Source organism: Panicum virgatum, chromosome 8N (assembly GCF_016808335.1).
Source record: "Panicum virgatum strain AP13 chromosome 8N, P.virgatum_v5, whole genome shotgun sequence".
NCBI classification, from domain to species: domain Eukaryota; kingdom Viridiplantae; phylum Streptophyta; class Magnoliopsida; order Poales; family Poaceae; genus Panicum; species Panicum virgatum.
Window position 1 is genome coordinate 17,214,009 of NC_053152.1, and position 72,089 is coordinate 17,286,097.

The following is a 72,089-nucleotide window of genomic DNA, read 5'->3' on the forward strand; positions in this document are numbered from 1 at the left end:
CATGACACAAGCAACCCACCATATGTAACACTAGGTGATGCAATGCAAACAACCTAGCAAGGGCAATGGAGCTACATGATGCTTGAATTGAAATCTAGCTACCATTATCTTATGGGGGACTTGGGCAACAAATGTCCAAGATGCGAGCTTGGCTTCTTTAGCTTGAATCCTTCATCTTGTAGTTAGCCAAGCCTCCAAATCCCCCGTAGTCATTCTTGGGCTTCAAGTCTCCTTTGTAACCCACACCATTTGAGGCCCTTTCATATTGGTGATGACATCCTTGGGCACCCAAATGGAGTGATTCCAACTCTTTTCCTTCTTCCCAACCTTGTGAGCAACCACCTTGCCATTGGTCTTCTTCTTGATCACATAGGAGGTGCTATTGCTTTTGTTCCTCCGGTTGGGCTTTGGTGTAGATGAGTGAACTCTTGATTCTGAGCTTTTTCTTGTTCTTCTCATCCGAAAGCTTCTTCTTTGGTTGAGGGCACTTGTTGGACTTGTGGCCTTTTTGATGGCACTTAGAGCAAGTTATGGTGGACCCCTTCTCAAACTTCTTCACCATGTCTTCACGGTTATCTTGAGAAGGTTGGACATTGCTCTCTATGTTCTTGCCCTTTAATCTAGCCAAGTCCTTCATGAGCCTTTCTACTTTTTGCTTGAGCTCATCATTTTCCTTGGCAATGAGGTCATCACATGGTTCTACAATAACATCCTCAAAGCATTTCTCATTGCAAGGGTTAGATTCATCAATTAAATCTAAGCAAGAAGTTGAAGCATCTACTTTAGAAATTGAGCTTGTACTAGGAGTAGATTGCTTCATTTCCAAAAAGTCATTAGTATCATTAATGCTCTCAATTTTCAACTTGAGCTCTTCATGCTTCTCACTAAGCAATTTGAATTTGCATAACAAATTTTTATAATTTGTAGCAAAGATAGCATTAAGATCATTAAGAGCATTAAGGTTTTCAATTTCATTTGATTCCTTCTTAATAACTTTTTGGTGTTCATGAAATAATTCAAGAAATTCTTCTTATGAAGGAGCGTCGGATTCGTCATCACTTACATCGCTTTCCATACCTTTGGCCATAAGGCAAATGTTGGATGATGAACCCATGTTGATGTGGGTGGTAAATCTCTTGATTGACTCATCGCTTGAGCTTGTGCTTGATTCTTCACCACTGCTTATCCATTCACCAAAAATGGCGAAGGAGTCATGTTTAGGCTTTTTCTCCTTCTTTTCTTTCTTCTTCTTGAAACTCTTGAGGAAGACCATATACCCTATTGAGTTGATTTCCTTCAAGTATTTGTTCATCTTCTTGACTTGCTTGTAGAGGTTGGGGTTCATTGGCTCTTTTTCATCATTTGAGGAGCTTTGGCATGCCTCCTCTTCTTCCTCTTTACTTGAGCTACCTTTGATGGCCATCTTCTTCAACTTCTTGACTTGCTTGCATGCAAGTGCGCTATGTGTTGGTGAAGAAGGCGGCGCTTTTGGCTTGATATCATGACGTAGCTCATGGGTGATCACCTTGTTGAGGACTTGATTTAGCGTCAATGTGTTGATTTCTTTCTCATAAAGAATTGTGATCACCAAATCATAGTCCGACCTCCGTAGTGAGTGAAGGATCTTGCGAATGAGCTCCGTAGCATCAATTTTCTTCACACCTAAAGAATTAATCTCATTCACAAGAATATTCAGCTGTGAGTACATAGATTCAGCATTCTCATCATCAAGTTGCTTGAAGCTATTAAGTTTATCAATGAGAACATGATATTTTTTATTTGCAACATCTTTTGTGCCCTCATGGTTCTCACTAATAGTTTTCTATAGATCCTTAGCATTTTCACAAGCAAAAACATGATTGAACACAGTGTCACCAAGAGAGCTCAAAATAGCACATTTTGCAATAGCATCATATTGCCTCTCTTGTTGACTATTGCTCTTCACTACCTCACTAGTTACTCTCCAAACATTTAGGCCCTTTGCTTGGAGATGTGATTGCATTAAAATCTTCCATCATTGGAAGCCCGTGCCATCGAAACGTGGAGGAGGTCCTAATGAATCCATCCCTTCCCCAAAGAGCTAACTCATTAGGCGGTGAAGCCTAACCGATCAAGTGAGCCGGTAAACACAAATTGCCAATGTAACTGGCTTTCTTTGTGAGAGAAGTGAGTCCTGGCTCTGATACCAATTGAAAGCTCGGATCACGTGCTCTAGCCTAAGAGGGGGAGGGGGTGAATTAGGCAACTTAAAACTTTAACCTATGGCTCCAACTTAATTGCACAACATTAAACTAAAACATGCTATCTATATGTGCAACTATGTTTATTCTAGTGTGAAACTCCTATCCCAAAAGAGTTTAGCAGCCTATAGCGTTTCCTATCAAGATACTACAAGGAAGTTAGTATAAAATGCGAAAACGTAAAGAGTGGGATATGAGGAAGCAAACTTTTGACGCGGGTGTTTATCTCATGGTTCGGTTAGCCACAAAGGCACACCTACATCTACGTTGTCGAAACACTCATAAAGAGTATCACTTCTCGGCAATCAAGTCTCTCCCGGGGACACCGAGTCACCACAGTCACCTTGATCCCGATTTCCACTAAGGAGCTCCTCAATAAAGGATGGGAGTCTCCACGTCCCCCGCACAAGGTTGTCCACGTCGCTCCACACCAAGTCGGAGGGTCGTTGACATTGCCGGCGAGCTTCAAAGCTCCAAGGGGCCGACACACAAAGATATCTAGTTGGTTCACTAAAGAACCACAGCATAAAGGCACAAAGCCTTGCTCTCTCACTCTCTAAAGAGGTAACCTAGCACTAACACTCTCAAAAGTGTGCTGAGGGCTAAAGATATGATCACTAAGCTCTTGGATGGTTTGGAGATGTTCTTGGGTGTGGGTGTGATGTTCCTGAACTCCAACAATCTTGAAATGCCCGGGAGATGGCATATATATAGCCCACCAAGTCCATAAAGCTGTTTGTAGCCGTTGGGGCTTTTCTGCGCAGGGCACCGGTTAGACCGGTGGTAGGGCACTGGTGTAACCGGTCACACACGGCTTGCAACTAGCCGTTGGCCTTCTGACAGCTGACGTGGCTGTCACCGGTTAGACCGGTCCATTGCACCGGTGGTTCACCGGTTCAACCGGTACTGAAGGATTCTGCCCTGATTCTTCTGCAGCACTGACATCATTACACCGGTGACTTGCTCCGGTGCACTGTCGGTTCAACCGGTGCTAAAGACTTGCTTCCTGGCCACTTGACATGCTCTCTGGTCAATAGCATGGTGCTTGCACCGATGCCTCAACTTGGCACCACCGGTTCAACCGGTGCTACTTGGACTTCTTCACGCGACTGGGCATTGCATGGCCCATTGCACCGGTGATCTTTTACCGGTTTATCCGAAGCCCACCGGTTAGACCGGTGCATGGTCACCGATTCAACCGGTGCCAATAAATTCTGTAGAACTCATCCAATTCGACAATTCTTTGAGTTCTTTCTTCTTATTTTGCTTAGCTTGGCCTTTTTACTTAATCCCTGGGATCTATAAAAATTCACTTGACAAACTCATTAGTCCCATTGATTTCGTTGTCAATCGATCACCAAAATCACAAAACAATGGCCTAATGGGGCCATATTCCTTACACCAAATATAGGAGATGCCCGGATTTTCGGAGGCCTGCAGAGGATCACCATTAGGATAGTATCTGGCCCTGAGCACCTGGGCACATAAAGATGCAGGGTCCATGAGCAGTCTCTAGCCTTGCCGTGCCAACATAGCTAGATTGAACAGGTGCAAATCCCTGTACCCCAAACCTCTTTTCTCCTTCCTGCTACATAAAAGGTCCCAGTCAAGCCAATGCATTTTGTTTTTCTTATCTTGTAGCAACCAGCAATATCTGCAGATCATGGAGCCAATATCGTCGCACAGTGTTTTCGTGAGATCAAAGCAGGACATTGTGTATGACGGAATTGCTTGTGCAACAGCCTTAATAAGCACATCCTTCCCGGCCCTGGACAACAGCTTCTCCTTCCAACCCTGAGTTTTATTCCACACCCGTTCCTTTAGATAATTAAAGGTCTGAACTTTCGATCTGCCCATGCTGATAGGCCGGCCAAGATACCTATCACTCCTTGCTTCCAAGCAGATTTCAAGGTTAGCAATGAGATTTGATTTTACCTCCTCCCTTGTGTTTCTACTAAACATAATGGACGATTTGTCCTCGTTTATGGTCTGGCCCAAACAATCTTTAGACAGAGATAGCACGTTTTGCGAATGTTCTGCACTTCCATCATCAATTTTGAAGAGTAGCAGGGAATCATCTACAAACAACAAGTGATTGGTGCTCGGTGCCTCCTGACAAACACGGACAGGCTCCCTATTGACTTGACTTGATCTAGTGAATACGAAGAGAGGTGGGGCCTGCGCCTGGGCCAGGCGACGCGCATCCTCGGTCCTTGTGACCGCGTCACCGCGAGCATGCCTTGCTTGGGTTGGGCAAATATAACCAAGAACTGAACCGAAAAAACCAAAAAAGAATTGAAAGAATCAGAACCGAGAAAATTCGGTTCTGCTTCGGTTCCATGTTCTAAGGAACCAAATTTACTTGGTTATTTCAGTTCTTGGGCTAGGTTAACCCAAGAACTGAGTCCATGTCAAATTTATTCTAGCTGGCTTGACCAAGGCCCAAGCCAGCCCAACTAGAAACCCTAGTCCATACATAACCTCGAGTCCACCCGAGACCCCGACCCCCTAGCGCCCTGGCGGCTGACGCCCGCGCCCTCCACCCCAACGCCTACTACCATCCCAGTCCCTACCGCCCCATTGGCACCTCGACGACGACAAGGTGAGAGACCACGCAGCCCCAACCCTCGCCCTACCGCTAGTCCCCACCACCTCATCTAGTGCCCACCGCCACCTAGCGCCCGCTGTCGCCGGCCCTCGCCTCTACCCGCCGTTGCTCCTAGGCAGCACCCTCCTCCCCTCCCTAGCGTGCGCTGCCGCTCCGTCCTCCACCTCAGTTGTTGCCTGAGGTGTGGGGCAACAGCGCAGCCACCGGGGCGAGCGGAGGATGGGCCGTGGGCGGATGGCGGTGCGGCACGACGGCGGCGGCTACCTCGGTGTCCAGCTCTTGCGCGGGTTGGTGGCGGCGCTTTCCGCCTGGGCAAGAGCAACGGATGAGGCACGAGGAGGCGAACGGCGGCGGTAGGTAGGATAGGATCTAGTTTTTTTAAATTTTGTGAACATTTGTTGTGATAGACTCGGTTAATTCGGTTATAACCGACCAAACTGAAGTAACCGAAACCATTCCTTGGTTCCCACTTTTGAAAAGAACCGATCGGTCCTTATTTTCTAGAAACTGAACTTGTGTAGAAACCGAGAAACCGAATCGATCGGTTGAATTAGAAACGAATGCCTAGGCTGGCTGGTCTCCGCCGTGCGGTCCTTGTAGAAGGAATAGACGCTATTGGGGACGCCATGCGCCCAGGTTCCCAAGTGGCCTGGTTGGCAACCCCAGTGGAAATGAATCATGCACGCGCCAGTGTGGGTCCACGGTGGAAAGCGTTTGTGTTGTTCCTTCTTTCCTTTCATTTCGGTGGGCATTCATGGTGTTAAAATACATACTGCTCGGCTCTGGAAACCGCAGTATTTTCATGGTGTTGTTCGCATCGGAATTCAGAAATGGTACGGTGTTCCAGTTGTTTTTGTGTACGCACAACCAACGAAATGACCACGAAACAAACCCAGTATTTTTAGTTCTTACAGTGGGAACTGAAGTCGGTGCGCATGACAAATTAAATGCAATAATCCGCTATACACCATTTGTAAAGACACTTTGGAAGGGAATAAACGGAGCAAATGCCGAAATAAAAGGCATAAATTGCAATTTGCAAAAAGTAGCACAGCTTACCTGTGCTGAATAGCAGCCACCAGGTAACCATTTTGACCGGATGGTATCTGTTTTTTGTCTTTTTTTTTCCCGCGATTATTGAGTAATTAATACGAGAGTACAAGTCATGCCAGTAATCGTTACCGTACTCAGGCCAGTATAATCATTGGAGACCATGTTGTTGTTTTGATTCGTGATCCTTCTTTGGTATGTGCACGACGTGCCAATATGTGTGCATAAGCATACAATACAATGAAGCACAGAGTTTACCTCTTATTGGGAATAGCTATAGATAACAATGATCGGATGCGCACAAGAATGAAGGGTTCGGTTTGGTATGAGATCATAAACAAGTTTTACACAAGAAAATAAATTCGGCAGTGCACTTCATATGCGATCAGCACATGAGCACACAAATCTTAGCGCACAAATGGACATCACCTTCAGGCCTACTTTGGCAGTGGAGGGAAGCATACCCAGTGCCAGGAACCCTCCATCGGGAAATTTTTTTGATCCTCCATTCCCGCCTGTACCCCGGGGGAGAACCCACGCGTGGGGGTTGTTTCCCGTTGCCGTTTGGCAGTGCTGGCAAGGCGGGAGGGTTCTGCCTGTTGCGTGTCTTGCAAACCACCACCACAACATTTTGAATGCCAACAACAAATCTGATTTTTTTGAACAAATAATACATGGAAAATCCCGACAGATCAATGCCAAATCCTCAAGTCTGTACGTGCATCCTCAAGTTTTGAGGACAAATTTTTTGACATAGTTCAATACATAGAAAATTTAATTCAAATGCCAAATCCAACCTAGCTAATCTATTCGTCACCAAATCACTGATCAAATCCATCCAGATATCCGAGACATATAATAAAAAAACTATGGTTCAACTCCTTTCATAAGCAGTGTTCGAGAGAAAAGGAAAAAAAAAAAGCTTTGCATAAGCTTCTTCTCACATAGGCTCTGCAGCAAGTAAAACAATTTTGTTCTCATATCATGCATTTGCTTCCACACCAAGAACCCTGCAGGTAAACAAGGAAAAACATTAGTAGCTAGAGACATACCTAAAGTGCAGGTTAGTCATCTAAGCTCCACAAGACCAGTCACAAAATGCAGAAACAAATTCAATCAGACCTATATAGAAGGATAGCTAAGATACTTTTCCGTGAAACCAGAGTAAACAAGATGACATTTTTGTACAGGGTAACAACTAAACCTATCAAAATTCAACTACATTTTAAGCTCTACAGCTTGCACATGATCACGTTATCAGCACTCAGCAATCCATTTATAGCATCAGAGACTCACTTTCCATAATCTAAAAATAGCATCTGCATAGCACAACATGAACTGGATGTGCACAGTACCTCCAAAAGCATCCTCATGGATTTCTCATCCACAGTGCCTATCCAAACATGATATAGAAACAAGCAGTAAAGCTTAAACGCCAGGGGTGATCTTTTTCATCCTAGTACTAGAAAATAAAGACTAACAAGCCAATCACTCCTAGTTGTTTATAGGCGTTCTAGAGAGTGCTATTAGCAAATGTAGTATATTTATTAGTTATAAGCATTAAAACTGAACTAAACTGAACTCTAGTGCAGCAAAATACATGTACAGAGTTTACTTAACACTGAAAATTGCCTACAACATTTCATAATACCTTCATATAATGTCAGTTTAAAGTAGACCTGATGTTTCGCGTGGAATAGGAGGGGAAGCGGGCTTCCAGGCCGGGGAGATGGGCTTCCAAAGTACGCCAGTGATTTTTTCGGGGAAGATTGGCCCTTGGAATTTTGGCCCAGGGAAAACTCAGGGATCCCCTTTGGGTTTCCCTGCTGCCAAAGTAGGCCTCAGTGTATTCTTCAACCTCTCATCGCTGTCAAAGCAGGGGCTGTGATTTTCTAGGGGCATCAGAGTTCTCTGTACGGCTTTTCATACTCCTCTGGTGACAGTGTTTCCTTGTTTTGCCCGAGCTCTGAATCAGGAGGGGAAACACCATCTACCACAACAGGAGAACAATTCACAGAATTCTCTCGGGAACGGTTACTGCTGCAACTGGGGAACATTTCACAGGATAGAACGGTAATGTGGCATCCTTCTCTTCTCTTGCAGAAAGGAGAGCGCACTGGTGACACCTTTTGCTCATAATCAACTACCTGCAATCAAGTCATAGTAAGAAACACGACAGTGCAAGCAAGAAAGAAAGCTCGCTTCTGCAAACTTTTTTTTTTGCTTTTGCAAACAGTGCCAAATCATATGTTTTCTTTTGTGTGATACCAGAGTTCTCAGAAGTACTCCCATGAGTCAAGAAGGAACAAGTACCGCAACAAACCTTCTTGTCAGGCACGGCGCTTGAAACCCCTTTGAGGTCGCAGCCGTCGCAGCCGTCGGCAGCCTCGGCAATCTGACATATCAAGGTCCAGCTGCGACGGCTGCTGCTGGCTCTGGCTCCACTGAGGATTCAATGGTGCGCTATCGGCCTCGGGGTAACCCGCGAGTTTGTTGACAGGAGCAGGGGATGATGCCAAGTGAATATCAACAAGGACAGATCGATTTGCAAAAAACAGCCGGTTGAACCTTGCAAACATTTATATTTATGATCTCCTTGCACTTGAAGTCCTCATGATCCTCCATTGACCCTCATGAAAATCCCTATATTATCTGCAGTCTGCTATGCGTCTGGTACTGTCTGTATCATGTTGGCAGTACTATCGATATCTCTGCAACAAATAAATAATAATCATCAATACTTCCGCAAGCACAAAACTAGTTTCCATGAATGAAAAGCGTTTACACATGCGGAACATGTTTTAATTGTTTCATAGAAGATGGTGGAAAAAAATAAAGTCCCCAGGATACTATTCCTTTGCATTTTTGCTGGCAGACAGTCACTACTTTTACACTTGTTGAGCATAATAATTAGTTCAAAAAAAAATCCATTTGTAAACAATCAAAACATTATGGGCCTTGCCTGAGAAGAAGGATCGAGACACCATGATGGGGGCTTGTCGTGCTTTAGAGTTACAACTATGGAGATCTTGGCAAAAAACGGGTGGCAGTTTAGTAATAGGCTTTGCTTTTGAACTGTTCACATCTTTCTTTTTTTTGTTTTCACGCTCTTTTTTAGTAATGGCCAGATATATCACTCAATGTAGAGGCCGGGATGTGAACTATTCTTTTATTTAAAAAAGAGTGAAAAATAGAATAATGGCAACACAGTATATATGGAAAAAAATTAGGCATGCATTCGACAAATCCTGGGAAATACTTCCGCAAGATAATGTTCACATCCCGGCCTTTGAAATAGAACTGGTGGACGGGATGTGAACTATTCCTTTATTTAGAAATAAAGAGTGAAAAATAGTACTGGTAGCGGTTTAGTAATAGCCTTTGCCTTTGAAATGTTCACCTTTGTTTTCACGCCCTTTTTGTTATAATGGCCAGATATATCACACTATGTAGAGGCCGGGATGTGAACTATTCAATTATTTAAAAGTAAGAGTGAAAAAAAGAATAATGGCAAGGCAGTGTATATACAAAAAATTAGGCATGATGCAACAAATCCTATAATGTATATGCAAAACTATATAAATTTTGTACCAAAGAACTCTAACAGAAATGCCAGGTACCTTTATTACTTCGATGTGAGGGAGCAACTTCTTGATCTCCTCAGTTTCACACCATTTTGCTAGTTCATCGCTACCACTAATTATTAGCCTTTTGAGGTTCGTTAGCTGTTGTATGCTCTTTGGTAAAGATGTGATGCCGTGGCATAGACTGAGGGCAAGTTCGTCGAGAGAGGTGAGGTCCCCAATGCTCTCTGGTAAAGATGTGATGCCATTGCAATTGTTGATGATGAGTTTGTTGATAGAGGTGAGGCCTCCGATACTCTTTGGCAAATCATTCAGGCTTCCACTGGAGATGCTCAATACTTGAAGAGACGTGTGGCGCCCGATGGTCTCTGTCAAATCATTCAGGTTCCAACAGTCTAAGATACGCAAATGTTCGAGAGAGACGAGGTCTCCCACCCATTGAGGTAGTGTTGTTATGCTTTCAATAGTCACCAGATCTAGTGACTGTAAACAACTAAGATGCCCCGTGGAACCCTGCAATGCCTGCATCTCGTATCTCCCCATTATTTTCAACTTCTTAAGTGAAGCAATCTGACCCAACCAATTTGGAAGTTCTGTTTCTTGCTGGTCCCCGTTCGTCAGAGTTAGCGTCTGGAGGGAGAAGAGTGCTTGCGTGATCTCTGGTGAGTTGCTCAGATCACTGCATCTGTTGATCTGTAATTCAGTCAGGGCAGGGAGGTGGTGAAGCAGCCTCCACTGATGCATAGGCACCTTGCAGTCAGATACATGTAGACTAGTTACAGGAGGAGAGGAGGGGGCCGAAACAGTGGTCCGTGGATCCAGGATAATTGTTAGGGGAGGCTTTCTTTCACCTTTAGATAACTTCAGCATCTTCTCGTAGTGCATCCATGGTGAAAATTTGTAGGGAGAGTTTAGAGGGGGCTCCATGTATCCACTCTTAGTTTCCTCCCATGAGGATAGTACACCATCACATCTTCCCAATATGTCCCGTCGCTCCTCAGCTCTATGTGGACATGGTTTCAGCCTCAAATTGGGGCAATCATGGATTTGCAATAAACGGAGGTTGGGGAACATAAACTTTGAGAGGCAGTGGAGGTCTGCTCCTTAGTGTGATGAGTGATTGCCAATACGTGGAGTGGACTAATGGCGTTTAGTCGCGACTCTGTGGAGATTGTGCCAGTTCTTGGTCTGTGGTGTGCAGGTACACGGATGGTGCGGTGGCAGCGAGATGGTTTGGACAAGAGCGTGGCGCGTGCCGATGTACCATGCGGCGGCGTTGCGGTGGCGGGAGCTCGACGACCATGCGGAGGCAGGAGACCTTGCGGTGGCGCTGGAGGCCCGACCGGACGACTGTGCGGTGGAGAAGGGCGGCCCAGATGCTTGGGCCACTGCTGGGCCGCGTGGCGATCCACTCCTGGCGCCAAGGCGGGACGGCGTGGAGTTTGTTGGTAGCTCGGGAAAAACCAACGGCTGGGATGCGTCGACGTCGGCCGAGTCGGAGAGAGATGGCGATGGCGTCAGGGATGACGAAGGCGCTAGGGTTCCGGCGGGAGGTCGGACACGTGGTGACATCGGGCTTGGCGGGTGTGCCCGGAAACATCGCGCGGGAAGGTTTTGCGGTTCCTCCAAAACCGCACCCGAACTCGGTTTCGGCAGTTTTCCCAAAACTGCCCCCGGAAGATTCCAAAAGGACGCGTGGCGACATCAGAGGAATTGCGTCAGGTCGAAGCAATCTACTCCAAGTCGTCGCAGCCGTCAGATGGACTTCATTGTATCTTTTCCAGTTTTGCCCCTAAGGGCCTTCTAGTTCAGTCTAGCACTTAGGGGTAGTCTAGTCATTAGAGGATGGCTTGGAGGGAAAGGAAAAGTGGGAGGGCAGCTGGCCTGGCTAGTAAAAAGGGAGGCGCCCCTCCCTGGGCTGCTCTGGCGCTCAGAACAGAGAAGCACAAGTCCCTGGCGCCCTCTCCTTCCTTCTCCATGTTCTTCTCCCTCTCCTTCTCCAAGGTAGAATTAGGGATGGATTCTTGAGTCTTGTAAGGAGATTTTCGTGGGAAAGGAGGCCCATCCCTCCTTGTGCCCTCCGGGGTTTGAAATCAAGGTCAGTTTCTTGTTCTTTTGGAGCTCTGTGTGATGAAGCCTTGATTTCGTGGTGGAGTCTTTGTGTGCCGAGATCGCAGTGGCCTTGAGAGCTTTTTGCCGTGGATTCATGCCCTCTTACCTAGTGCTAATCTCCTAGAGTTCACGAGCTTCTTAGGATCGAATTTCTTGAGCGTTTCTGGTTTTGAGAAAACCCCGTTCTTGCTTGAGTTTTCGTCGATTCCTCTCAAATCATGGAGTGAATCGTCGATTCCTCTTGTGGATACGTTCACAAGGTCTTTGTGTTCGTACCTGCAAATTTTGGTGAGATTTAGACTCATTTTGATCAGGGTATCGTTGAGTCTTGATCAAGCCGCAAGCAAGAATAGAGCTTCTGCGACGTGTTGATCTTGTCTTATCATCGGTTTAACCGACGCCTGTCTAGGTGATCATCGGTTCAACCGGTGAACTGAAGTTCTTGCCCCTAGGGTTTTCTGCTGCTTGCTAGATGCACCGGTGCTTTTGCTCCCATCGACATCAGTTTAACCGGCGTTGCTAATTGGTCTGCAATTTTAGGCGTTCGACCGGCGTATTGATTTCTGTTAACGTCGGATCAACCGGAGTTCATCTGTTTCGAGTTGTGAACCCTCTGGACAACTGCACCGGTGATGGGGATTTAATTTCGTCGGATTAACCGGTGTTCATTGGGTGTTTTGGTGCATTTTGTTGCTCCTCTAGACAACTGCACCGACATCTGCCTGTGATTTTGTCGGATCATCCGACGTCTGATCGTCGGTTAAACCGACGCCATTTGAATTGCGTCGTCGGTTCAACCGGCGTTTGCTTTTGATCGCTGCAGGCTCTGTACACCGGTTAGACCGACACAGTGCCCTTGTGCACGTCGGTTCAACCGGTGTATATACCGTGCTTTACTTCTTACGCTGCTTTGTGTGTTTGCTTCCGTGTTCGATCACGTTTGTTTCTAGGATAGTTTTGTGTTAGTGTAGCTTCCTCGTAGCTGCTCTACACAACGCCTAGAACTCTGGGGTTGGGATGCACTCTTGAATCTAGAGCCAAAGTTTTCATTGCGATAATTTTTCGAAGGCTCCCATTCACCCCCCCTCTGGTCGCATTTCTCGGTCCTACAATTGGTATCAGAGCCGGGACGGTTTCTCTATAGCCTTCTCCGGTTCGAAACCGTTGTGCGACCATGGGTTCACCGGGCAAACCCCCGATCTTCGATGGATCCGATTACGACTATTGGAAGGTGCGCATGCGTGCCTATCTTTTGAGTCTAGGTTCCGAGGTCTGGGAGATTTGCGTGGACCCTGATTATGTGAACTTTGCGGTCCGCACGACCGAGCTTCAGGTTAGGAGACATGAGGTCAATAGCAAGGCGTACAACGCTCTCATAGCCTGTCTCTCTCGTCCTGAGTTCGATCGTGTCAGCGACCTTCTCACAGCCCGGGAGATCTGGACACGGTTGGCCAATTTCCATGAAGGAACCAACCATGTCAAGTCGAGGCTGTATGAGACTCACCGGCGGGAGTACGAGAACTTTTCTCAGTTGCCGGGTGAGAGCATCGACACCATGTTCAGTCGTTTTCAGTCGATTGTGAACAAGGTGCGTGCGAACCAGCCACAGGGCACCCAGGCCTACTCCGATCATGAGAAGGCTATGAAGCTTCTCTATGCTCTTGATCGCAAGGTCTGGGAGGTGAAGGTCCAGACTATCATAGAGTCTGCTAGCTATGAGACCCTCACTGTGGATGAGCTGTTCAGTAAGCTCAAGGCTTCGGAGGTGGAGAAGCTCTCTCGAGCTAAGATGGAAGGCAATCATGCTGATGCCTCCGCCTCCAAGTCTATGGCCCTGGTAGGCAACTCTGGAGCTAACCCTGACTCCTCTCTTGGAGGTTTTTGCTTGTCTTCACTTGTGTCTGTGACAGATAAGCAGTTGGAGGTGCTTGGGAGCGAGGAGCTTGCATTGATCATCCACAAGTTCCAGCGTGCCTTCAACAACAGACAAGCACGAGCGAAGACCTGCTTCAACTGCGGCAAGACCGGCCACTTCGCCGCCGAATGCCCCAGGAAGAAGAGTTCCAGGGATGATGACGGCCGCTCCAGGCACGAGGAGTACCGCGAGCACCGCCACAAGCACAAGAGTGGGCACTCCCACAAGAAGAATGGCGGACGCTCCAAGCGGCACCACGAGCAGAAGAAGAAGAACGTCGGCAAGTACAAGGACAAGCAGGCGTTCGTCGCCCAGAGCGAGGATCACTCCTCCACCAGCCAGAGTTCGACGTCTTCATCCTCATCCAGCTCCAGTGACTCCGACTCACACCACCGCGGCGAGAAGAAGCGGAGCTCCAAGAAGAAGACCACAGAGGGCTTCACTGGCCTTTGCCTCCATGCTGGGAAGGCGGCCGGTCTCTGCACCATGGCCATCGACTCCGACGCCGACGGAACTCCTTCCACTACTGCAGAGCTTGCACCTCAGCTAGAGTCAAGCTCTGAGGTACGTCCTGAGCACCCCACTCCTGAGGAGTTGGAGGATCTTTACACTGCTCTAGATAATCAGGACTTGATCATTAAGGATGCAAAGAGGCAGTTTAGAGCTTTGAGACAGGAGCTGAAGGAAGCTAAGCTAGCTCTAGAAATTGCTCAGTCTGCACCTATTGTGGAGGATTGTGTTGAGGAGGATGAATGCGGTCAGTGCATCGGTTTGATGTCTGACCTGTCCGAGCTCAGGAGCAAGTATGATGAGAACTTGCTCAAGCTCGAGGAGGGCAAGAAGGTCTTGGATGAGCTCAAGTCCCGGCCTACCCTCTTGGGTGCTTGTAAGGAGTGCCCAGCACTTAGAGAAGAGCTTAAGGAGAAGAATGCTGCTTTGAGGAAGTTGGAGAAATCCGCAGTCCCTAGCTCTTGCTCTGCTGATTGTACTGTGTGCCCAAGCCTGATCTCTGAGCTTGAGGAGGCACGGAAGGACAAGACCCGAATGGAGGAGGAGAACTCCCACCTTCGGGAGATTCTCAGTTGGGTGTCCGCCCGCGAGCCTCAGTTGGGCATGATGGTTCAGCAGTTTAAGCGTCCTGATGGTGTTGGGGTTGGTTTTGCTTTTACTCCTGCTGATTTTGTCCAACCCTATGGGAAGATTGGTGAGATGCTTGAGCCAAGTGTGAGTGCACTTTCCTCTTCCACAGCTCCACAAATTCCTAAGCCAGCACCAGTTAAGGGTGGAATCCTCACTGAGCCACCCAAAGCTCCACCTAAGAATCCAGTGTGGGTTCCCAAGCCTAACCATCTCAAGAACCGACTGGATACACTCCCTCCTAATGGTAAGCCAATTCCTAAGCCCAAGGTGAGGACTCAGCCCCCCAGAGTACCTCAGAGAGCTCCAGCACCTACACTACAGCCTACACACAAGAGAGAGCCTTACCAGTGTGAGTGGTGCGAAAGGGAGGGTCACTTGGCAGAGTATTGCTTCCGGAGGTTGAGGTTTGAGCGCAGGCAGCCTGAGAGGTGCGCTCCGGAGGTGTTCCACCAGCATACAGGTGGACACACTCCAGCTCGACGTGGGCAGAGGCGGGATGCCAGGCCATGTCATGTAGGTGGAGGAGGGGGAGGCGGTGGTGGATACCGCGCTCCTGTTGGTGGTTTCGCCGGCCCTGTTCCACACCGTGCTTTCGGTGGTGGTCAGCGTGGCCTAGGCTTTGGTGGCGGAGGCGCACCACATTTTCCTCAGCGTGGTGGTCGCCAGCCACAGTTTTCGTTTGAGGATACTTACCCTGCTTTCGAGCAGATGGCATGACACTGGTTTGCTTCTTTCTGTGCTAACCCCAGTGTCGGGCCATTTGCCCGCTCTTTCTCTTCTTACTGAGCAGGTCACTCGAGGCCTAGAGGACATATGGCTCATGGACTCTGGTTGTTCGCGCCACATGACCGGAAGTCACAGATGGTTCTCCAGCCTCACCCCGATGAAGGACAAGGAGTACATCACATTCGGGGATAACAGCAGAGGAAAGGTACGTGGAGTTGGCGCTATTCGGATTTCTGATGACTTTACCTTGAAAGAGGTTGCTCTTGTCGATAAATTTGGTTTTAATCTGCTTTCTGTTTCGCAACTTCTTGATGATGGGTTTGAGGTGAGTTTCAAGAGAGGTTGCTCGCGTGTTCTTGATTCCAGAGGAGAGTTTGTGTGCGGCATTGTTCCTTTTGGCCGTGTGTTTCGCATTGACTTTTCTGGATCTTCTTCTAGCACCTCTCACTGTTTGGTGACTGGTCAGTCTTCTGAGCTCTGGAAGTGGCATAGGAGGCTTGGTCATTTGAGTTTTGACCTACTAGTTAGGCTCAGCTCACTTGATTTGATCCGAGGATTGCCCAAGCTCAAGTTGGACAAGGACCTTGTTTGTCACCCGTGTCGTCACGGGAAGATGGTTTCTCTTCCACACCCTCCTGTGAATCAGGTGATGACATCGCACCCAGGTGAGCTTCTTCACATGGACACCGTTGGTCCTGCTCGTGTGCGCTCTGTCGGTGGAAAGTGGTACATTCTTGTGATCGTTGACGACTTTTCTCGATACTCTTGGGTTTTCTTCTTGGAGACTAAGGATGAGGCTTTTCAGTACTTTCGAGACCTTGCCTTGAGGTTACAGAACGAGCTTCCACATGCCATGAGGGCTATCCGCAGTGATAATGGGTCTGAATTTAAGAACGCTCGTTTTGATGACTTCTGTCGTGGCTTTGGTCTTGATCACCAGTACTCCTCTCCTTATGTTCCTCCACAGAATGGCGTGGTTGAACGCAAAAATCGGACCCTAGTGGAGATGGCCAGGACGATGCTTGATGAGCATAGGACTCCTAGGCGGTTTTGGGCCGAGGCAATCAACACCGCATGCTATGTTGCCAACCGCATCTTCCTTCGCTCATTCATGAAAAAGACTTCGTATGAGTTGCGGTTTGGTCGACAGCCCAGAGTGTCCCACCTGCGTGCTTTTGGTTGCAGATGCTTTGTTCTGAAGGAGGGAAATCTTGATAAGTTCGAGTCTAGGAGCTCTGATGGCATTTTTCTTGGCTATGCTCTTCAATCCAGAGGCTATCGTGTTCTTATTCTTGAGACTAACCGGATCGTCGAAACTTGTAATGTAACCTTCGACGAGTCCACTCCTTCTTTGTCTGCTTCTTTGGAGTGTGCAGGTGATGATGAGTTTGGCCAGGACATCTTTGAGGATGAGGATGAGCCTGAGGCCTTTGAGGGTGATGGTGGTGTCCCTGCGCCAGCTGCAGGCCCACTCCCTGGAGATTCGAGTTCAGATGACGATGGCGGCCCGCTCCCCATAGCTTCGACTACGGCCGATCCACGTCCAGCTCAAGGTTCTTCCTCCGGGACCCATGTTGAGGGCGGCGGCGAGGCGACTTCGTCAAGAGAAGCACCACGACACATTCAGCGTCGTCACCCACCTCAACAAATGTTAGGTGACCTCAACGAGCGAATCACGAGGTCCAAGGTAACAAGTATCGCTGGTTTTGCTCATTCAGCGTTTGTTGCCTCCTTTGAGCCCAAAGATATTGGACATGCTTTATCTGATTCTAACTGGGTCAATGCCATGCATGAGGAGCTAGAAAACTTTGAGCGAAACCAAGTCTGGGTCCTTGTAGAGCCTCCACCAGATTGCCACCCTATAGGTACCAAATGGGTTTTCAAGAACAAACAGGGTGAGGATGGGTTGGTTGTGAGGAATAAGGCTAGGTTAGTAGCTCAGGGTTACACCCAGCAGGAGGGGATAGATTATGAGGAGACCTTTGCACCTGTAGCTCGTTTAGAGGCCATCAGGATCTTTTTAGCCTTTGCAGCTTCGAAGGGGTTCAAGCTGTATCAGATGGATGTTAAGAGTGCCTTTTTGAACGGGTTTATAGAGGAGGAGGTCTATGTGAAGCAACCTCCTGGCTTTGAGAGTCCCAAGTTTCCAGACCGAGTCTTCAAGCTTCAGAAGGCTTTGTATGGTCTGAAGCAAGCCCCTAGAGCCTGGTATGCGAGATTGAGAGCCTTTTTGCTTAAGCAGGGGTTTGTCATGGGATCGGTAGATAAGACTTTGTTTCTCCTCAGGCGTGGCGCTGATTTTCTGTTGGTTCAGATTTACGTGGATGATATTATCTTTGGTGGCTCCTCTCACTCTCTTGTTTCTAGTTTTTCTGATGACATGAGCAGGGAGTTTGAGATGTCTATGATGGGTGAGCTTCAGTTCTTTCTCGGGTTGCACATCAAGCAAACCCGAGATGGCACCTTCGTCCACCAGGCCAAGTACACCAAGGACATGCTCAAGAAGTTTGACTTCGGGGACCTCAGTCCCATGCCGACACCCATGAGCACTTCTACGGCGCTGGATGAGGACACTGAAGGTGTTGCTGTGGACCAGAAGGAGTACAGGAGCATGATCAGCTCGCTCCTGTACTTGACGGCCACCAGACCCGACGTCCAGTTCGCGGTCTGTCTCTGCGCGAGGTTCCAGGCCTCTCCGCGCACTTCTCACAGGAACGCTGTGAAGAGGATTTTCAGGTACCTTCGATACACTCCTGAGTTTGGCTTATGGTACTCTGCTTCCTCTTCTCTTGCATTGGTTGGCTTTTCTGATGCTGATCATGGTGGGTGTCGGATTGATCGCAAGTCGACTTCAGGCACCTGTCAGTTTCTTGGAACTTCTCTTGTGTCTTGGTCTGCCCGCAAGCAAACTAGTGTAGCTCTTTCCACCACAGAAGCCGAATACATAGCTGCTGCTAGTTGCTGCTCCCAGATCCTTTGGATGAGACACACTCTCAGCGATTTTGGCCTAACCTATGGCAGAGTTCCCATTTTCATTGACAGCACTTCAGCCATAAGCTTAGCCAAGAACCCCGTCCTACACTCTCGCTCCAAGCATATAGACGTGAGGTTCCACTTCCTGAGAGATCACTATGAGAAGGGTGATGTCGAGCTGACCCATGTGTCCACTGAAAATCAAGTAGCCGACATCTTGACCAAGCCCCTAGAACAAGCCACCTATGCTCGCTTGCGGGGAGAGCTTGGCGTGTGCTACCCATTTTGAGTTGAGTAGTTGTTTTTGTAGTTTAGGATTTGTTTTTTCTTCTTTTGTTTTTCTTGCATTTTGTGTACATACCATCTTACATTGCATTTGCTCATATGCATTACACTTGCACTAAGCTTCTCATGTATGATATCTGCATTTGCTTGTGCCTTGTGCTATGCTATGAGTTGTATATATGCTTTGACCATGAGTAGCTAGCTCCTTTGAATATGTTGTATATTGGCTCTGAGCTTACCTATTTTATTCTTTGAAAATCATAAAACATGGTCACCTTTTGGATCTGCTACTAGCATGTGTAGGTTTGTATGCTTGTGCTTTCTTGATCATGCTTAGTGGCTAGGTCCCTTGCTCTCACATGCAACAAGATGCCCTCTTTTCTGTTGGAATAGTTTAATTGGTATCTAATTTCAAAAAGTCCAACAAATTGGTTTATCTTGGGTTGCTTTGAGTGAAAAGATCCAGGTGGGATTGCTTGCACCACTGTTCCTGTATCGAGACTGCTCCTCTGGAGAACTTGGACAAGGCTGTGGATGACTGAGAGTGGTGTCTTAAGCTTCTGATGGTCCTTGACCTAGGCTTGGCACATTCGCTAAGTTAAGCGCTTGCAAGCTTTCAACCCCTGGCACCGAAATTTGAAAGTTTTCAGTTGGTATCAAGGCTGCTTGAGTGGCAGTTGCTGTGATATGGTTTGGGTAGCTCACCTGTATGTTCTTGCTGGCTCTAGCATGCTTGCTTGCCTTCTAGTATGCTAGGTCCTTTATGGTGATGCTTTTCTTTTACAAATGACAAATGCTTGCTCATGATCTGTATAGATATATTCTTATGAGCTTCTTCATGCATTGTCTTTGTATATGCACCCTCATATGCTGTGCTGATTTGACCCTTGCAAATGCTCTTGTTCTGTACCTGGAAGCTTTTAGGCACGCATGCACTTCATGGCATATTTCCAGGGGGAGCATCTAGGCAGGGGGAGTTTCCTTGACGTGTGCCTTGTCAACAAGGGGGAGAGAATGTTGTTTTTTGTCTCACCTTAGGGGTTAGGGTGAAATTTCTTGATCCTTGTCCAAAGGGGGAGAGTTTGTTTGTTTGATCTCAGGGAGAGATTCAGACTTTGAGTGTGCACACATCGGGGGAGAGTTGCATAGTGAGGGGGAGCTGCATTTCAGGGGGAGTTTTTGAGCTTTTTCATGCTCTTTGCTGGTTGCGTTGAGCTTAGCCTCTTTCTGGAGGAACCAGATTTGCACATGCTTGGCTGTGTTGAGCCTTGCCTCTTTCTTGAGGGGTCAAGCATGTTTTGGAGTCAGTGCGTCGAGCCGTTGCCCTTGTCTTAGGGGCTGACTCTTTTGGCTTTGCTATCTTCAAGTGATCTTTTCTTGCTTTCATTGGCTTTTGGTCACTTGAGATAGTTCTCTCTTGTTTTCTATTTCTTTTTGGTTATCCTTTGTGTTCACCAGTGCCCGTGTGGGGTGTGGTGTTGACAATGCACTCATCAAGGGGGAGATTGAGAGGCAGTGGAGGTCTGCTCCTTAGTGTGATGAGTGATTGCCAACACGTGGAGTGGACTAATGGCGTTTAGTCGCGACTCTGTGGAGATTGTGCCAGTTCTTGGTCTGTGGTGTGCAGGTACACGGATGGTGCGGTGGCAGCGAGATGGTTTGGACAAGAGCGTGGCGCGTGCCGATGTACCATGCGGCGGCGTTGCGGTGGCGGGAGCTCGACGACCATGCGGAGGCAGGAGACCTTGCGGTGGCGCTGGAGGCCCGATCGGACGACTGTGCGGTGGAGAAGGGCGGCCCAGATGCTTGGGCCACTGCTGGGCCGCGTGGCGATCCACTCCTGGCGCCAAGGCGGGACGGCGTGGAGTTTGTTGGTAGCTCGGGAAAAACCAACGGCTGGGATGCGTCGACGTCGGCCGAGTCGGAGAGAGATGGCGATGGCGTCAGGGATGACGAAGGCGCTAGGGTTCCGGCGGGAGGTCGGACACGTGGTGACATCGGGCTTGGCGGGTGTGCCCGGAAACATCGCGCGGGAAGGTTTTGTGGTTCCTCCAAAACCGCACCCGAACTCGGTTTCGGCAGTTTTCCCAAAACTGCCCCCGGAAGATTCCAAAAGGACGCGTGGCGACATCAGAGGAATTGCGTCAGGTCGAAGCAATCTACTCCAAGTCGTCGCAGCCGTCAGATGGACTTCATTGTATCTTTTCCAGTTTTGCCCCTAAGGGCCTTCTAGTTCAGTCTAGCACTTAGGGGTAGTCTAGTCATTAGAGGATGGCTTGGAGGGAAAGGAAAAGTGGGAGGGCAGCTGGCCTGGCTAGTAAAAAGGGAGGCGCCCCTCCCTGGGCTGCTCTGGCGCTCAGAACAGAGAAGCACAAGTCCCTGGCGCCCTCTCCTTCCTTCTCCCTGTTCTTCTCCCTCTCCTTCTCCAAGGTAGAATTAGGGATGGATTCTTGAGTCTTGTAAGGAGATTTTCGTGGGAAAGGAGGCCCATCCCTCCTTGTGCCCTCCGGGGTTTGAAATCAAGGTCAGTTTCTTGTTCTTTTGGAGCTCTGTGTGATGAAGCCTTGATTTCGTGGTGGAGTCTTTGTGTGCCGAGATCGCAGTGGCCTTGAGAGCTTTTTGCCGTGGATTCATGCCCTCTTACCTAGTGCTAATCTCCTAGAGTTCACGAGCTTCTTAGGATCGAATTTCTTGAGCGTTTCTGGTTTTGAGAAAACCCCGTTCTTGCTTGAGTTTTCGTCGATTCCTCTCAAATCATGGAGTGAATCGTCGATTCCTCTTGTGGATACGTTCACAAGGTCTTTGTGTTCGTACCTGCAAATTTTGGTGAGATTTAGACTCATTTTGATCAGGGTATCGTTGAGTCTTGATCAAGCCGCAAGCAAGAATAGAGCTTCTGCGACGTGTTGATCTTGTCTTATCATCGGTTTAACCGACGCCTGTCTAGGTGATCATCGGTTCAACCGGTGAACTGAAGTTCTTGCCTCTAGGGTTTTCTGCTGCTTGCTAGATGCACCGGTGCTTTTGCTCCCATCGACATCAGTTTAACCGGCGTTGCTAATTGGTCTGCAATTTTAGGCGTTCGACCGGCGTATTGATTTCTGTTAACGTCGGATCAACCGGAGTTCATCTGTTTCGAGTTGTGAACCCTCTGGACAACTGCACCGGTGATGGGGATTTAATTTCGTCGGATTAACCGGTGTTCATTGGGTGTTTTGGTGCATTTTGTTGCTCCTCTGGACAACTGCACCGACATCTGCCTGTGATTTTGTCGGATCATCCGACGTCTGATCGTCGGTTAAACCGACGCCATTTGAATTGCGTCGTCGGTTCAACCGGCGTTTGCTTTTGATCGCTGCAGGCTCTGTACACCGGTTAGACCGACGCAGTGCCCTTGTGCACGTCGGTTCAACCGGTGTATATACCGTGCTTTACTTCTTACGCTGCTTTGTGTGTTTGCTTCCGTGTTCGATCACGTTTGTTTCTAGGATAGTTTTGTGTTAGTGTAGCTTCCTCGTAGCTGCTCTACACAACGCCTAGAACTCTGGGGTTGGGATGCACTCTTGAATCTAGAGCCAAAGTTTTCATTGCGATAATTTTTCGAAGGCTCCCATTCACCCCCCCTCTGGTCGCATTTCTCGGTCCTACAAACTTGCTCACACCATCCCCGCCATGAGAGTACTTTGTGTACCACACTTCGAGGCTTTCCATTTGACATAGGAAAAAAATGCTTCAGTCGAGGAAATGATGGCCTTGTGGTGCCGCACAGGTCCCCATCAATTTTTGAAATGCCACTCATTTGATTAAGTTCGAGCCCTTCCAGATTAGGTAATTGGCCAAGTGGTGGTAGTGCGTTGCAGTTGGGCAGATTCGACAAAGAGATCTGACTAAGATTAGAGAGATGATCGGCAATACCAGTAAACCACTGAGGAAATCTTACATTACTGTAACCATCTATACGTAACTCCTCTAAAGTTATTGGAGGGACTAGCTCTCCCAACACTTCCATGTCCTCAACAAACCTCTCAGAATCTCTTGTCCAGTTGAGTTTCATTGTCTTCATTCTTCATTTTTCCATTAGTCTTATACTCCGCGCCTCTTGCACGGACTTCACGTTTTCAAGTCTGCTTATCCTGAGGTTAGTGCAATTACATCTTGAAGAGGAGCAAGGTTGCTTCTTGAGTAGTGATAATCAGCTAGGGCACTGCGTCGGCGACAAATGTGTGGTAATGTAATTATGGTGAGTCCTTGCGGCTTCAACAGTTCTAGCCTATAGCAACCCTTCAGATGTAGAAACTTCAGACTATCCATTTCATGCAGAACTGGCGGTAGACTCCGCAGATTGCGGCAGTACGAGAGATCCAGTACATGTAACTTTCTTAGGCTACAAATACAGTCGGGAACTTTCATCAGTTCTGTTGTATTAGACAAATCCAGATGCTCTAGGTTTGGAAGGTTACTGATACACTCAAGAAAAATGGAAAGTTCTTCATATCGTGATACGGTTGAGCACCATGATAAATTCAAATAATGGAGCTCAGTGAGATTTCTCATGGCTTCTGACATTCCTGAGAGATGAGAGTGAGCTCTAACGAAGAGTGAACATTGTGACAAATTCAAACATTCGAGTTTGGTAAGGCTACCCAATGCTTGTATTATATCATGAGCTTCTAGAAAGTACGAAGAACCTGATAAGTTTAAATACTTCAGATCAGTGAGTCTGCTCAAAGCTTCAGGGAGTGTTCGCTTTTCTATACTCCTGCTCCAGCGGCTTGATAAATTCAGATATTCAAGGTTGGTGAGGCTCTCCAATGACTCTGATACACTGGTAACATGAGAACAATATGACATATCTAGATGCACCAACTTTGTTAGCATGCCAAATGACACCGGCAGTTTTTCTAATCTGGAACAACCAGACAAATCAAGATACATCAAACCCTTCAATTCTCCAATTGATTCTGGCACTACCAAGATCTCAGAAGATCCACGAAGGCTGAGGTAAATTAATTTTGTCAGCTTTGTGATATAATTGGGAATGGCCCGATGTTTGACCCTTGGAGCATTAAGATATCTCAGATGCCTTAAATTACCAATAGAATATGGCAACTTCTGTATAGAGCACTTACTTAAATCCAAGACACATAGGTACTTAGCTGATGAAAGTGATGCACCACGGAGCACAGTTTTGTCCGTGCCAACAAAACACAGTGCTCTTATCGCAGTAGGATATTGCGTGAATGACTTCAGTGACTTGGTACAATCATTGAGTAACACAAATTGGAATTTACTTCCCCCAGCATTGCATTGTTTGCTAGCATCTAGAGTTTTGCAAAGCATGATTGATCTTGCTAAGTCATGCACCAGATCGTGCATAGTGAGTACTGTAACATTCATGTCGTCCTCTATTTGTAGGGATGTAAAATGATTGGATACGGTTGGATACCTGCAGATATGAATACAAATAATTATTGTTCTTCTCGGATTCGGATCAGGTATGGATAGTGTCAAATATATCGGATAAGATATAAATAGATATCGACATCATAAAATCTAAGTTTAAGTATTCAAATTTGGATACGGCGTTGGATACTAAATATCCAGACTCAGGTACGGACGTATATTAACTCATCTAAACAAATCCGAACCGATATTATCCATACATTTACACACCTAATCAGCCTGCAACAGAAAGAATATGCATGGTAGCATCAGCTCTTAGGCAAAACAGAATGCACAGCCATTTTTAAAAATACAGTAGACACAGCTACTACTCCTGGAGACGTACGGAATCAAAGCAAGAAAATCACAACAAGAACCAAATACCAAAAGGGCACTCCAGATATTTAAAAATACACATAAAACCAACCATTGTTCAAGTAGAGTTCATTCAACATCAATTGGCACAGAACGGCGCCAGACTCCTCCTGCACCGCCGCCCTGCAGCTCGGTTCTCCCGCCTCGCAGCTGCTCGAGGAGCTGCCGCAAGGAAGGCGTGGCTGCCGGGCTCCCTCTTACCCCGTTCATTTTCTTCCCTCACGTTCTCTTCTCCTTGTCGATGGTGGCACGTGGCAAGGCCTCCCATCCGGCTGGCCGGTTCAATGCATCGACCCCGCGGTGCTCGGATCTGCGACCTCTGCAGCTAAATCTTCTCTTCTGCGTCGCTGCTCACGCTGCTCGGCTAGGCACCGGGGCATCTGCTCGACCCGGCGGCACGCTGTGGCACGTACCAGGATTTGCCAATGGGGTGTGTGGGTGCGGCAACTTGAGCCTCTCGACATGTGACAGCGGTGTGGGTCATGTCTATCATGGGAGGCATTGCTTCTTTAGTTTTTCTTTTCAAAAAATTAATAAAAAAGGAAAAAGAGTGCATCATATGGTGATGATGTTGGTAGTGTACCGTTGCGGTGATGGTGTCGGGGCCGTTTACTAGAAGTTTGGAGCCATGAGGGAGCTCTGGAGTGACGAGGCGGGTGGTGGAGTGTTTGAGTAGAGCAAGAACATTATGTAGTTTGTTTTTATGTCCCAATCCAACTGGTTGATGCAGTTTGTTGTGTTGGATAGTGCAATGACACTATGGTGTGGGTTGATGCCCCATCTAACTGGCTGGTATTGTTTTTATGTTATTTTTTGCATTTATTGTTTTACTTGGTCGAGCTTCATCTTTTTTTAATATAATCAGCAGCTCTCCATTTCAAAAACTCATTGTTTAGGTAAATCAATCAAGTTAAATATTTTAATTCCAAAATTTCTTATTAATATGTAATCAAGAAAAATAAATAACAAAATAATTTTGTAACATGGGAATGCATAAGGACAAATTGCGGTGTTCTTATGTATTAATGCGTTTCTGAGAACCCTGCCTGTGTGTGGCGTGGGGCGTACAGGCCCTCCTATATAGTTTTTGTAATACAATTTTGGAGTTCACTAGGGTCATCTAGCACAATCATTGCAGTCCATCAATCTCCTTCCACAGATGTCATTCAACATTTTCTTACACTAGATTCAACATTTAACAATCTGTGGAACCTATATCGACATTTCGAATAGGCTAATTCAACATTGGTCGGGAGTCAGATATTTATTCATAGCTTTCTCCCCCACTTCACCTAGATTTTTCCACGTCTGATACATGATTCAACAAGGTCCAAACTCTGATTCAATATTTTGAATAGGCTAATTCAACATTACACGGGGTCTGGTATTTATTTATTTATGCTTCATGACTATCACTACTACAAAAAGCAAAAACCGTTGCCGGTCGGCGACCGTACAACCGTCTCGATTTGATGTATTAACAGAGGCGGTTGCTCTAAGCCGACCGCCTTGGTTAAAATGATAACCGAGACGGTTCATCCTAAGGCAACCGCCTCAGTTAATAGGGTTTCTTTATGGTGCCCGCCTTACTTAAGATCCCTATATAAATCAGCCTAGCTCCCTCCTTCCCTGCAGCTCCTCCATTTTTTCGTGTTTCAAGCTCAAAACACAAAAATTGTCCATTTTAGAGGGGGGAAGGTTTTACCCTTGGATTTGGTGAAGGGGGGCATCGATATCGTAAGAGGTTGATTTCTTACTATCCAACTCTCATCTTCTCTTTTTTTACATGATTTATACATTTTTTTTCTAGATCTAGATCTAGGTCTAAATGGAGGAGAGAGAAAACTGGATATGAAGCTACTTGAATGCATTTTTTCTTATATTGATCTGCTTGTATGACTTTAGTCTCTTGCTGTGTGTGCAAGATCTCATTCATCGATATGGAAGAGTGGACATACAAGTTACCGAGCGTTGGCAACGATCTGTCTTTCCTGCATCATGTGAGAAATTTTGTTGCCGCTGCGAAAAAGCATCGTGTGTGTCTTGGTCGGGAGCGCACCATTTGTGCGTGCAATAGCTGCAAGAAGAAACTTATCCACGGAGATAACATGGTGCAATCTCACTTGATCCGCAATGGTTTTGTCGAGAATAACACTGTCTAGAAGTTTCACGGCGAAGCAGATCCGAGTGTCACTGGTGCATCTGAACAAAACTCTTCGACGACCTCGTCGGTGAATGAAAGAGGACAAAAGCCCTCATCATCAACAGCAACAGCGGGCAGCGATAGTGCGAATCACAAATTGGTGTATCCTTGCCGCGCACCAATTCGGGTAATTTAAAACAATACTTGCAATATCTATTGGGTTCACCGTTTTTCATGTTTCAAGATTTGAGATCCATATTGTTTCAAATGTGTAGTTTGAGCATCATGGGCCATTGGATTGTATTTATAATCTATCGTCAGGATGGAAAGGCTGTCATATTCTACTTGCGCACGACGAACTAAGAGGGGTACAAAGATTTCAAAAACTGTCTACGGAGTAAGTGGCGTCACATACTTTTATGCACTCAAAATACATATCAAATTTGTTGTTGTCACATACAACGCTTATATGAAATACGCGGAAGACCCCGAAAGCTATGATTGGAGGTCCGACCATAAGAAGTAGAAGTATGGCACAAAATTGTGCATTAGGTGACAATTCCCTATACGTATGAAGAATCATATGTGCTACTACATCGTGCATGATATCTATGTCCTAATGACTATGTGTTACATGCACGCAGTGTCCCAAGCAACCTAAAGACTCTGTCTTGTGTGGATTCTATGCTTGTGACTACCTCAGGGCTTGTGGAAGTTACAGCCATGGCTGGCGACAGCTCAAAAAATCTATAGGATGGTGGCGAAAGCAAAAGGTGGACAAAACAGTCATCAATCAAACAATAGCTGACATTTGTAAGTTTGTCACCGACGAATGTTGTCATGTTGGGGGAAAGTTCTTTTATGCCGAGAGCGAGCTAGCGATGGAGGAGAAGTACGTGAAGCTACGCAACTGGAGAGCCGACCTCGACATGAACGACTAAAAGTTACTGCACATCTTGTGATTTTTGTGTACTTGTGATTTTTGTGAACTATGTGAATATATGAATGTAATATGAACTTGTGTGTGCCATGCATGGATTGTGAATCGACACATGAATGGATGTTATATATGTGTTTACCTTTCATACACCTGTTTTCTGATTTGTATGTGTTTTCAAATTTAACGGAGGCGGGCTTGTAATAGGGGATCGCCTCAGTTAATACCGAATAACAGAGGCGGGCGTGGTAAGGAAACCGCCTCCATTAGTATTAGATTAATAGAGGCGGTTACATTAAAAAGACCGTCTCGGTTCGACCGCCGCGGTAAATGCTTCGATTAACCGTGATCTGCGTCCGAGGCATTTGATGCACCAGCCTTGTTAAAGCCATTTTGGCCGCCTCCATTAAGTTTTCTTTAGTAGTGTGTGTAGATTTACCCGAGACCACAAAAGAGTAGCCCTAATAAACCGTGTCTCTTAAGGTCTTGACCACCATTTGTTTCTTTTATAAAAAAGAAGTCTGGGCTACAAGTTAGTTATGACTTGTCAAAAATCGTAATATGTAATTGCAATTGATTGAATTATAAGTAAGAATAATTCAAAGGAAGTATAATTATGTAGAAAAAAACACACCGTGGGTGAAACTGATTGTTGAAAGAAAGACAGTCCCAGCAGCTGCATAATATACTTCTCACCAAGCTGCATATTTGAGAGTATGCTTGTTGGCTTGATAAAATCCAAAGAAATCCATTGATAAATTACATCATCTTTAACTATCTTGTGGCCTTTTGGAAAGATTGCGCAGTAGGTAAAGCATTTCTTCAAGTTTGAATCCATATGGCTATAACTTAACTTCAAAGATGCAAGAACAGGATTTGGCAAAGATGCATCATTTGAAATAGGTTCATTCCAGGTATCACTGTCTTTCACCTTAATCCATTGATCAAAATCCATGGACCGCAAAGTGAAGCCTAAAGATTGAGCTGCTAAAGCCACACCTCCACACTTTTTTGGCAATCTCCCTTCCAATATCCGTCAACCCTTTTTTGTCATATCTATCTTCAAAAGCACTTCTTTGTTTTATTATATCCCAGCACATCTCATTTGTCAAGGGTAATATCTTGTATGGTTGAAGGTTAGTACAGATTCTCCCGGCAACACGTTCACTGCGTGTTGTTACTAAAATAATTATGTTGCTATCAGCATGATATAGCATATCCTTCAACTCCTGCAGGTGGAATTGATCATCCTCCCACATATCATCTAAAACAATCAGAATCTTCTTACCAGAAAGTAGTTTCGCGAGGCAACTATGTATTATCTGTCTTTCAATAGCTTGGCTTTCTTTTCCAGATAGTTGTGAAATCATAGACTCACAAATTTTATTCAAGTCAAATCTCCGGGACACATCAACCCATACATGAGAAAAACATTTGAAATTTGGATCATTGTAAATCAATCTTGCAAAAGTTGTCTTTCCAATGCTCCAATACCATATATAGGAAGGATGATGATCTTTTCTGACATACCCTCAAGTAAAGAAGCAATTATTTTCCCTTTCTCTTCTGTCCTCCCAACAATGAGTTCTTCTACTACATCTGACGATGCTTCTCATACATTAACAAATTCCAGCTTACTGCAACTAGGGCCCATCATAAAAGTAATATTCTGGTGTTGGCCTTTGATATCCTCTGATTCCTTTCTCATATCTATATTCTTGGTATTATGCATTGGCATTCTAGAAAATTTTTTGTGACATCCTTTCTGGGGAATCTGCAATATTTCGGTTGGTTTGTCAACAAACTACACAATTTGATTAATAATGTTGTTTAAGACATTGATTTAATTTTCAAGATGACATTTAGCGTAACAATTTGATTATGATGTGTAAGTTAAATAAAAAAAGTATATTATGGAAGTTTTCTTGATGTTTCAACTAATATTAGTATGGTGTAGTCATTCTCAACAATGATTTACATATCAATACGAATCAATGTATATAATTTTGATTAGGGGAAGTGGTGGTTAAATATAATGCAAAAACTTAGTTTTTCCATTTTCCCGCACAAAGCTTATGCTAAATGCTGTCTACATGACAGAAATCACAATTTAGCATAAGCAGTGCAATGTTTTGTTTTTTCCTTAAGATGCAGGACAATCAGTTTGTGTTTAAGCATTGTTAATACCTGAAATAACAGCTCCTCTGCATGTTACACAATAAATTGGTTGTGTCAAGCCAAATAACTTTAGTATCTAAAAAATAATCATAAGTTCTTGCTTCATGTGCCTACATATTAATATATTATCCAGTTTGATATGAAGATGATGCGACTAATATAGCTTTCAATTCCAGAGAAAACATTATATATGTAGTAATCGACTTGATCTTTCTCTATCAATCAATATGTTTCACATAGTCACTATGCGGTTTAAATGATTGGAAAACGTTTGCATATTATTGAGTCCCTGAATCCTGGAGGGATCTATACTGTTGAGTGTTAAGAAACAATTGCTAATATACTAGAAAAAATAACTAAGTGAACTAATGACATGATTTCGGTTTTATTGAAATTATTTCCTAACTTAGCTATCCATTGTACCCCTTCTCAAGTGATATTAATTACCTCGCCAAAGGCAGTTTCAATCTCATTCAGCTTCTCAGTAATCTTCCCTATGTTGTGCCGTTTTTGGCTACCTTTCTCCACACATGACAATGCTATTTGAATGCATGTCTTTACTTGGTGGCAATATGCTTCAACCAAGGAACCACTACCGTATGTCTTCTGCCACCTGTTCCTCCAGTTCTTTTAGACCTGATACATTGAACTGTCAAGCTAGGCTGATATATACTATTCCATTGTAAATATGAGATAGTATTAGGTTAAAAAAGGGCCCTGTTAATAAGAAATATCATTTCTTACTTGATCAATAAACTTGTCCGAAGACATATCGAGACATTTGGGGTAGCCCTCGGGTCCTGACACTATCCTTATCATTATAACACCCAAGCTAAATATGTCAAATTTTCTTGATATTTCTCCTGTGTCTATGTATTCTGGTGGCTGGTACCCTCTGCATTGCATCATACATGACCAAAGCACATGACTTAATTTGTACTATTAGAAAAATGATATGTTCAGTTGAGATATTTAGCTTACTGTGTTCCATAAGGATTTTGTGTGATTCGTGTTAGTTCTGTACGAAAGATCCTGGACAAACCAAAATCTGCAATCTTGGGAACCATATGCTTATCTAGCAATATGTTATCAGGTTTTAGGTCCAAGTGATAAATAGGTTCTTCTAGGTCCTCATGAATATACTTTAGACCCTCACAGGTCCCCTTTATTATTTTGAGCCGTGTGAGCCATTCAAGTCCAGAAAACTCATCTGCAACAGCAGTAAACAAAAAGATTCTTAATCAAATGCAACTATACAAGTACTCTTACAATGCATACTGAAAATAGGACAGCAGAGGGTACCCGAAAGAAGTCGTTGAAGGCTGCCATTGTGCACATACTCCAGGCATAGTGCTCCATGTGTCTCGTCAAGAAACACCTTGCTTCTATCGGGCATGATAAAAGTTTTTTGCTCTGCTTCAAAACAATATCCCAGAACCTGGACAATGTTTTGATGATTAAGCTTCTTGAGGTTATAGAACTCATTTTTTAACTGCTTAAAGTTTAGTCTGGAATTGCGAAGCATCTTCACAGCAACATCATCTCCTTGTCTAGTCACTCCCTGCAAAATATAAATCGTCAGTAATCAGTACAAGCTGACCCTCTTTCTACATCTTATATTTGTTGTTTTGCTGTATGCAATAATACCATATATTGTTTCAAAGAACTCATCATTGCGCTAGCCAGATTTGCATAGAATATATTTATCCATAAGGAAGAGCATGAAGGAGTCTTACCTTATAAACAACTCCAAAAGCTCCTTCACCAAGTTTCCGCTCCTCGGAGAAACCATCTGTAATTTCTCTCAAGATTTGAAATGGTATCTCTAAATCCATACTTCTGTCGTGCTAGCACAAAAGCCCTCCATGAGATGGAAACATATGCCAATAATCTTTTACTTACAAATAGAACAGTAGCATTCTATGATGGACACATTACGGGTAGCTTTGGTATACTCTCAAGTCCATACTGCCACTAGCTGAACTAGGAATTTTGTGTAAGGGGAGCCGACCAGACATCTTATATTATACGTGAGAAAATATATTAGGAAATATATAGTTTCACCAATATTTTTGATAGGGAAAATACTTCGCATATGACCTATTTGTATTTTATACGACTTCCACTATGTAAGAAAAGCCCAATAGTGATAGACATCATCTCCCTAAGGTGACTGGCATTATGTGTAGGACCGAGAAAGGTGACCAGAGGGGGGGGGGTGAATGGGAGCCGATCAAAAATTCTTGCAAACGAAAGTTCGGCCTTGATCCCAAGTATGCACCCAACCCAAGAGTCCTAGGTGAAGTGCAGAGTATAGAGGAGCTACACTAACACAAAACACCCCTAGGAATAAGTGTGAACAAGCGCGGAAGCGAACACGAGAAAACAGCATGAGAACCAGCAAGGTATATATCACCGGTTGATCCGACGTTCACAGAATTGAGTGCGTCGGTTAAACCGATGATACAGAGCCTGTAGCACGATAACACAAGCACCGGTTGATCCGATGTAGATCTCAACAAAGCGTCGGTTCAACCGGTGGTGCTACACCTGATGATCCGACAAAATCGAATTGAATCACCGGTGTAGTTGTCCAGAGAGACCACAAAACGCACTACGTCAAGCACTGGTTCAACCGACGATAAGAAAAGTCTATGCGCCGGTTGAACGAGCAAAAACAACACACTCACAAGTAACACCGGTTGATCCGATGCTCGTAAAGACTAAAGCACCGGTGCATTCGATAGAAACACCAAAAACCCTAACTCAGAACAACCCATTGACCGGTTGATCCGACGCTTATAACCTCGAAAGCGTCAGTTCATCCGACGTTGAGAAAAAGCTCTGTTCGAGTCCAGAACGGATTTTCCAGCCCGCGACCTGGGAAAAGTTCAACGATCGAACGATCAAATCAAGTCTAAATCTTACCAAATTTTGTAGGCATGATCACAAAGAACTTGTGAACATGTCCACGGAAGGAATCGACGATTCACTCCATGGTTTGGAAGGAATCGAAGAAAAACCGAGCAAGAACGGGGTTTTCGGGGTTTTCTAAAAACTATGTTCTTGAAGGCTCACGACCTATCTGGGTTTTAGCACTTGGTTAGGACAATTTAGGTCGCACAAAAGAGCATCAAACACCACAGCAACAAGTGGAAGAAACTCCAAAACGAAAAACTCAAGCAATCGGACGATTCAAACACAAAGAGCTTCAAAGGACACGAAATTGATTTCAATTCAAAAGCCACAAGGGCACTAGGAGGGAAGGGCCTCCTTTCCCAATCAATTCCGGTACAAAAACACAAGAATCCATCCCTAAATCATCTCCTAGAAAAGAGAGGAAGGAAGGAACAGAGAGGAGGGAGAGGCGGCAGGCAGGGAGAGGGCGCACGTCTGGTTCCCTAGGCAAGTCACCCACACTCTGCTGGCCTCCCATCCTTACTTATCCTCCAAGCCTCCCACTTAAAGACTAAAATACCCCTAAGTGCTGAAATTAAACTAGAAGGCCCGTAGGGGCAAAACAGGAAAAGATACACTGAAGATCATCCAACGGCCGCGACGACTTGAAGATATTTGCTTCCACCTGACGCAATCATCCAACGCGTCCTTCTGGAATCTTCACGGGGGCAGTTTTGGGAAAACTGCCGAAACCGAGTTCGGGGGCGGTCTTTGAGGAACCGCCAAACCTTCCCGCGTGATGTTTCCGGCACACCCGCCAAGCCCGATGTCGCCACGTGTCCGACCTCCCGCCGGAACCCTAGTGTCTTCGTCATCCAGACGCCATCGCCATCTTTCTCCGTCTTGGCCGACGTCGACACATCCCAGCCGTTGGTTTTTCCCGAGCTACCAACAAACTCCACGCCGTCCCGCCTTGGCGCCAGGAGTGGATCGCAACACGACCCAGCAGTGGCCCAAGCATCTGGGCCGCCCTTCTCCACCGCACGGTCATCCGGTCGGGCCTCCAATGCCACCGCAAGGTCTCCCGCCTCTGCATGGTCGCCAAGCTCCCTGCCACCGCAACGCCGCCGCATGGTGCATTGGCCCGCACCTCGCTCTTGTCCAAACCATCTCGCTGCCACCGTGCCATCCGTGTACCTGCACACCATAGACCAAGAACTAGCGCAATCTCCATAGAGTCGCGACTACACAAAGTTAGTCCACTCCACGTGTTGGCAATCACTCATCACACCAAGGAGCAGGCCTCCACTGCCTCTCAATCTCCCTCTTGATGAGTGCATTGTCAACACCACACCCCACATAGGCACTGGTGAAAGAAAAAGATAACCGAAAAAGAAATAGAAAACAAAGAGAGCTTACTCAAGTGATCAACAGCGAATGAAAGCCAGAAAAGATCACTTGAAGATAGCAAAGCCAAAAGAGTCAGCCCCCAAGACAAGGGCAACGGCTCGACGCACTGACTCCAAAACATGCTTGACCCCTCAAGAAAGAGGCAAGGCTCAACACAGCCAAGCATGTGCAAAGCTGGTCCCTCCAGAAAGAGGCAAGGCTCAACACAACCAGCAAAGAGCATGAAAAAGCTCAAAACTCCCCCTGAAATGCAGCTCCCCCTCACTATGCAACTCTCCCCTGATGTGTGCACACTCAGAAACTGAATCTCTCCCCCTGAGACCAAACAACAATCTCTCCCCCTTGTTGACAAGGCACACACCAAGGTACCTCCCCCTATCTAGATGCTCCCCCTGGAAATATGCCATGAAGTGCAAGCATGCGTGCCTAACGAGCTTCCAGGTACAGACCAAGAGCATTTGCAAGGGTCGAAATAGCACAGCATATGAGGGTGCATATACAAAGACAATGCATGGAGAAGCTCATAAGAATATATCTATACAGATCATGAGCAAGCATTTGTCATTTGTAAAAGAAAAAGTAACACCATAAAGGACCTAGCATACTAGAAGGTAAACAAGTATGCTAGTGCTAGCAAGAACATACCGGTGAGCTATCCAAAGCATATCATAGCAACTGCCACTCAAGCAACTGAAAACTTGTCAAGATTAAAGTTTGATACCCATTGAAAACCCTTAATTTCTCAACAAGAAGAAGTGGTGCCAGGGGTTGAAAACTTGCAAGAGCTTAACTTAGCGAATGTGCCAAGCCTAGGTCAAGGACCATCAGAAGCTTAAGACAACACTCTCAGTCATCCGCAGCCTTGTCCAAGTTCTCCAGAGGAGCAGTCTCGGAACAAGATCAGTGGTGCAAGCAATCCCACCTGGATCTTTTCACACAGAGCAAGCCATGATATACCAAATGTTGGATTTTTGAAAATGAACACCAATTATAACACACCAACCATTTGAATTTGCAAATCAACCATGAAGCAAAAGAGGGCATCTTGTTGCATATGAGACAAAAGACCTAGCCACTAAGCATGAACAAGATAGCATAAGCATACAAACCTACTCATGCTAGTAGCAGATCCTGAAGGTGACCAAGTTTTATGATTTTCAAAGAAAAAACAGCTAAGCTCACAGCAAATATACAACATATTCAAAGGAGCTAGCTACACATGGACAAAGCATATATACAACTCATAGCATAGCACAAGGCACAAGCAAATGTAGATATCATACATGAGAAGTTGGTGCAAGTGTAATGCATATGAGCAAATGCTATGCAAAAATGGTATGTACACAAAATGCAAGAAAAAGCAAAGAAGAAAGGAAAACCAATCCTAAACTACAGAAACAACTACCCAACTCAAAATGGGTAGCACACGCCAAGCTCTCCCCGCAAGCGAGCATAGGTGGTTTGTTCTAGGGGCTTGGTCAGGATGTCGGCTACTTGATTATCAGTGGATACATGGGTCAGCTCGACATCACCCTTCTCATAATGATCTCTCAGGAAATGGAACCTCACGTCTATATGCTTGGAGCGAGAGTGTAGGATGGGGTTCTTGGCTAAGCTTGGTGGACGAAGGTGCCATCTCGGGTTTGCTTGATGTGCAACCCGAGGAAGAACTGAAGCTCACCCATCATAGACATCTCAAACTCCCTGCTCATATCATCAGAAAAACTAGAAACAAGAGAGTGAGAGGAGCCACCAAAGATAATATCATCCACGTAAATCTGAACCAACAAAAAATTAGTGCCACGCTTGAGGAGAAACAAAGTTTTATCTACCGATCCCATGACAAACCCTTGCTTAAGCAAAAAGGCTCTCAACCTCGCATACTAGGCTCTAGGGGCTTGTTTCAGACCATACAAAGCCTTTTGAAGCTTGAAGACTCGGTCTGGAAACTTGGGACTCTCAAAGCCAGGAGGCTTCTTCACATAGACCTCCTCCTCTATAAACCCGTTCAAAAAGGCACTCTTCACATCCATTTGATACAGCTTGAACCCCTTCGAAGCTGCAAAGGCTAAAAAGATCCAGATGGCTTCTAAACGAGCTACAGGAGCAAAGGTCTCCTCATAATCTATCCCCTCCTGCTGGCTGTAACCTTGAGCTACTAACCTAGCATTGTTCCTCACAACCATCCCATCCTCACCTTGTTTGTTCTTGAAAACCCATTTGGTACCTATAGGGTGGCAATCTGGTGGAGGCTCTACAAGGACCCAGACTTGGTTTCGCTCAAAGTTTTCTAGCTCCTCATGCATGGCATTGACTCAGTTAGAATCAGATAAAGCGTGTCCAACATCTTTGGGCTCAAAGGTGGCTACAAAAGCAGAGTGAGCACAGAAGGAGATAGAGGTAACCTTTGACCGCGTCTGAACTCCTCGGTGAAGGTCCCCAAGTATCCTCTCTGGAGGATGATCCCTCAGGGCTCGATGGTGTACTCGCTGAGGTGAAGTCACCTCGCCACCGCCCTCAGCATGGGTCCTGGAGGAAGAACCTTGAGCTGGACGTGGATCGGCCGTAGTCGAAGCTGTGGGGAGTGGGCCGCCGTCGTCGTCAGAACTCGAATCCCCAGGAAGTGGGCCTGCAGCCAGCGCAGGGACACCACCATCACCCTCAAAGGCCTCAGGCTCATCCTCATCCTCAAAATTGTCCTGGCCAAACTCATCATCACCTACACACTCCACAGAAGCAGACAAAGAAGGAGTGGACTTGTCGAAGGTTACATTACAAGTTTCGACGATCCGGTTAGTCTCAAGAATAAGAACACGATAGCCTCTAGATTGAAGATCATAGCCAAGAAGAATGCCATCAGAGCTCCTTGTTGGCGCTCCTTAAGTACCCCTTTTATCCCTTATTTATCCTTGATAATGGCATGAATTTAATATCAAAATCACTAACCGTCCTAACCCCGGCCTAATTATTGGTCATTTTCACACTTGTACATATATTTTGGAGGAACTTCATTTTTGCAGGTTTTTGGCCTATTTTGGAGCATGAAATGACGAGGCCCGTGATCGAGCGCTAACACGGAGAAAGACGAAGGCCAAAGCCCAAAGAAAGGACCAAATCCCATGTTGATTCGAAGCCCATAAATGCACATCCATCCTCCAAGAGAGCCCAAAGGACCAAGCATACAAAGATGAGATCAAGATACTTTGGGATTAAGCAAAGCAAATGAAGATTTAAGGAATGATTCCCTATCCTATCCTTTCCTCGAAGATATCTCCAAGATAACGACGTCAAATGGGGCGCAATCGTGAAGGACATAAACTCTAGAAGATGCGAGGAGTCTGCACGCGAAAGGAGGACACGAGACAGTGAAGGAATGAGCCAGGCTGGCTGGCCTAGGCCCATTGGGCCGGCCGGCCCAGCCCTTTTTTAGGTCGGTTCGACCTCCCCTTCGACCGGTGGCTTCCTCGGCTTATAAATAGCTCGCACCTTATTCAACTCGAAGCATCCATCCACCCAGAACTCGACGAAAAACTAGGGCCAAGACCGGAGGGAGACGACGGCCGCCGCAAGTCTTCGAAGTTGTCTAGGAGATGGCTTAGGCCGACCCTAGCCGTCGTGGGGCTCCCTGCGTGGTTGTGCCATGGCGGAGTTCAAGAGCTAGTTGGATTCATCGATGGTGTGCACATTGCGGTGATGATCCAAACAAATCTCTTATGTGAGTAATGATAATCATGTCTTCCGAATCTATTAGCGATCATGTTCTCTCTTTCGATTTCGTTCTTCTCTTTGGGTTTGCTTCATCCTAGATCTATTATCGAGATAGATCGCTTAGCATGATCTTGTAGTCATGGTGGCTAGAGGTTCATGGCGGAACTACTAAAGGGGGTTCGACTTGCTTCAGGGTACTTTTGTCGAAAGGGGTGGCGTCGTGACAGGCCGTTGCCACTAAGTAGGTGGAGTATCGAGGGATCGGATTGGAGATTTTGAGTTTAAAGATCCTTTTGATTGAGATGCATGATTTATCCGCTCGTTAGCTTGAACTACAACTAGATGACGATAGGCCTAGTCATATCTTTGGTTTTGCTATGATTAAGCCTATGTTCATGGATGAGATCAACCTTTACATATCACTCATATCCATTAAAGGTTTGCCCTTTATATGCAATCAATGCTTCATGTTAGGATAGATCCATTAGATTAGATGGAAAACCTTAGGTAGTTCTTTGTAGATCCATGGATTGATAAACCTTGGGGGAATACTCTAAGGGAAAAGCTACACAAACCGTGCGCTTGCGGTATACAAATCGGGGCGCTAAGGAGCGTCAACAAGCTTTTCTGGCGCCGTTGCCGGGGATCGGCAACACGAACCCTAGGGTGATCTATCTAGTTTTTTTGGACTAACCCTAATTTTATTATTGCATATATCCTGTGTTTCTTGTTTGTGTCCATGAATGCAGGTAAAACCCTAGACACAAAGTGATTGAGAAGTTCTCAATGTCTGTACTTTGACAAGTCCAATCTCACTCAAGCAAGTTGATGGCTACGTGAAGACCCGCTCTTTAGTGGTAGGTGCTAACTTTTGTTAGTGGCCCAGCATCCGCTATCGAGTCCCCACTCCCCAAAGCAAAAGATGATAAATAAGGTACACCGCCATGTCAATTGATTTTAAAGACTAATGTTTTTGGAAAAAAATGTTTGTTCAAGCAATAGGTATGAAGCATGCCCGCGAAGAAAATCGTGCGATCGGATCATCATTATCTCCAAAGTGTTACTGTTGTAATAAGTTTTTCATCCAAGATCAGAGAAGTACCATGAGAAAATAATAGATTATTTTGAAGCTCCATCAAGTCTACTTTCCAATGCATCAAGAATCGTGAATTTTGGAGATCGGTGTGAAGAGTTATGGTAAAATCTGTCAACGCCGCGCGTTCTGAAATGTCACGGGACAGAGCGTAGTGCCGGAGTAAAACGACCATAACTTCTTCATCCGGAGTCCGTTTGGGATCAATGACCACTCGTTGAAAAGGTAATTTCATAAGGCTTTCCATGGAGTAGAATTTTGGTACATATTCTGTATAGGATGATCAAGGAATTTAATGAAGAAGAGGCAGCAACAAACAATGGAGAAAGTGATGACGATGTTGCAAGATGTTTGGAGAACCTTGTGCACAAAAGTTGATGATTTGAAGTTGACCAACGCTAGAGGTAACAAGATTAGAGGAACCATGATGCCACCCATCTTCTCCATGGGATGCTCAAGAAGCTTCTAGTCGAGTGCAATCAAAGAAAGAGACCGCTCTGATCATCGACACAAAGCACGGGAGCCTCCTTCGATCCCGACACCTTAGGCAAAGCAAGAACCATGGAGACAGACCATTGGAGCCATGCTACTCACTGGTGAATCAATGGTGATGACCTTGAAGCCAAGGATGCACAACAATACGCTCTAAAGACCACATGATTGAGATCATTGACATCTTCGGATGAATTCACAAGAAGATAGTGTTCGCATCAATATTCTGCTCAACCTCAGAAGCAAATAGCAGCATATTTTTGGATATTCAAAAGCTCCACGAATTTCCCATCCCAACGAATCAAGAACCAAGTCAATCGGAGATTCCTACAAGTGGGTATGGCCAAAACATTGAAGGTTGTGCACTCTGAAAATTTCCGGACAGCATGCATCGCTAAAGTAAAACGGTCATAACTCTCTCGTTTGGACTCCGTTTAAAGCGAATGACCACTCGTTGGAAAGAGGCAGGAGCAACGCGATGAGAACAAGATAGAGAAGATGACGATGACAACAATGAAGGGGAGCTTGGGCGATGCTTTCATCAAGCGTACATTATAAAATTCAAAGGCTTGAAGCAGAGGAAGAACCCCAATGACATTGGCAAATGAAGGCACAAGCGGTCGACCTTTGACAAACAAAGATGTTGCAAACAAACCACGACGGATTACAAGAGCGCAACATTCAACACATGGAGACGCGAGAAGCAAATCATAACGGACCAAGAGGAGTGCATCAAGATGACATCTCGCACAAAGCACCACGACTCCAATGAGTATGAAAAAGCTCCGAGGCTAAGGTATATAGTGAATTCTCAAGCTTCTATTGGTTTTGTTGATAATCGTTAAAATCTCATGCTCGAACCAATAGTCGGAATGAAAGTTTAAATTCTATGCCTTGTTCTTTTCATGATGATAGGCTAGAGTTTCTTGAGAAGGTTGATTTCATGCTTAAAGAACCTCTGCCTAATAATGAGCTCCGCGCTATGCAAGAAACACATGCTGCATTTAATTACACCATGCCTTGTTGATGAAATTTAATTGAGGATGTGATTATGTTGCATATGTTTACAAATAATTGCAAATCTCGATCTTGCTTTGCGCTTGGTCAAGCTCATGACCGTAAAAGAGCACATGTCGGGAGAAGCCACAAATTTCACTAACCATGCAGGACATGAAACTCAAATGATGAGGAGGGAAATTGTGCCCAAAATTTTGAACACCATCATCAACATCTTCAAGTTTCAAGAACGGACATCGCTAAGCCTCATCAATTTTGTGCGCAAGTCCAGAGATTTACAATACAAGAAAGTTGAATATTCAGGATCTCCATCAAGTCTTCGGTTCAACGCATCCATGATCGATACAATTGAAGACCCACGGGAGGAGCTATGTCTCAAACATCGGACATGCACGTGCTGAAATCAGCACGGGGCAGATTGCAGTGATGGGAAAAAGGGGCATAACTCTCTCAATTTGAATGCGTTTTGGGCAAATGAAGACTTGTTGGAAAGAAGGTTTCGTGATCCTTGCATTGGATCAATTGTTTGGAATAATTCCCTATCTGGACAGAGAGGAAAATCCATAAAAAGAAAGGTAGCGACGAAGGACAACAAAGAAGGAGGTGACCATGATGTGAGAGACGATTGGGTAAATTTTCCATTAAGCATGATTGATCATGTCCAACATGAGAAGTGGAATAAGAGCTGCATGGAACACCTCCACCTCTTGCATGAAGGACCATGGCTTCGCATTAATGAGAAGGTATGTAAGAAAGTCGAGCTCTATGACTCTAAATGAAGTGCTTTGCGGGAGGCAACCCGATCTTTTGTTTTATATATATTAATATGACCATCTACATTGCACTCTTTAATCGGAATATCAAGTAACATTGTACCATTGCTCTAACAAAAACCACAACTTCATGTTGTTCATTCTAAATGTTATTGAGGGAGCACTTTGTTATTTGATCTTGGGAAACTTGTAGACCTTTTTGTGTGCCTATTAGTGTTTAGAGTTTTTTTTTCTTTGTGTCCCTTTTAGAGAGATTTATGAAGCATTGCACCACTCTTTGATTCTAAACTTGTGGCTAGTTAACTTAGGCTAACTTTTTGTTTTGTTTTAGACCACCTCATCATGTCATATCATTTTATTCACCCACCCCGTGTTGCATTGCATACCATGTTGTTCGTCTCACCCTTGCATTGCATTGCATGTTGCATTTAAAAAAAATCTTTTCTAAAAACATTGACTAGCCTCGCTTTTGAGATCCTAAAGCCCTTAGGAAAACTACTCAGAACAATCCCAAAACCATAGGGTATGTTTTTTTATTATTCAAAAAAAAATCTAACTTTTGTTTCTCTCTAGTTTTTTTGAAACCACCTTAGATATAATTTCTATACCCAACACTCTCTCTTCAAAATTTTTGTTTTAAGACCAAAATATAGGAAACCCATAAACCTACTTCTAAAACCTTGTTAGCTCAGTTGCTTGATCATTTTTCAATAAATAACATTTTCATTGACAAAAGCCTCACTTCTTATGAAGTGTCGCGAAGGCTTTTTGTCACTCTTAGCAATTGTTTTTGAATAAACTAGTTGCGGAACAACATCGAAAGATCCTTTCAACCTTGCTAACACTTGTTTTTGCTAAATTTGCATTTGCACTTTGCATCCATTCCATTGTTCATGCCCTCATTTTGCTAGCTTGGTCTCAATCTTATTGATGTATGCTTTTCTATCCATGTAATGCTTGTCATGACAGCATTTACCTTTTGCAATCTTGTGTAAACGTGGTGTTTAAACTTGTTTGCGGACTTCCATCTTTAAGCTCTTTTGACTAAGATAACAATCCATTTTGTTCTCATGTTGCATTTGGTTGGTTTATAAGTTTTGCAATGCGCTTTATTTTTTTTCTTGTGCTATGAAGGCCTATTGATCTTGGGATAGACATGGTGTTTTGACCTTGGTTAAATAAGTCTTTTTGGCTATGGAGAAGTTCGGCAACCTAGTTGTAAACATGGTGTTTAGAACTAGGTGTAAACATTGTCTTTGTTTATATACCTTCCTCTCATTTGCATTTACACTAGCACACACATACACTCACTAGGTTTTTATTTTTTTCGCTAAGCTAGCTATGCCACAACTTGAGATCTTAGGAATGGTAGGTTTGTTGGCAATTGTCTCTACTCCCGACTGTCACCTTGGGGGTAGATTGTGCACTTGAATTGTTTTGCAGGCACGACAAAGCGTTCCCATGAATTCGTGATCAAAGAAGAAATCAAATTCGTCAACATCTCCAAAGTTTGAGAGCAAGCCCCGCTGTTTTCATCAAATTTTGCACATGGACAGAGATGTACAAGGAAGAAAAAGTTGATATTCAGAAGCTCCATGAAATTCCCGTTTCCAACGCATCCAAGATCAATGAATTTGAAGACCCGTACAAGGAGATATGGCAAAAACTTTGGACGCTGCGCATTCTGAAATTCGGAACAGATTGCAGCGCTGGGATAAAATGGACACAACTCTCTTGTTCGGAATCAATTTTGGGTGAATAAGGCCTCATTGGAAAGGAAAATTCATGCACTTCGCAATGGAGCAATGTTTCAGTACAGGTTCTGTTCTGGAAATTGAAAGAAAAATTTGTGAAGATGAGGGCAGCAATGGGACAACGAGGAATTGAAGGAGGGCAACGACGACGTGAAGCAATGATTGGGACCATGACTTAGTTCAAGAAGAAGTTGAAGGAAAATTGAGGCAACAAAGGTGAAGACACATTGAAAATGATATTCATACATATGAGGGAAGGATTTAAAGAATTGCAAGATGGTCCATCTTCTCCTTCCACGCCTAGCATCATGCTAAGCATGGGGGAGGATTTCATGGACAAGGAAGAAAGATCTCATGGAGTAAGATAATCACAGTTGCCACAAGATGCTCATGATTCTTCTTCCATGCTTAGCTCAATGCTTAAGTATGGGGGAGGCCGCGCTACACTTCATTACGAGCATCGAGAAGGACGGTAATTCTTCCTCAACTCTCTCTTTTTCTAAATGCTTGTACATATATGCCTTCAACCATAGATGCAACCTTTGTATATATCTCTCAAACCTATCACATGGCTTCTAGGAGGACAACCTAGTTTTGTTTTTATTTTCAATAAGTGTAGGATCACCATCACTTTGTGCTCACCACATTGATACATTTTGGCAATGCCTTATGCTTATGGAAAAATGATGAAAGTTGCTGCTTTGTTTTACCTACGCTATGTTGTATATGACTTGACCATTTGCTCTCAATTAAATGGAATTAAAATGATTAAATACCGGCTCTTTTATTTGTGGAGGTTAAATGACTAAATTCTAAACCCACATATTCTATGTTGCTCTTGATTTAAGTCTACCGATGACCTTACACTTTGTGTTGTTTAATTTGAAAACTTAATTCCTATGCTATCTACATTTGTGAGTCTCTTGCAAAGTTCTATCTACCAAAGCCTATAGAAACATATTCTTTCATGATGAAACCTTTAGATTGCAAACTTATATTTTGAAGAGTTGGATTAAGATTGATTTTTTTTGGTACGAGACTAAGAAGCTGGTCATTCTGTTTTTTTTTTGTGTAACCTCCTTTTTGCTAGCCTATTTATCCATGCATTGTGAGTTTCTACTTCGGGAATCTTACAAACCTCGCTGGATATCCACCCTAAACCAAAAATATCTTTTTGTGATTACCTCCTTGACCACAACCCACTTTGAGTATGGATTATCATTTCGACGGAATCAAAAGAATCAAGGGCATCGTATAAAGAAAAGTTTTGGGAGACAAGGCTCCCCGAGATTCAAGTGGTTCTACGAAGAAGAAGGTGAATTTGAGATACTTACCCTAGCTAGTTGGTTCTCCCACTATTCATACTCGAGGACGAGCATTCGTTCAAGCATGGGGGATGGCTGGGTAAGTATTCTATGTTATCAAAGTTCTAAGGAGCAAAAAGAAAGAAAAAAAAAGAAAGAAAGAGGAAAATAGAAAAATGATAGAAAAAGAAAAAAAAGAGAAGAATAAAATGCTCCTTAGCTCTTTTTGGCTTCATTAATTTTCCAAGTTACTTTGAAGAACTATTCCATACTCAAATCTTCCAACCATGTGCAATCCGATAACGAGAACTTCATTTGTGTCTCGGGATCATCCATTTGCCACTTGCACATGTCCACCTATCTAAATGTGTGTGTTTCATCTTTCCCCCTCTCCAACATTATTTTCCAATGGCCTTTTGACTAGTCTCGGTAATTCCATTAGATCTCTCTCTTAATTTGATAATATTTCAAGTATAATGTTTGCTAGGATTGTTTTTACCTACCAAGCTCCACATAAGCCTTCCACTTTTATATATGAGTAGAATAGGTTGAAAACAATCTAATGTAGGCTTGAGCGACTTGATGAGATGAGTATTTCCATGATCTTTTGCAAGAGAACCTCACTTATGTTTGATTTGCTTTCTTTTGAAAACTCTTCACGATGAAACAAGGTAAAGGTTTGAAGTTCGCTTAAGTTTGAGAGCATTGCATTTATTTATTATTGTGGCTTGTTCTTTAATTGCTAGTCTATCTTCCATAATAAAAAAGTAGCCGGTCACAACATGAACTTAAATGCTAAATACTTGAGAGAGCAATATGTCTTGTTATGTATGACTAAGTGCAGAGAAGACATTGAGGGGCAACGCTGATTTCTTTATAAGCAAAGCTCCTGGACTTACTCGAGGCCGAGCAAGGAATGTTGGCGCTCCTTAAGTACCCCTTTTATCCCTTATTTATCCTTGATAATGGCATAAATTTAATATCAAAATCACTAACCGTCCTAACCCCGGCCCTAATTATTGGTCATTTTCACACTTGCATATATATTTTGGAGGAACTTCGTTTTTGCAGGTTTTTGGCATATTTTGGAGCATGAAATGACGAGGCCCGTGATCGAGCGCTAACACAGAGAAAGACGAAGGCCAAAGCCCAAAGAAAGGACCAAAGCCCATGTTGATTCGAAGCTCATTCATGCACATCCATCCTCCAAGAGAGCCCAAAGGACCAAGCCTACGAAGATGAGATCAAGATACTTCGGGATTAAGCAAAGCAAATGAAGATTTAAGGAAGGATTCCCTATCCTATCCTTTCCTCGAAGATATCTCCAAGATAACGACATCAAATGGGGCGCAATCGTGAAGGACATAAACTCTAGAAAATGCGAGGAGTCTGCACGCGAAAGGAGGACACGAGACGGCGAAGGAATGAGCTAGGCCGGCCGGCCTAGGCCCATTGGGCCGGCCGGCCCAGCCCTTTTTTAGGTCGGTTCGACCTCCCCTTCGACCGGTGGCTTCCTCGGCTTATAAATAGCTCGCACCTTATTCAACTCGAAGCATCCATCCACCCAGAACTCGACGAAAACCTAGGGCCAAGACCGGAGGGAGACAACGGCCGCCGCAAGTCTTCGAAGTTGTCTAGGAGATGGCTTAGGCCGACCCTAGCCACCGTGGCCTCCCTGCGTGGTTGTGCCATGGCGGAGTTCAAGAGCTAGTTGGATTCATCGATGGTGTGCACATGGCGGGTGATGATCCAAACAAATCTCTTATGTGAGTAAAGATAATCATGTCTTCCGAATCTATTAGCGATCATGTTCTCTCTTTCGATTTCGTTCTTCTCTTTGGGTTTGCTTCATCCTAGATCTATTATCGAGATAGATCGCTTAGCATGATCTTGTAGTCATGGTGGCTAGAGGTTCATGGCGGAACTACCAAAGGGGGTTCGACTTGCTTCAGGGTACTTTTGTCGAAAGGGGTGGCGTCGTGACAGGCCGTTGCCACTAAGTAGGTGGAGTATCGAGGGATCGGATTGGAGATTTTGAGTTTAAAGATGCTTTTGATTGAGATGCATGATTTATCCACTCGTTAGCTTGAACTACAACTAGATGACGATAGGCCTAGTCATATCTTTGGTTTTGCTATGATTAAGCCTATGTTCATGGATGAGATCAACCTTTACATAACACTCATATCCATTAAAGGTTTGCCCTTTATATGCAATCAATGCTTCATGTTAGGATAGATCCATTAGATTAGATGGAAAACCTTAGGTAGTTCTTTGTCGATCCATGGATTGATAAACCTTGGGGGAATACTCTAAGGGAAAAGCTACACGAATCTTGTGCTTGTGGTATACAAATCGGGGCGTCAACAAGCTTTTCTGCCCCCCGCCCCCCTCCCCCCACCCAAACATGAACTTAGAGATTAGAGATGCAAGATCAAGGAGATGGAACCTGACAAAAGGATGAAGGGAGCCACAGGCCAGGCACGGCCGAAGATCCGAGGAATTGCTGTGGTCGAGGGGATCCTTGATGAGAGGACGGATCAAGCTCAGCTCACTAGTTAGAGGAGACGTGCGGCCATGCGAATTGGTAGAAGCAGAGGCGCGCTGGTTTGTGAGAAGCGAAGTGGCTAGCAATGGATGAAGGCCAACTGAAAGAGCCGATGAAGTGCAAAGTGAACCCAAAGGAAACCATCCTGTGCTGTACGCATATTTACAAAGTCAGGGTCTCGCCACTGGCTGGACCGACCCAAAGAGGGGTAGGTTTAGGATCTGCGTCTGCACCCAAGGGCGGATCTAGCGTGGGGGCAGGTGGGGCTCAAGCCCCCCTACCCCTACAAACTCCATGGAAAGTAGAGGTAAGAAGGAGGGAGAAGAAGAGGAAAGAAAAGAGGGAGGAAGAAGAAAGGGGGGGCTGGAGGAAGAAGAAGGGAGATGAGCCCCCCCCCCCCCCCCCAAAAGGCAAATCTTGGATCCGCCACTGTCTGCGCCGATGCACATGGGTGGGCGGACAGGTCCCTGCAAGCATGCAAGTAACGTGTACTACTACCTCGATCTACCATGGATATACGTGCTGCTTTTTCTTGCATCCACACTACTACAGAAATCGTTTGTAGGGGCGGGGTAGAATGGCATCTTTAGGGGCGGGCGCGCGACCCGTCCCTGTCTCCCACAGCTAGAAATCGAGCTTTACAGGGGTGGGTACAGAGCCCGCCCCTGAAAATCAATTTCTAGGGGCGGGCCATGGCACCACCCACCCTTGGAAACCCATTTTCAGGGGTGGCCCACCCTTTGAACCGCCCCTGTAAATGACTTTTCCAGGGCGGCTGAGGCCATAACCCGCCCCTGAAAAACCTTTTACAGGGGCGGCTCAAATGATTTGAGCCGCCCCTGCAATTCAATTTCCGCCAAGTCAAAATTTGAAATTCATTTCTGTTTCCCGCCAATTTATTTTAATCTACTTTCCGCTGTATTTAATTATTCTAATTTATGTTTCCCGCCTATTTTCACCTCTAAATCAATTGTGCGATTCAATTCAGCTTTTCACAATTCTATTTCCGCTTTATTTGAAAGGATTTCTTAACATAAAATCATATACATTGCATATCATTAAAATTCAACATAAAATTATATAAAACTATCATTACAGTGCATATCATTAGAGTACAATCATCATGAAAGTGCATCATTAGAGTACAGACTTCATTTACATTGACTAACGCTACTATTGGCGGCCCGAAGTGCCTGATTGTCCCACTGACGGAGGCTTGCAAATTTTGGGTCGGTTGATAATTCATGCTCAGGGTGAACAAATTCGCCATCTATATGGACCACTTCATGCAAAATGAAGCGACATAAATCGTTGACTATCCAAAGAAGTTGCCGCTCATGGAGTGCATCATTGTGAAGTGGCCGTTGATCTTGGAAAGAAATCCATTCAAAAATTAAGCCAAGTGTTAGATGCAAACACTTACAATATGCAGTTATGCATCTATCCTAGCAAACAGTAGATGCTTACCAGTTTGGGATCTGTTGTGTACCTCCCGAACTCCCTCACAGCCTCTCACACATACTATCCACAGTACACGGAACCGGCAGGTTGCTTGTGGCATGGATAGTGTGTGCGCATCGCCATATTTTTTTCCTTATCGAGGGGGGGGGGGGTGTTCTCCTCCTTTGGACACGTAGTGTCTGTAAGACCTGTTTTTTAAGAAAAGAAAAGAAGTAAGTAGTTTTATATGTATGCAAGATTCAGCATGAAGTCGAAGTATAGGATAACAATTTTGCTAACATGTTGAGGATGCCCTCGAATTCCTTATAAGTATCCGGATGGAAATCAGCGGAGTCTAATACTAGAATATGTCCTTTCTTTGGCTTGATCATAAATACAATCCAATGATTTCTGCAAAAATATCATATATGATTTCTTAGTCAGACATTCGAAGGAAGTGCATGTTATACCAAATCATTGAGACTACACTAACCGAATGTTATATAGTGCCCATATGACATCCCTGTCTTTGCCACTCCTGAAACTAATTCGATATGTACGTAGCAACTATCGAAATGATTTTTCTATGTTCCTGCTTCCGTACTTCATTAATTTCCTTGCGCAATTTACAGTTTTTGAAATCATTGTGGTCGTCTTCCCAAAACATTGGCCCCTTTATGGCGCGTCTCAGCAATAGCTAACGGGTCAAGGAACCCGACCTTCCTACCTGACTTATCTGCTTGTCGTTGCATCATCCTATAGAATGAAATATCACAACAAATTAGATATGTATGCATATATAAGTATAGACCATTGCATATAAGATATGAATTTTGATGCGACACTTACATGCACCAGAGTCTGATCATTTGTATGTTAATTCTTTGAGGCGGAACATTTCTTGGATGTCTTCCAAATCGAACGTGATATCAGTGATACCCACATTTCGTAATCCGAAAACTTCAGGAGGGTGTGAGGTGAAGTCTACATGCCCTTCTGTACCAAGTGTGCATCCTTTTCATAAAAGCTGGACAGTCTTGCAACAAAGAATGCGGTAGAAAATCTTTACCATACTCGAATTTTTTCGGACAATCTGGTAAATCTACTATGTCATCGACCCCAATTTTTCTAATGAAGTCATGGTCAATGCGGGGCTCGGAAACGCCTGATCGTCTAGTGGCACTAGAATCTGAAACATTTTTTGACTTTTCCCGTGCCTTATCCATTGACTTTTCCTTTAACTTTTGCTTGGTGTTTGCGGCGTGCCATTTATTTACAATATCTGAGTCCTCCTTCTGGTATGACCATATAACTCGATGGACAGGGAACCCAAATATTTGTTGTTGTTGTTGTTGTTCTGGTTGGTGAGCCGGTGCCGTGTGCGCTCGTGGTGGTGATGCTTGAGGTGCTGGGGCCGGTGAAGGTGGAGCTGCTGGTAGCGGTGAATCTTGAGCTACTGGGGGCAGTGAAGCTTGAGCTGCTGGGGCGGTGAAGCTGGAGCCGGTGGCGGCGATGCTGTAGCTCGTGGTGACGGGGGCCGCCGCTACATAATCTAGAGCCGGCCGAGTCTGATGTGCCGGCCCTTCTAGTGAAACAAGTACTACGATATCACGTTTGTGCCACAGAATGGTAATGACAATGCACTCTCCAAGCGTGGTCCTCCCATCCGAATTAGGGATGTCTATCTCGTTGTCCTCTTAGCTTGTTTTTCAGTAGCTCCTGCACTCGCACGCATGCATATAGTGGCGGGATTGGTTTTCCATCAAATAAACCCGCCATAGGATCCACGTGCGCCTTGGCAACTTCCCTCGTCTTTCCAGCTCTACCTATGGATAGAGCAGCATGCATGGAGTAGTATTTGTGATGCAATCAACCGGATATGGTTGTGCTGTGGTTGAGGCAACACTGCTCTGAGCACAGGCCGTATTCGCTGGGGCCACTACCGAAGGGGGCATCATCACCATCTGGCCGGATTGCTGCTGCCCCAATTGCAACGGATTCATCCATATTTGCCCTGATTGCTGCTCTGCTAATTGTGCAAACATTTCCTTAAACTTTGATTCTGCTGCTTTCTCTACCGCTTGTATCATCTCTTCCTTGTAGCGGTCAGGCCTCTTGTAGGTAGAGCGGTCCTCCTCGAATCCATCCCTAAAGGTCAACTTTGAGGACACGCCTCCGTGCTCTTTGGTCCCAATGGCTGTACTAAGCACGTCCTTGTCCCTCTTGACGCTGAACTTTCCTTGTTTCTGAAGCTTGGTAAGTTCGTACATTTTTTGTGCGACGACTTCAGTCTCGGGTTTGTCAAAATGTGGCTTGCCTTCCACTATCTTAGGCTTCCTGGCTTGAAGCCAGAAGGCCGCACGCTCAGCAGAGCCTTCAAAGGGGTCTGGTTGCCCTGTGGCTATTGCAACCTCTCTTTCACGGCGCCATTGATCAGCCTTCCTTTGGTATCCACCCAGCCCAAGATGGACTTTATGTACATTGCTCGTTGCCTGCTCAGTATTTTTCTTGCTTAGCGCTAGAGATTGTTCGGTGCTCTTTTGCCGAACAAACTCTTCCCATTGTGCTTGAGTGATTTCCCCGTAATTTGCAAATGGTGTTCGGCCAGTCTTGACATACTTAGTGTTGAGTTCGCTCTTCCACCGGTGGAAACTCTCACCCAGCATCTTCCTAGCATAATGCCTCACCCTATCTTGAGTTCCTCTTGGCAAAATAATGTTTGCCTCAACATCTGCCACAACGCCTCCTTCCTTCCCTCAGGAATTGTTGGCCAATCGGGGATGGTTGGATCTAGAACCATCTTTGTCCTTATTATTGAATCGATTGCATTCCTAAACTTTGAACAGACCTCTTGAGGCTCTATGGGCTCACCTGCAGCTCTAATTACGTTGACCACCCATTGGCCTTCGAGGTATTTTTTCTTGCACGCTGACCCCGTTTCCTTTTATTCTGGCTGCCAGAGGAAGTTGTTTGAGGTTCCGGACCAGAGCTTTCATTGCCTTCAAGTTCTTCCTCTGTTGCATTTGCACGTTGGCCTCGATGTCTACTTTTTCCTGTCGCATCATCCTACATGGAACGTACCCGAATTCATCAACTTATTACGTGTATTTCTTGAAAATGTACAATAAATGCTCGATTGCAAGACCTTACCCGAGCTGGACTCGGAACATAATCTGGATCAAAATCTTCCAATGAAAACCTTTGTCTTGGAGGGCACGGATGTGGATCTATAGCATCCAACCACACTCCATCTACGAATGCCCCTTGTCCATCCCGGTCAACTTCGTCATCCCCACTCTGAACTCCGGCGTCGTCGCCCCAGTCCGTCTGAGAGGTGAGTTGTTCCATTTCCTCCTCTTGTGTCATTGGCGCCTCCCTTGGCGTGGAAGATGGCGACAGATCAGACATTTCCAACTTCTACATTAAACGAGGATGGCCAAACGAATTTAGTCGTGTCATACGATGGAGACGTGTCATATAGAAATTATTTCTTAAACTAAGAAATAACTATAGAAATTATTTATAGAAATTCTAGAATCAATATATATAGAAATTATTTCTAAGACTAATAATAATCACTACAAATATAATAAATTTGAATTTTCCATCAGATATGTTGCATTTCATTTGACCTTGAGCTTAAAGGAAAAGATGGTTTATAGCAGTCATGAAACCATGTGAGACACCCAGCCCAATCATCTTATGATCACAGCTGAGTTGTTGTTTGGACATGGATGTCTCACATGGTTTGATGACGACCATAACAAATTTATGTATACAACAGAAGCTCAAGGTCATCATATGTTACCCAGCAAAAAAACTGAGTACAAATTGATATCTTCACAGGCATTGACATAAAATCATTTGACACATGTACAAAGAAATAAAATCACAAACATTTATTTTGTCTCAGATATTTTGCATTTCATATGACCTTGAGCTTGAAGTACAGAAACAACACAGATAGTGGCAAAAAGGTGCTCATGGCAGTCATGAAACCGTGAGACACACCTAGCCCAATCATCTTATCATCACAACTGAGTTGTTGCTTGGGCATGGATGTGTCCCACGGTTCGATGGCAACCATAACAAGTTCAACTATATGACATAAGCTCAAGGTCAATATATGTTACCCAGCATGAAAACTAGGTACAAATTGATATCTTCACAGGCATTGGCATAAAATCATTTGACATGTCTACAAATAACTAAAATCACAGGCCTTTATCACTAATTTATATCTATGTTTGTTTCAAAAGCATGTCTAATGAGGTAATATCACTATTATTCTAAAACTGAGTACAAATAAATAACTATAAGAATTATTTCTAAAAATTCTAGGATCAACATATACAGAAATTATTTCATACACTAATAAATAACTATAGGAATTATTTCTAGAAATTCTAAGATATATATATCAACATATATAGAAATTATTTCTAAGACAAATAAATAACTCTAGGAATTATTTCTAAGACAAACAAATAACTCTAGGAATTATTTCTAAGACAAACAAATAACTCTAGGAATTATTTCTAAGACAAATAAATAACTCTAGGAATTATTTCTTAAAATTCTAGAATACATTTATAAACATATATTGTTGGCGGTCGATTTCAATGATTTTACCGCCAACATTCCTTTAGATTTCATTCATTTGGAACTATATTACTATGATTTCTACTAACATTAACAAGTTCCATAAGTTTTGATGTTTATTTGAAGTTAGGAGCAACTGGTGCAAAGATGGGCCAAAATGGGGCTAACCCCAGGCCGGCTGGCCTAGGCCAGGCCGGCCGACCCCTGTCATGTCTGGCCTGGACACTTTGTGGACAGTTCCCTGAGCCCGAGGTTGAGTAACTACAAGATGGGTTTTGTACAGTTCATGAGTTAAGACCGAAAGGCCTGGACCATGTTAAGTGGAGATCAAAACCCGTAACAACTCAAAGAATCATAGCCCAATTCAACCTAGGAAGCAACATGGGCTTGAAGAGCAACAAGTCGGTGCAACGCGAGCCTGAGCTAAGCCAGAGCCAGGCCGGCCGGCCTCTAACTGCTGCCATTGGGGCTACGCAACCGCTATCGACCTTCAGAAACAATCCAGAGCGTCCCTGCAAAGGCGGTGGCCACGCGGCCACATCCCCAGGCCGGCCGACCTAGGGGAGGCCAGCCGGCCCCACTTGGCGGCCTCTGAAGCTCTACCTTGGCGTGAAAGACAAGCGTAACCGTCTTACCCTGCGTGCAACTGACGCTCAGCCCAGTACCGACCTCAGAATAGTATAAATAGAGCACCTTACCCCTCTTGTGACACACACCATTCCATAGCGAAGAGAGTCTCTTGTACACTTGTCTTGAGTAGGAAGAGAGTGAGGTGAGTGCTCTGGTGAAAGCCGAGCTGAAAGGAGCGGACTCGTGTTCTCTCGGTCTTACTCCACTTTGTATCCACCTCGGAGGAATTTATTTGAGTAAGCTCCTTGTCTCAACTTCAGTTTCTCACTAGCTTTACTTTCTGTCTTAGTTAGTTGTTAAGTACTTACTTTAATCTGCGGGATCCTGAGTCTGCATAAGTAGCAAGTTCTACTTATCTGAGGTTGCTTTCTATCTAAGTACACGGTAGGAGCAAGTAGCTCGAGGGCTGTGGGCGTGGTGCCCAGGCCTGGTAGTTACCTTAGGTTGTGTTCCACCCCACGGAACCGTTGTGGTAGTCGTGTGACAACCCAGGTTTTTGGGCTAAAACTGTTCAGTTGAAAATAAAATTTTTGTGTTAATTTAAAAATTTAAACCATTATTTCTAGAGCAAGGGTGTTTTTGTAATTTTAGAAAAGGTTCAAAGTCCTTTTTAAAATAGATTTGCAAAAGGCAAAGTTTCAAAATTTATGAGGGGATTAAAATGCATATTTTTTTTTCACCTTTACCCTCATAAAAAGATCTTTTTTTATGGTTAAAGGCTACCCTTGCAATTTCAAAACTAAAGTTGTGTTCTTTTAAATATTAAAAGATTTGACGGATTTCAAAATAATTTCAAAACCATTGATCTAGTAAATTTTTGCATAACATGAAAGTTGAAGGTCTTGCAAAACTGAGCAATTTTTATGTTAAGCACTTTTTCATTTAAGCCCTAAAACAGCGGGAAATTTTAGTTTTACAGAGAACCCCCTAGACTTTTCTATTTTATAGCTGGGTCCACCCACTGTTTCTCCTTCTTCCTCCCTTTGTTTCTCTTCTACCCGAAACAGGGGCACCGCCCCTCATCGCCGGCACCGCCATTTTGGGCCGCCACCACCGGTTCCCCGTCCCAGGCTGCCCGCGCCGCCTCCACACGTCGAGCATGAGCTTCCCGCCGCCACCACAAGCCGTTCTGCTGGCACACTGCGTGCGCGCCACGCCGCCGTGGCCCACAAGCTCGCCGGCCCGCCCACTGGAAGTACCACCGCCGCCGCCGGAGCTTATCTTCCCTGGGCAAACTCATCCCGTGAAGCTTCTCTCCCTTATCCCCTTCCTTCCTTGCCTATAAAAGGGGTAGACCCCTCCCCGCTCACCCAACCCGCCCAAACCTCTAGCGCCGCCCGCCATTGGTGCCCGGAGCTCGATCTCATAGCCGAACTCGCTTCTCCACCCTACCTCGGCCCCAATTGGCACCTCAGTAATATTCTCTTCCCCCTCGTGAAGCTTTAGACTGAGCCAACCTTTCCACATACCAGCAGACCACCGCTAACTGCTGTTAACCGCCGCCGGCGAGCCCTGGCCGCCGCGGACAGCTCGCCCTGAACCACCCCGAGCCCCGTAGACGCCATTAGCAGGTGCGTCTCAAGCCCGCGAAGCTCTCCAGCCTTTTCCCCCTCTACTTCCTCACTCTGAGCCATCGGAACGCCGCCACCGATGAGCCGCCTCTCCGCCCCATTGCCGGCAAACCCCCTCCGGCCCTCAATCCACCCCTTCCAGCCCACCAATAGGTTCGTCTCGGTTCACTCTACCTCCCCGGCCACTTTCCCCTCGCCGCTGGCGAGTCACCTCGTTGGAATCCGGTTGGCTTACCCCGCCGGAGTCCCTCCTCTGTTTTGGGCCGACCAGGGACCCATCTGCAATAATTGGTTTTCTTTTTATCTTTTTGCTGTGAACTTTGAAAATTCATAGTAATTTGTAGAAAAATATTAAAATAGTAAATAAATACTTTTTGGAATCCTTATTAAAATATCTATCTTTTGGGAACATGATATGACATGTTTTTGTTAAAAATATTTGCTGCAAAAATAGATTTATGTTTAATAGTATTTAAAGACTAGTTGTTCTTATCTTTTGAATAATTGATGTTTGGAGCCATGTGATGCTTGAAAATTTTTATGGTAGTATGTGTATGTGATTCTTGTAATAATGTAAAAATTGGGACCTTAATACTTGACTTTTTCTTATTATTTCATGTGTTTTATTAAAAATGCTAAGAAATTTATGTCTCATTTATATTTCATGTTACAACTATATGATGCTTGTGACCTTTGAACCATGTGTTGCCCATGCTTTGAGTAGGGTTATGTAAATTTTGTAGGAACAATATTAGTTTGCTAGCCATGTGAATGTATCTTGTTGCTCTAATTGATTAATTTTGTAAAATACTACACTACTCCATCAATGTTGTTAAATTTAAGTAATTGAATGATGGATCATGCTATGTTGTAATTAGGTCTAAGTTGTTTGTCTACTTTTGAATTCAAACTTTGAATTTGAATGAAACCACTCTCTGTTGCTTAAAGTAGCCAATCTTGTTATTTTATGGAGTCCTTTGTGTTTACTGTTATTCCATAAATGACTGCCCAGTAAGTAGAAAGTGAAATGATTGCTTTCTTGATTTGAGCTATTTTGAAAACCAACTATTTAGTGAAGGAAAGCTATACTCAAGCACATCACTAGTTTCAACTATTGCATTGCATATAGAAATCACATCGTTAGTCGACGAAACACACGTATTCATTCAGGCACCAGACGGAATATTTCTGAAGTTCAGCTCAACGTGGCGGCATTAATTGGAGTCAGAGAGTGAACTGCATGAAGTCCAATCAACATCGCAGAATTAACTGAAGTCCTTTACGTTAATTCGGAAGAATTTTAATCCACTGACTCTATAGACGTCACAAAAGGCAAGCCCCGGTGCATAATCCCATTATTTTATGCAATTTCTTATTATTCTCTTGTGCATTTAAGTTATTGGAGTTGAATGAAAACCTAGATGCATAATCTTAGAAACCTATTGTTTGAACACTAGAAACAGAGTTCGACTAGATGCTTTGCTAATAGGACCGGTAAAAGTCGAGGGATTTCCTGTCTCCCGCGAGCTTATAGGAGTTGAATGTTTACTTTATGCAATCACTATAAGGACCATGGACGGATTGGGATACAAGTTTCATGGTGGTAACCTGTCTGTGTAGATAAAATCTACTAAGGCCGCAGTGTGTTGCCGCGGTGGTTAAGTGTTTGAAAGTACTAGCCACATGCCGTAAATATGGTACGCGGCAAGCCTAGTAACTTCCCGGCCCGGCAAGTGGACATACCTCCCAGTCTCTCTTAGGGATAGGTTGAATTAAATGGATAAAATGGAATTGGTAGCGCTACACTACGACTATGAGGGACGAGGTGGGTGCCCTATAGTCGGGGAGAGTGGCACTGTTCCACGAACCAGAATGTGAAGCCAACGGTTGCTTTGGAGTGACTCGTCGGTGCTCCAAGCGTGTGTGTTAGGTTTACCTTGCAAGGTTTGAAATTTGATTCGGAATCGTCCGCCTCTCACGAAGATTAAGACTGCTTAATCCCTTGGCTGCATAGAGTAAGAAGTTGAACAATGATCTCAATATGGTTGGATGCAAATAATTCTACCTTGCTTGTATAGATAGGTGCAAACCTAGAATTGTTAATAAATTAGAATCTGAATGCTAAAACTTGAAATTAAGGACCTACTTTTAGTTGCTTTTCAGCAAAAGTAAACCCAGAGCTTTCACAAGCTTTCACAAGCCTTTGCATGTCTAGTTAAAGGGATATTTTATACCCTTCTTCGGGTAAGCCTTGCTGAGTATTAGTATACTCAGTCTTGCTTCTAACTTTGTTTTCAGGTAATTTGGCGAGATTGACGTCATGTACGGGCTTCATCATGATGTCATATAACGTCGCTAGTTGTCATTTTCTACTTTTAAGTTTCTGAGGTATCCATCTGAATCCTCAAACTTAGTTTATAATAACTTTTACTATTAAAGTTGTATTATGATCATTGTAATCTCTGGACTCACCTTCGTGTGAGGTATGTTGTTTCGATCCGAAATCAAGTGGTTTTATCAGGATTTTACCCGACAGACTGTCAAATTATTCTGTCATAAGTGCGTATTAACCATTTTAGTGATATTAGTGATGATTTACGCATTTAATCCAGATTAATTCTGGCGGTTCTGCCACAAGTCGGTAGGTGGTGATAGCCCTATCCGTCTTTTGTAGTCCACCACATTCGGGTGTTTTCATAGCAGTAGTGTAGGTTGCCGTTAGACTCCCCTCTCACCCCTTTCTGAAGTCCTTCCTCTTCCAGCCACCGAAGCAGATCAAGTTAGTAGTTAGCTCGTTATCTAGTCAGAGTAGTAAGTTATCTGGAGTTAGGCCCTCTTCCCGTATCTTCTTCTCGCTGGTTGTGTCCAGCTGACGATCTTCAAGTTTGGTCGAAGCTTTACCGTTCCTTGGATTCGATATCCCAGGTATACTCCCTGGTGAAAGCTACAATTGGTCTCTGTGCGCTTGCAGAGTAATTCGTTAGGCTAAGGAGTGCCAACAACCTTTCTGGCGCCGTTGATGGGGAACGGTTGCAACACTAGGCTTAGAGCTAATCAGCCGTACGACTTTCCATCCATCCATATGGAGTATTCTCCTAGTTATCCGGCAGCTCCATCTCGCGGGTATTTGGAACTGCCACCATCCTGCCATCCCATACTATCTGATGGTTATGAGATCCGTCCCAGTCTCGTAGCCATGGTTCTCTGGAAAGAAAGAAGAGTGTCCTTATGCTCACTTGCAAATCTTCGAAGAGAATTGCTCTCTTCTGATTATACCCGGTGTTTGCATTTCTTATGCCCGATTAGAATAGATATTCTGCAAGCGCACAGAATCACTGCTGTAGCACTTCACCTTGGAGTATTCCAAGGTATCGTATTTTGTCCTCAGGGAAGCACTATCGTAAAGAGTATCGTAAATTGATTGATAACAGTACTAGCTTTATCGACCGACTGACTAGACGGGGGTAAGCCAGATAGGTAGTGAGATAAATGGCTGTTGACACTCACTAACAACCATTTCCAAGCATCAAATTGATCAGAAAATCATGAGAGTTTGCATTTCTTGCATGCACTTATATTCAATAAAGTCCCTAAACCACACTTTACCTTCTAGAATATGCAAGATGTGTTTTTGAGCTAATATGCAGGTTACAAGCACACTTTGGCCCGACAGAAAATCACAGAAAAAATCAGAGCACCGAGTCAGGCTCAAATGGACGAAAGTAGCCCAAGAACCGAAGCAAAACGAGTCAAGACAGGCCAACCCCAGTGTGGATCAGGCAAGGAGGCCCAGGCAAGCACAACCCCCAGCAGTTGGGGGCGGTTGGCGGCCAGGACAGTCCGGCCGACCTATAGGTCGGCCGACCAGGCCCGTGGGCCCCACCGCCTCAACTTCGCCATGTGTCGCCTCCAGGATGGTCCTCTAGGTCGATTTGGGGTGCTGCGGCCGGTGGCTCCCTCTTATAAATAGAAAGGGGGTAGAGAATAGGACACACACACACACATCTCACTTCACTCAGCTCTCTTGCATTCCTTGCATAGTCTTTAGGCTTAGTGGAGTTCAGGAGGAGTCTAGGAGTCTTCGAGTCGCCGGTGTTGCTCGAGAGTCTGGTATGGGTTCATCTCTATCTCTCTCTTGTAATATTCGGTCGTTTGTAATAGAATTAGACTATGGTTACCGATATCTGCTTGAAGTATATTCTGAGTTGTCGGTTATATGCTTCTTGTCATGGTTGCATTATTATTCAATGATCTCATTGCATAATTCCTATGCTGGAGATAGTTAGTCTTTCATTCTTAGAACTCTATCAACTGTTCCAGTATTCGTATGATTGCTCTAGTGTGATGTCTGTCCATCCGGAGGGTGGGGGCTCCGCGCGGGACACTAGAGTATCCCTTACTAGTGTAGACATGGTGTCTAGATTAGCTAAGAGTTGCTGGATGTCAACTATACCCACGGTTTGTAGAGGTAGCCGGCAGGTGGTGACAGCCCTGTCCGAGCCTTTTCGTAATCCTCCACGTTCGGTATGGGGGGTAGGAGGTACATAAAGTCGCCGGGGTGTACGGGCTCCTCCCGTTACTTCGATAGCGATCTCCCTGTTGTGTAGTTTAATCTCTGACAAGCTAACTAATGAGAAAGTGTAGATATAGCTAGCCTAGCACAGCTGACTCGAGCTCTGACTTTTACCTTGCTCCTGGCCTAGAGTAATCTTTATTCTTTTATTCAAGAGAGTAGTCGTGTGTGTGTCACACTACCTCCTACCATGTTATTATCTTACCCCTATTTATGCATGAGAATATCCAATCTAGATAAAGCTCACTAACTAATCTATATACTCTCTCACTCATCACCTTCCCTGCGGAAATATAAATGACACCCCGGTATACTCCCGGGTAAAATGTTACAGCGGTATTCCGTGTGCTTGCGGATTTATTCGTGGTTCATGAAATACTGCCACCAAACTTGGCGTCTGTGGGCGTCATCGCCAGGTGACGTTGGTAGGCACCAACAAGCATTTTTGGCGCTGTTGCCGGGGAAGGCACAGAGTGGAATATATAGATAAAAGTTGTGAACAAAATCAAGATTGGTATTCGCATGCTAAACAGGCTAACTTGGCTTTGTTTTCTTGTCTTCGTTGATATGAAAACAGGGTAGTGTATGACCGGTTTCAACTTGCCGCAAAACTTTCATTCCAATCCAGAGTTATTTTTTTGAGGAGAGTTCAACCTCGTATCGTACCTCCTCAGATCTCACACTCGGCAGTTGATCCAGTCATCGCATCGTCGTCAGCTCCTAGAGCTATGGCCCAGAAGACACTTTATGATTATTCTGCTCCGTCTGCTAGCCAGGTCCCCACCGGACCCGAGGTTAACACTGGAGGAGGGAATTTCGAGATCAAGACGGGTCTCATTACGATGGTGCAGGCCAGCCCATTCTGTGGCAAGGCCAATGAGGATGCCAGCGCTCATCTCCAGCAGTTCCTGGAGCTCTGCATTACTTTTGTTATCAAGGGTGTATCACAAGATGCAATCCGGATCCGTCTGTTTCCGTTTTCCCTCTTGGGGAGAGTGAAGCAATGGTTTTATGCTAATAAGGCTGCCGTGGATACTTGGGACAATTGTGCCAAGGCGTTCCTCTCGAAGTTCTTCCCGACGGGCAAAACCAATGCTCTTTGTGGTCGGATTTCGAACTTCCAGCAAGCATCAAATGAGTCAATTCCGGAGGCTTGGGAGAGGCTTCAGGAGTACATTCTAGCGTGTCCACACCATGGAATGGACAATTGGCTCATTCTACAGAACTTCTACAACGGGTTGACACAGTCATCCCGTGATCATGTGGATGCCGCTGCGGGTGGAGCTTTCTTCTCACTGACCATTGAAAGAGCTACATCATTGATCGAGAAGATGGTTTCCAACCAAGGTTGGAGCGATGATCGCCTCCAACTGCGTCAGCGAGGTATGCACTCCGTTAAGGAGGCCGACATGCTCGCTATGAAGATTGATCTCCTCCTCAAGAAATTTGAGGATTATTCCCAAGATAAGGCTCAGATGCATACACTTCAAGCCGTGGAAGCTCGCTTGACGTGCGAGGTCTGCGGGAATGTTGGACATTCGGGCGATAATTGCCCGGAAACCCAAGAAGAAGCTTTATTCCTCAATGGCAACAATGGGTTTCGTCCACAAGGAGGTCAGGGGTGGAATCAACCATGCCCGTATTACTAGGGAGGTAATGGGAATTTGAACTCTTTCGGTCCTAACCAGCCTACCTTGAGAGATCTTGTCTACGACCAAGCGAAGATTAATGAGTCCCTTCAGAAGAAGTTGGCCGCTATGGACAAATCTATGAAGACTATCCATGCCAAGATGGATGGATTCTCCACAACTATGAAGAACCAGCTGAGTTTCAATAAGGTGCTAGAAACTCAATTGGCCCTGTTAGCTGCTACTACACCTGCTGCTGAACTAGGGAAGATCCCGGGGCAACCCGAGTCTACTTTAGAAAGTGTGAATGTTGTCAATGCTATATGGAAAGAGCCCTTTAGCAGGACACCCCTTAGCTATGCGGAGAAGCTCACACGCCCAAGAAGAGGTGCGTGAGGCGAGTTAGCAGCCACAATAAGAGAAGATCCCGGAACCCCAGTGATCAGCTGCTCAATCTTTGATTATGAATTTGATCATGCCCTTTGTGACCTTGGGGCCAGTGTCAACATCATGCCCAAGGTAACTTTCGAGAAGTTAGGCTATCCAATAGTGTCCCCTACCACTATATGTGTTCAGCTGGCAGATTCCACGAAAAGATATCCAGAAGGAGTTGTGGAAATGTTACTGGTAAAAGTCAAGAATACTTACATATTGGTGGATTTCGTAGTCCTTGATATGGAAGGAGATCTTGGAATCCCGCTCAGACTTGGGCGACCATTCCTCAAGGATACAAATGCCAGAATTGATGTGGGGAGAGGAAGAATCAGCCTCCGAACCATGGGAAAGACCATGAAGTTTAGGTTCCAAAACAAGAGAGAGGTATTTTTGATTCATGAGGATAGTGAGAAACAAGGGCTATGGGCAGAGCCCGATTGGGATGATCAAGACTATCACCCTTCTTCCAAGCCAGCTTGGGAGGATTGGGAAATTCATACTCCACCAACCGAGCCAGTGGAAAATGATCAGAAGATCTCTGATTTCATCACCAATACAGTATGGGAAGATCTGAAGATCGTCTACCCAGCATTCGAGTGTCCTGTTCCTGCGCCGCCTACGCCACCAAAGAAGACCAAGAAGGTGTGGCGCAAGAAGAACAAGACATCATTGACCGCTACTACTTCTCCAGGTACGGACGAAATGACATCAACCTGATCAGGTATGGAGAAAGGTCCTGCTGTTCGACCCTAACCAAGAGCTAGCTTGGGGGAGGTCCCCTCCCCTAAGTCAACTGTATCCTTTATTTGCTTTCAATAAAATTTGATAAAAACTTCTAAAAACCAAATAAAAATTTACTGCTTTATTTCCCTTTTTCCATGATGCGCGGTAAGAATGTTTTAACTCCCCTTGATAAGTTGAAAGGATGAGTTTTGCTTTGCTCTATCATGTTTGTTGTGCCTAATTTGAAAATAAGAATTCTCTTGAGTTTATGTTCGTTGGTTACACAAATATCATGCCAATAAACTTGAAAGTTCTGTGGGTTGCATACGCTTGATCTGAGTCTAAGTTGTTGTGAGATTAGATATGGTAAATAAGGTTATGCAAGCTTGTTCTAGTAATGCTTGAAGTCTGGAGTTGCTTTCAAAAATATTTTTTTTAAAAAAGGCAAGTTTCCTAGCGATATGCAATGTCCTACTAGAGCCATATGTCATACTCCATGAAACACCTTTATACATATGCTGCTTGATGTTCTGTTGAGTTTTGTCAAATTGGGTGACCCTAGTGAGATACTTTTCATGTTTTCTCGATCATGAGCATGTACACGTCCCATCCAATTGCTATATTCCTACACTGGGAATTAGTACCACCATCCATTCCATATTAATAAATGCTCCATATCTTGGTGATTTCTCTCGTAGAACATCCCTGAAATAAAGCCAGATTATGGTTGCCCCAAAAAAGAAGAAAGAAAAGATGGCATGCCAAGGAAGCATGACCCAAAAAAAAGAAGAGAGAAGAGAGAAAAAGGGGGTAACCATGTCTCAAAAAAAAGAGAGAAAGAAAAAAAAGAGATAGGGATGATTCGAGAGAGAAAAGACATCACCTTAAGGAGTAAGATGTATTCATACATCATTCCATCCACTCATACACTTGCACCTCTTGATCGAGATTGCATGACTTGTTTCTTCATGGATCCTCTCTTTGACTTTACAATAAATAGAATACAAGTGTGCCCTATTTTTATCCTACCTTGAGCTCCACAAAGCCTTGTAGTAGTAGGGAAGATCAAAGGCAAACACTGCCCTGGTAAGGAAATACAAGATGAGTGCCTCGAGAGAATTATCCTGGGAGCTTTGCCATGTTTTCAAAAATCTTTCAAAAACGTGTCTCTAGATGGATTGCGGATCTATGAACAAGTAAGTACTACTTTATGCACCGTTCTAACTCTCAACAGCCCAAGACAAGGAGACGGCTGAAAAGCCCCATGAAAGGGTAAGGTAATTGAGCAAAGGTATGCTGACCATCTTATTTAAACTTATAGATGAATTTCTTTGCTTCAAACTATGACATGACAGGTAAGGTACGAGTCAAAGTGATTTTCTGATCAACAACCTGATTTGTCCTACTTTGCCTACTTTGCTCGGGACAAGCAAAGGATAGCTTGGGGGATCTTGTTGACGCTCACTAACGACCATTTCCAGGTGTCAACTTGATCAGAAAATCATGAGAGTTTGCATTTCTTGCACGCACTTATATTCAATAAAGTCCCTAAACCACACTTTACCTTCTAGAATATGCAAGATGTGTTTTGAGCTAATATGCAGGTTACAAGCACACTTTGGCCTGACAGAAAATATCAGAGCACCGAGTCAGGCTCAAATGGACGAAAGTAGCCCAAGAACCGAAGCAAAACGAGTCAAGATAGGCCAACCCCAGCGTGGATCAGACAAGGAGGCCCAGACAAGCCCAACCCCCAGCAGTTGGGGGCGGTTGGCGGCCAGGGCAGGCCGGCCGACCTGCAGGTCGGCCGACCAGGCCCGTGGGCCCCACCGCCTCAACTTATCCACATGTCGCCTCCAAGATGGTCCTCTAGGTCGATTTGGGGTGCTGCGGCCGGTGGCTCCCTCCTATAAATAGAAGGGGGGGTAGAGAATAAGACACACACACACACACACACACACACACACATCTCACTTCACTCACCTCTCTTGCATTCCTTGCATAGTCTTTAGGCTTAGTGGAGTTTAGAAGGAGTCTAGGAGTCTTCGAGTCGCCGGTGTTGCTCGAGAGTCTGGTATGGGTTCATCTCTAGCTCTCTCTTGTAATATTCAGTCGTTTGTAATAGAATTAGACTATGGTTACCGATATCTGCTTGAAGTATATTCTGAGTTGTCGGTTATATGCTTCTTGTCATGGTTGCATTATTATTCAATGATCTCATTGCATAATTGCCCTGTGCTGATGATAGTTAGTCTTTCATTCTTAGAACTCTATCAACTGTTCCAGTATTCGTATGATTGCTCTAGTGTGATGTCTGTCCATTCGGAGGGTGGGGGCCCCGCGCGGGACATTAGAGTATCCCTTACTAGTGTAGACATGGTGTCTAGATTAGCTAAGAGTTGCTGGATGTCAACTATACCCACGGTTTGTAGAGGTAGCCGGCAGGTGGTGACAGCCCTGTCCGAGCCTTTTCATAATCCTCCACGTTCAGTATGGGGGGTAGGAGGTACATAAAGTCGCCGGGGTGTACGGGCTCCTCCCGTTACTTCGATAGCGATCTCCCTGTTGTGTAGTTTAATCTCTGACAAGCTAACTAATGAGAAAGTGTAGATATAGCTAGCCTAGCATAGCTAACTCGAGCTCTGACTTTTACCTTGCTCCCGGCCTAAAGTATTCTTTATTCTTTTATTCAAGAGAGTAGTCGTGTGTGTGTCACACTACCTCCTACCATGTTATTATCTTACCCCTGTTTATGCATGAGAATATCCAATCTAAATAAAGCTCACTAACTAATCTATATACTCTCTCACTCATCGCCTTCCCTACAGAAATATAAATGGCACCCCGGTATACTCCCGGGTAAAATGCTACAGCGGTATTCCGTGCGCTTGCGGATTTATTCGTTGTTGTTGTTGTTGTTTTCCTCCTCATCGACGTTGTTCTCCTGCTGGTACGGCAGGTACGGCTGGGACTACTGATAGTCCAGCCCAAGGTGGATGAAGACGCTCAAGATGTCGTACTGCAGAGCGGAGGTCAACCCCTAGCTCTCCTGAGTGAGCTTGGTGTTGTGCGCCATCGTGTCCTGCATCTCCTGCTGCTGCGTCCCAAGCATGCTGATGCGGTTCGAAAGGTCCGCAATGCTCCGAAGGATCGGGTCCTCATACCAGTGGACCATAGGACGAATGCATACCTGCGGGGTAGTACGGTCCTTGTCCATCGACGAATCTGCTATTGCCGACCTGGTACGAGTCATAGTTGTAGTGCCCGTACGCCTCCTCGAAGCTCATGTTCTCCGTGGACGGCCCCGGCTGGGCCGAGGCGCGTCGCGAAGGACCTACTTCGGCTTGCCCGTGCCATGTCCTGCTCCTCGTCTATGGACCTGCAACACTCCGTTGTGTGGGTTCTCTTTTCTCCATCTGCAATGTCAAGCTCTTCACCGCGTAGAGAGAGAGTCTCGGGCATGGAAGCTCGATCTCCCTATCGTACCCGGGGTAACACATAAAGATAGAATTTCCTGGCCCCTCCCGCATCATGTGCCCTTGCACAAAATGCTCAAGACCGACCTCGTATCTGTACGTCTCCATCTCAGGCAAGAAGGTGACTTTGGCGCCCTCCATCGCTTTGACATACCTCGCCACACGGGTGACCAGTGGGGTTATGTCGATGGGGCCTTTGCCGTAATCATCTTCTGCCAATGAGCAAGCATGCTTCGGACGGGCGAGAAGCGAATCTTGTTCGCCATAGTGTAGAGACACTGCAACTCAGGTGAGCTGCAGAGGTGAAGGTCTGTGCAGGAGTGCACAACCATGGTGAGCCACTTTGCAAGAAACCTCAGAGTAGGATTATGAATTGAAACTATGCTGTTTTTACTACTCACGGGTTCATTAGAAATTTCACTCCACCAAGAGCTGCGATCATACTGATAGCGCTCAACTAGTGTGTTGGGGTCGAAGATGCATCTTTTATTAAAGCCCAAAGCAACACTAAATTGTTGGAGAGTCATTTCAAATTGTTCGTTGAAGAACCAAAAGTAAACTTTAGTTTCAGTGCTTATTTCTTCAACGGTAAGAGACATAAGAAATTCCATGGTCAAGAGGTACGAACCTGGCTCGACGATGTCGGCAAAGTTCTCCCATCCGACGGCGGTGAAGGCTTGGTTCATGTCTTGCAAAAGCCCCGTCGAGATGAGGAAGTGGGTTTCAAACCTCTTGGCATGGGCATAGGTCTGCCTCTTCAGTAGCTCGAGCGCTTGCCGCTCGTAATCGTTCTTGTAGACGATCTGCTCGACCATTGTCAAGATCCTGATGTGGAAGCGGCTGCGTGGGACTGCGGGAATTTCTTCTTCTTCCTGGGATACATGCGAGCGGTGACCGGAGTCGACAGACATGTTGTCCCGAGAAGAAGAGGAACTCCGCGAGCTTCTCGACCTTCTCGAGAACGCCTTCTTGACCTTCTCTTTTGCTCGGGTGATTATGATGCCTACAAAAGGTTAGCACGAGCAATACCCGAAGGAAACAAGAAGTTAAGAGGAGGGTTAGCGTTAGTCATTAGTCGTTAGGTGTTAGTCATTCTTGCGGGGCGTTAAACCACCACAAACATTCAACGTTCAGCACGCCATGAATTTATTACGAAGGGAAAATATTTTTGTGTTTTCTGGTTTATGAACTTCACTAATTACTACTCAAATTTTTGTTTTTAGGCGAGCTAGCACTTGCGTTCTTCTCCTAATCAACTCAAAAGAGCTCAATTAGGCAAGAAACTCAAGGAAGGGAGAGGAGATTAAGGAGCTCGGGTTGGATCATGAGTACCTAAGCTTCTGGTGCACCGAAGATCGTCGGGCTCGGTGGCTTTTATAGCTGCGCGCAGAGGCTAGGCCGGCAGACCTGGGGTAGGCCGGTCGGCCCCCTGAGCGGTGCCGGTTGCTCCACATCGAGGCTCTAGTGCTTAGGCTCGTGATTATTGCTGCCCCCGTCGGTTGTGATGGGACTTGGACAGAGGAGAGGAGCCGGCCGGCCTCCCTGGGGCCGCTCGGCCTACCATCGGCACGATGGGTGCCTGCCCCATTGTCCCTTGCTTCATGCTTGATCAAAGTCTCTGCTTCCTGCTGGTTTCCGGCAAATGCAAAAGAGGTGGGGCCAGCCGGCCTAGGTGGGGCCAGCCGGCCTAGAGCTCAGCCAAAAATTTTCAAAATTTTTTGTGAAGTTCTACTGATGCAAAATTTACAAACTTTAAACGTGGGTTCGTTGAAATTCTAAACATGATTATGCAAGCTGAAAAGAAAATTATGCAAGGAAAATTAAACTATCCTATATGCAATGCAAATGATGGATAAGTACCACGTACCTCATGGCGAGGGCTCGGGTTTTGAGTCCGGAGCCGGACTCTCCATTCCTTCAGTTCGTTTGTCATCGCCGGATGGAGTCTTGGGCAACGACACCTTCTTTCGCCACACTTTTCATGGGTGTGGGTTGCGCTTCGACCTTTACTTCCTGTGATGCCAGAAATTTCTTATGCTGGATTCGACGTTTGGCATTCTCCTGATTGTGAAGCTTGATTTGCATCGCTTCCTCTTGAAGTCGTAGCTCCTCCTGAATCCGCAGGTTCTCCACGAATGCAATGAGGGCTTCAATGTTCGGAAGCGAGGGTTTCTTTGTCTCTTTCTCGGGTTTCTTCTTCCTTCAGACCTCTTTGACTTGGTTGCATTGTTCGACCTTCGGCTTGAAGGCGAACTTCTCCTGCTGGCCGTTGATGTTGAGCTGGATTTCTCCGGCCCCGACATCGATGTGGGCGTTTGCTGTGCTCAAGAACGGCCTGCCCAAGATGAGCGGCTTCTTGGTGTCGACTTCCATGTCGATCACGACGAAGTCGACGGGAATAAAGAAATTCCGGATTTTTATCGGGATATTCTCTGCTATTCCCGCGGGATAGCGGACCATTTGATCCGGTAGCTGCAAACACATGGCAGTAGGGGCAAGTGCATGATGGTTGAGTTTATCGTAAACTAGCTTTGGCATGACACTGATGCTTGCTTCCAAGTCGCAGAGGGCATTGGAGAAATGTTGAGCCCCAATCGAGCAAGTGATGGTGGGGCAGCCTGGGTCTTTCTTCTTCGCCAGGAGAGGATCGAGTATAGCAGCGCTACACTCTTCCGTTAACTGCACTACCTCAGTGGTGGGCAGCGTCCACTTGTTTCCAAGAATATCTTTGATATACTTGGCATACGTGGGTACCTGCATAGCGTCAAGAAGTGGTATATTGACATATAACTTCTTGATTACCTCGACGAACTTGCCGAATTGTTCGTCGGCCACTGGCTTCCTTATCCGCTCCGGAAATGGTAAGGTAGTTGTGTCGTGAGAGTCCCGTGAAGTTCTCGGGGGTTCCACGGGGTCTTCCTAGGTAGCAGGTGTGTTGGAGTTGACGGCCTCCTCCAGCTCTTCATCTTCAACATCGATACCGCTAGCGGTTACGGTCTTCCGCTGCTTTCCTGCATCGTTTGGGAAAGGTGGCTCTTGTGTGGACTTACCACCACACGTGGTCACAGCACTAACATTCTCTTTTGAGGGTACTTCCGGTTGCCTGGGCAGTTTCCCCGCGTTAGTGTTAGGACATGAAGATGCAAGCTGAGCTACTTGGGTTTCTATCATTTTATTGAAGCTCAGTTGATTTTTAATAACAGAATTAAATCCCTCTAGTTGTGCAGCCATAGATTCTAAAATCTTGTCATTAGCAAGGAATTTCCTACTAATGTTATCATTGATTTGTTTCTGGCCGTACACTAGGTCTTTTAATGTGGGCTGAAAACTGTTATTGAAATTCATACCTTATTGTTGACCGAAGGGGAGGTTGGGCTTGGAGTTCCAACCCTACTGAGGACAAAATCCTGAGTTGGGTTTGTTGTTTCTCCCAACGAAGTTTGCATCCTCTTGAGTTAAGGGGCACGAAGTGCCCGAGTGCCCAGTCTCGCCACATGTTTCGCAAGTCATACGAGACTCCGAAACTTAGTTAACCTCCTGATGCGGAGATTCCAGCTTCTTCATCAGAAGTTCCAACTTGGCAGCTAACATGTTGACTGTGTCGATCTGATGCACGCCCCTGGGACGGGCTGGCTGCCTTTCTCCTTTCCAACTTTGGTTGGAAGCTATCTTGTCAATCAGCGCCTTTGCTCCTGCGACGTCGAGGGAAAGGAAGGAACCACCCACAGCTGCGTCAACATGGTCATGGGCTTGCTGATTCAGGCCATGGAAGAAGTTCTGAATGATCATCCATTCTTCTATGCCGTGGTGTGGGCATGCTTGTATGTACTCCTGGAGACGCTCCCAGACTTCCGGGATGGTCTCATCTGGCAACTGCTAGATTCCGGTGATCCTATTCCGGAGGCATTGGTCTTGTCCACTGGAAAGTACTTGGCAAGGAATGCATTTGAACAAGCTTCCCATGTCGTGAAAGCTTCCTTGTTGGAGTAGAACCACATCTTGGCCTTCCCGAGCAGTGAGAACGGGAACAGGCGGAGACGGACGTCATCCAGAGTAGTTCCTCTGGGGTTGATGGTGTTACTCACCTCCAGGATGTTTTGGAGATGGGCATTGGCATCCTCGGATGCCTTTCCGCAGAACAGACTTGCTTGGACCATGTTCACGAGTCCAGTCTTCAGCTCAAAGCCATCATTGCCGGCTTGGTTGACATTCAGTCCAGTAGGAATGTGGCTGCTGGACGAGGCAGAGAACTGACGAAGAGTCTTTGCCATGGATGAGGATGCTGAAGTAGACGGTGAACTGATAGGCCAAGTGAGTCTCTTCTAAGATGGGACAATGCGGCATCTCACGTTTCTCCCAAATCGTTCTGGATTTGGGTGGAAGTTACTTGGTAGGTCAAAACCGGTCATGCACTGCTCTACATCGATCAAAAGATGGAGAGAGCAATGGTAAGCTCGCTAGGGTTAGCGACGACAAACTAATATAGTTTATCAAACTATCTACGATATCTTTAGCCAATTGCTTCCCCAGCAACGGCGCCAGAAATGCTTGTTGGCGTTTCTTATGCCCGATTAGAATAGATATTCTGCAAGCGCACAGAATCACCGCTGTAGCACTTCACCTTGGAGTATTCCAGGGTATCGTATTTTATCCTCAGGGAAGCACTATGGTAAAGAGTATTGTAAATTGAATGATAATCGTACTAGCTTTATAGACCGACTGACTAGGCAGGGGTAAGCCAGATAGGTAGTGAGATAAATGGCCAGGCAATGACCGAGTGACACACGGAGATTCTAAACCTTAGAGAGGTAGAGCTGGGAGGATGACGAGTGAGATAAGACACCTGATACACTTCTGAACTATCGAGCTAGCCTCTCTAGATCAGACTAAGCACCTAACTAGTTCTCGGGAAAGCAGAGCTTACTTCGGCGGCTGGAAGAGGAAGGACTTCAGAAAGGGATGAGAGGGGAGTCCAACGTCAACCTGCACTACTGCTATGAAAACAACCGAACGTGGTGGACTACAAAGGACGGATAGGGCTGTCACCACCTACCGACTACCACAACGGTTTCGTGGGGTGGAACACACTTTCTAAATAACACCAAGGTCAGACACCACGTCTGCACTCGGTGTTAGGATTTCTCTCGAGGCCTTCGAGAGAAATCCCCCTCAACCTAGAGCACTAACTTGAGATACTCTAGTCCGGGCGAGAAAACCCATAAGGTAGATTCTCGATTACTAAGAGAGATAACATAGCCTAAGTTAAAGGACAACATCCATGCTCAAGCTGAACCTCAGACTTGAGTAAATAAAAGAGTACGGAAAGTAAAGCTGAACTCGAAAAAGTGAAGAAGATAACTTATATTAATAAAATCAAAAGAAAGATACAAGAGCTATACCAGACTTCCGATGACTCTGGAGTCCCGAGCAAGCTCGACTTGACTCTAACTCCCAAGCTACTAACCTACTCTAGAAAGTGCAAGTGGAAAAGAAGAGCTCCAAATGGTGTGTGTCTTGAGTGAGGGATGGTGCCTCCTTTTATAGCCTCCTGAGGTCGGTACTGACGGTTACTGCAGGTAGCGTCGGTTGAAAGCAGGTATGGCGGTTATGCTTAGCTTCCACACCAAGTCCCAGCTAGAGAGGCTTCCAAGTGGGGGCCGGCCAGCCTTCCCTAGGCCGGCCGGCCTGGGGGTGCCGCCACGTGGCCGCCGCCTTTCGGACAACGGCTCTGATCAGCTCCTGGAGTCGGTTGACAGTTGGGTTTGTGCCGGCATTGTAGTTCATAGGCCGGCTGGCCTAGGGGAGAAAAGCCGGCCTCCCTCTGGCCCATCTCAGCCTCCAACTTGGCCGAGGCTCTGCACTTATCTTGTGTAGTCTCCAGGGAAGTGGGTTCTCGGAATTCTTGTGGTCTTGGGCTATCTTGTGGACCTTTGGATGAGTGTTGAGGCCTTTTGGTGTTTCCAATTGAATCAAGACTTAACCCTAGACGTAGGGCCTCTTGATTGTGCCACATTGCCACTGGTTCAAAGTCGAGGATGTGTCTTTGGAGGTGCCAGGCCGGCCGGCCTAGGAGAGGCCGGTCGGCCTGGGTTTTTGCCCAAATTTGCCCATTTTATGTACATTTGTTCCTGAAAGCAAAACTCATCCAAAACTCATGGAACTCGTTAGAATTAAACAAAATATGAATGGAACATAGTGCAAAGCTCATGTTATTTCCGAGAAGTTGACGGCTTAGAATGTGAATTTATGGCCATCAACACCCGGTATGTCCCAAAACACCTTACGATGGAAGCTATTCCCGTTCTC

At 45.3% G+C, this 72,089-nt stretch overlaps 1 non-coding gene and 1 pseudogene across 1 annotated transcript; one reads left to right on the forward strand and one right to left on the reverse strand.

Moving 5' to 3' along the window:
• Nucleotides 1-24,306: 24,306 nt before the first annotated feature.
• Nucleotides 24,307-31,543, reverse strand: LOC120684846 (annotated as a pseudogene).
• A 38,039-nt stretch (nucleotides 31,544-69,582) lies between these two features.
• On the forward strand, nucleotides 69,583-69,690 carry LOC120687038. The gene has a single exon (XR_005680541.1). It is a non-coding gene; the product is annotated as a small nucleolar RNA R71 (small nucleolar RNA).
• The last annotated feature ends 2,399 nt before the right edge of the window (nucleotides 69,691-72,089 follow it).